At 39.9% G+C, this 71872-nt stretch overlaps 2 protein-coding genes across 8 annotated transcripts; both read left to right on the forward strand.

The window, feature by feature from the left end:
- Positions 1 to 23865: 23865 nt before the first annotated feature.
- LOC107790561 (flotillin-like protein 6) lies at positions 23866 to 27520 on the forward strand. 3 transcript variants are annotated; one of them, XM_016612502.2, is made up of 3 exons: positions 23866 to 23998; positions 25214 to 26172; positions 26585 to 27520. In XM_016612502.2, exons 2-3 carry the CDS (start codon positions 25243 to 25245, stop codon positions 27128 to 27130), a joined length of 1476 nt encoding a protein of 491 aa, XP_016467988.2. In that variant the 5' UTR covers positions 23866 to 23998; positions 25214 to 25242; the 3' UTR covers positions 27131 to 27520. The 3 variants fall into 3 exon arrangements, with proteins under 3 accessions (XP_016467988.2, XP_016467989.2, XP_016467987.2); XM_016612503.2 differs by having other exon boundaries at positions 25218 to 26172; XM_016612501.2 differs by lacking the exon at positions 23866 to 23998 and adding an exon at positions 24021 to 24331.
- Positions 27521 to 37289: 9769 nt separating this feature from the next.
- Positions 37290 to 55600, forward strand: LOC107790560 (dol-P-Man:Man(7)GlcNAc(2)-PP-Dol alpha-1,6-mannosyltransferase). 5 transcript variants are annotated; one of them, XR_012703053.1, is made up of 21 exons: positions 37290 to 37434; positions 37543 to 37628; positions 37930 to 37971; positions 38105 to 38150; positions 38842 to 38928; positions 40055 to 40110; positions 40850 to 40967; positions 47476 to 47534; positions 48648 to 48719; positions 49502 to 49565; positions 49736 to 49839; positions 50222 to 50293; positions 50796 to 50882; positions 50969 to 51036; positions 51603 to 51671; positions 51747 to 51829; positions 53108 to 53207; positions 54020 to 54085; positions 54874 to 54967; positions 55053 to 55238; positions 55324 to 55600. XR_012703053.1 is itself a non-coding variant. In XM_016612498.2 (20 exons), exons 1-20 carry the CDS (start codon positions 37398 to 37400, stop codon positions 55140 to 55142), a joined length of 1500 nt encoding a protein of 499 aa, XP_016467984.1. In that variant the 5' UTR covers positions 37290 to 37397; the 3' UTR covers positions 55143 to 55600. The 5 variants fall into 5 exon arrangements, 4 of the variants coding, with proteins under 4 accessions (XP_016467984.1, XP_016467985.1, XP_016467986.1 ...); XM_016612498.2 differs by having other exon boundaries at positions 55053 to 55600; XM_016612499.2 differs by lacking the exon at positions 48648 to 48719 and having other exon boundaries at positions 55053 to 55600.
- The last annotated feature ends 16272 nt before the right edge of the window (positions 55601 to 71872 follow it).

Raw genomic sequence — 71872 nt, forward strand, 5'->3', positions numbered from 1 at the left:
ATCCGATGAGAAAAGGTCCTTCTGATTCTCTAACGTAGACATATCTACTCAGGAACCTTGGGCTTTTTAATTTTAAGCATATATAGGGGAGGGGAATAGGTGTTGAAGCTCAACCTACCTCTCCCGTATGTGCTGCCACCAAGCCGTACCAAATGAGCTACCTTGAGGGGGAACCTCAAGGGCCTGCTTGGACGACTCAAAGGAGTGTCTTAGGTATCTATACGAGTTTGGAAACTCTATGGACGGCGCGACGTCTTCGGGCTAGCGTTGTGCACCAAACGGGCACTGGAGGCTCGACGTGTGGGAGGGGTGTGCCCCGCGAGCTACCGAAATGTTGGACAGAGATCTCTGTGCCGATTGGACACTTGATGAACCCATCTTAGGGGCCTAATGTGTCGACTTGTAAGCATAGCTCGGGTTCAGCTATGCGAGCAAGGGTCCATTCGCCTAAACGTGCAGTTGTGGGGTGATACTACACTATACAGGATGAAAGTATGTCGTGAGGGCTATGTATGGGCATGCCATGAAAGACGCACATAACAATGGACAAAGACTAAAGGTTGCCTTACTCGGGAGAAGCACAAGCTGGGTGAGGATGCACGGGGCGAGTGTCAAGCTTGAGGATTGGACTGTGCACGCGAAAGCGATGCTCAGTGTCAGGCGAGGGACAAGACATGTACTTAGCCAACCCCAAGGCGGGCATGGATTATGATCCTAAGACGAGAAGAGCTACAACTAGTCGAGGCCAAGATCCTAGACATCATACGGGCGGCACAATTGAAGCAGGCCTTCTAGGCAAGCTTCACCACAGGCACATAATGGTGCTTTGAAAACCTGGGAAAGTGAATGGCTGGCCTGCAATGAGGGGAACTGCAGCTGCCACACGGGCTATTCAGTGCCGCTGACGAGTGTAAGAAAGTCGGCCCATGACACGTGGTATCAAAGCTGATAAAGGCCATACTATGCCATGACATGATGTCAAGGCAAGTAGTTGAGACGGGGAGTGCATTTTGGATGTTAGTGCGAAGATCATGTCAAAGCAGAGATTGTTGTTCATATGCCACCAGAGATCGAGAACCTGATACTACTGGTCGAAGAAAGAAATGGGTGACTCCAGTTTCTTTCGAAAAGTTCGTGCCATAGTCTCATAGGGAGGAGTTGCGCAGACAGTTTGAGCAGTTACGTCAGGATGGCATGTCTGTTAAGAGATGAGGTTTTTCGAGTTGGCTCGTCATGCAGTTTGGTTGGTTCCCACGGATAGTGAGAGGATTAGGAGGTTCATTGATGGCCTCACATATCAGTTACGGTTGCTCATGACTCGGGAGAGGGTATCTAGTGCTACTTTCGACGAGGTAGTCGATATTGCTCGGCATATAGAGATGGTCCGTAGTCAGGAGCGTGAGGAGATGGAGGCCAAGAGGCCTCGAGGTTCGGGTGGTCCCAGTGGTGTTCCTTCTGGGGGACAGTCTTACCATAGCATGGGTCGTCCTTATAGGCCCGCTCAGATGGCTCGTCCAGTTCACCATGGGGCATCATCTAGCCATAGTTCATACAATGCTCGTCCGGGTTAGTCATCTCTCAATGCTCTTCCAGCTCAGAGTTCATCTCGTGCACCATCAGTTTAGGGTTCATCTGTACCAGGTTCTTCTGATAGTTATTTTAGTTCTCGGGATCTGCCTCAGTACTTGCCGCCATTGTCCGAGAGGGTTTGTTTTAAGTGTGGAGATTTGGGTCATATCAAGAGACATTGCCCCCGCCTTTCGGGAGGTCCAGCTTAGCAGAGTAGTCAGACTACGACTTTAGCACCAGTTACTTCACCACCCCCAGCCAACTCGGGGTGGGGCTTAGGCAGCTGGGGGTCGCCCTATAAGGGTAGGCCGATGACAGCGGCCAGGCCCGATTCTATGCTCTTCCTACCAGACCATATGTCGTTGTTTCATACACAATGATCACATATATTGTCTCAGTATGCCATATAGATGTTTCTGCATTATTTGACCCTAGTTCCACTTATTTGTATGTATCATCGTATTTAGCTCGTTATCTAGATATTCCACGTGAGTCCTTAGTTTCATCTGTTCATGTATCTACGTCGTTGGGCGATACTATTACTGTCAACCGTGTATACCGGTCGTGTGTAGAGACTATTGGGGGATTGGAGACCAGAGTTGATCTCTTGCTGCTTATTATGGTTGATTTCGACGTGATCTTGGTATGGATTAGTTGTCTCCATGTCATGCTATTCTGTATTGTCACGCTAAGACCGTGACATTAGCGATGTCGGGGTTGCTGATAAGTGGAGATTTTGACAACTTATTAGTGTCTTTTAGCTTTTGTTTTAGTCTAAAAGCATTGAATTATATACCCGAAACTAATGAAATTGTGCAAAAATTGCAGGAATGCTAGAAGTTGGGCTTATGAGATGAAATCCGACTCAAAAAGGAGCAGTACAAGGCAATAAAGGATACAGAAGCACACAATGTGCGGTCCACAAAAGGAATTCTACGGCTACAGAAGAAATTGCGGACCACAGAATTCCATCTGCGGCCGCAAACAAAGAAAGAAAAATTAGCAGACATTTGTGCAAATTGCGGATTGCAAATGAATTGTGCGGCCGTAAAGCTGGGCTAAGGGTTGAAGATCAGAAAGTGTGCAAAAAGACCAAGTCCAGAGCCTCAGTGAATTGCGGACCGCACAAGATTTGTGCGGCCGTAGAAGATTGCTTAGCGGCCGCAATCCTAATATTGCGGACCATGGAAGAATGCCTTGCGACCGCAGTACTAACTTTGCGGACCGTATAAAAGTTGCCTTGCTATCGCAGTTTAGAAATGTGCGGCTGCAGAACTCCAGCTCCTGCCAGATAAAGAAATCTGCGGACCTCACATAGAAATGTGCGGCTGCAGAACGTCTCGAGGGATATTTTTGTCCGAGATTTTTAGCCTTGTATAAATAGGCGAGTTTCACAAAATTAGGTCAAGTTTGAACCTCTGAAACTACTATAGCCGTTTGTCTTTGCTATTTTAGAAACTTTTACTTTGCTTTGGTGTATTTACAATAGATTTAATAATTTTTAGCTTCCATTATGAGTTTAATTAGTTGTTCTTCCTTATTTTCTTCAAAACCTATTATGAGTAGCTAGACTTTTACTAGGGTTATGACCCAACCCTAGTGTGTAAACCTTATGGGTATCTAATTTAGTGCTTGTTTATGATTGAGTGTTTATTACTTAGCTTAGTTCATGCTTTGGTTATGGAATTAATGATTTTAAATATTAGTTCATGCCTATTGGACTTAGTCTCTACTTGAGAAAGAGAGACTTAGTCTAGGAAAACTTAGCTAACAAGGAAATGGGTCAATTGAGAGATTGATTAACTGAATTAAAGGGTTCAACCTAGAGATAGTAATAACCCTACTTGAGCTCTTATCAATTGTTTTGAGTTATACCTATTTGGTCTTAAGAAAGCCAATTTGGGCAAAACTACTCTTTGATCGAGAGGAATTGAGTGGGCAAATTAAAGTGGATAGCTATAATACACCCCAATCAAGGAAACAAGCATTAAAGTCTTTATCCCATTAGGCAAACACCTAGGTCATGGTCACAGCCCTAGGCCTTTTATCCATTTGGAAAAACCTTAAAAACAATTATCTCTAGTTTTCTTTCTTTACCTTGAAATCATTAGAGTAACATTAGAAATAGAAAACAAATCATTATTGTGGAAGTACAATCTTGATAGTCCAATTTCTCAAAATGAAACATATACCCCTAACCCCCATCTTAGCTCCCCGCAGATTCGACCTCGACTCTTAGTTAGGTTCTATTATTACAAACGACTGTTACATATCTCTATTGAGGTGTGCATTTGGACGTGATCAATTTTTGGCACCGTTGCCGGGGAGTTAAAAATGTTGTTAACAATATATTTGGGTGTGTTTTTGGAATATCTTCTTTTCCTTCCGTGTTACTAACTTGTTTGAAAAATTGTAGGTACAACCATGACAAACAATGAGCTCGAAAATATTGCTTTTTGGGATGTGGACGTCAAGGATGACCACATCATGATAATGTGCCCGTTCCACCCCCACCTCCACCACGAGCGGCTCTACACCGGGTGTTACCCAATGAAGGATATGCTAGTGCAATAGTCCATCCCCGTATTAGGGCGGGCAACTTTCAAATCACCAATGTCATGCTCACTTTGCTAGAGCAACGAGGTTTCTTCACCAGTGCTCCAAGTCAAAATGCATACAAACATTCGAAGGGGTTTGTGGACACTTGTTGGGGGAGAAAACAAATAAATGTCTCCGAGGATGCATTGAGGCTATGTCTTTTTCCCTTCTCTCTATGGGAGAAAGCTTTAGATTGGTTGGAACATTTGCCGAACCATTCCATTCATACTTGAGATGAATTGGCGGAAAAGTTTATTTCTAAGTTCTTCTCTCTGGGGCACATGGCTACACTTCGGGATGAGATTTTGGCATTCAAGCAAGAGCCAAATGAACCACTACACGAGATATGGGAACGCTATAGAACAATGGTTAAGGAATGCCCCAACAACGATATGATGGAGAATATGATTCAACAGACTTTCTATCGTGGGATCAACACAACCATCCAATGTGTAGTGAATCAACCTGCTGGTGGGAACTTTATGACTACGCATGCGGAGGCGTGTGAGATTTTAGATGAAATGGCAGAAACATCATTGGCATGGAAATCCCGGGCTAATGTTCCACAAGGTGATCCCAATATGATTCACCTCCATAAAGAGTTGCATGACCATGGGCAAGCCATTGCCGAATTGACTACTACCATGAATCAACTAGCAAAGGATCAACTCCAACAAGTTCAAAAACATAAGCAAGTTAATGCCATGGAGGGCGTGAACATGATGATGAACAAAAGAAGAACAAAGGGTCCACAAGTGCAACATCGAGTGGATAATTTTGTGCAAGAGGATAGTGGTTTTGATCAAGATGATTCTTTCAATGACCAAGAAGAGGAAGTGCAATATGTGAACAACTTTCAAGGGCAACGAAACAATTTCCAAGGCCCAAACCAAAAACAATGGCGACCTCAAAACAATCAAGGCAATTCAAATTCTAACAACCAAGGAAATTGGCATAATAACAACAATCAAGGAAATTGGAGTGGCAATAATCAAGGAAATTAGGGGGGGGGGAGAGGGGTAACAATCAAGGTGGATGAAACCATAATCAAGGAAATCGGGGGTCGGATTAAAGGCCCCCGATGTATCAACAATCGAACAACCTGCCTCCATATCCTTCCCATGGTCCCGGTTCTTCGACCAATAAGATGGGCATATTGAGAACATGTTCAAGTAAATGATGGAAAAGAATGCCGATTCGGATGCCCAACTTGCCTCACACAATATTGATTCACAACTTAGAAGTTCAAATGGGGCAAATCTCTCAAGCTCTCAATTCTCGTCCAAAGGAGTCACTACCAAGTAATACGGTGGTAAACCCAAAGGGTGGGAACAATACGGGGCAAGCCATGGCCATTACTACAAGAAGTAGAAGAGGTGGGAATGCACCCACCTCAAGTCAAAAGCAACTCGTGGATGATGAGCAAGTGGTACAAGAAGAAGAGGTCCCAAACAATGTGATGCAATTAAATGATGAAGTTCGGATTGATATTGATGACAATGTGGAAGAGACTTAAGAGGAGGTGAACCCGTCTAGGGATCACATTATTGACATACAGGATCCGGTAGTGCAAAAGGCTAAGGCACCATTGCCTAAGCATCCACCTCCATACCCTCAAAGAATTGCCAAACAAAATGGCGAGAATCAATTCAAAAAGTTCATAATGATGAAGAGTCTCTCAATCAATGTGCCATTAGTTGAAGCTTTGGAAAAAATACCCGGTTATGCTAAGTTTATGAAGGATCTCGTGATGAAGAAGCGGTTAATGAATTTTGAAACTATCAAAGTCACTCATCAAGTGAGTGTAATTGTGCATTCAATGACTCCTAAGTTGGAAGATCCCGGTTCTTTCACGACTCCTTGTACAATTGGAAGTGTCGAATTTGCTAAAGCTCTTTGTGATCTTGGAGCAAGTATCAATTTGATGCCCTATTCAGTTTTTAAGACCATGGGAATTGGGCAACCAAGGCCTACCTCTATGAGATTGTAAATGGCCGATCGTACTATGAAGAGACCTTTGGGAGTGATTGAAGATGTCCTGGTTCGTGTTGATAAATTCATTCTTCCGACGGATTTTGTCATTATTGATTGTGAAGTTGATTATGAGGTGCTGATTATTCTTGGAAGACATTTCCTCGCTACGGGGAATGCTCTTTGTGATGTTGAAGCTGGAGAACTCACTTTCCGGGTGGGTGATGAAAAAGTGGTACTCCATGTGCACAAGTCCATGCGACAACCAAATAGCAACGAGGTGTGTTCTTTTGTGGACTTGGTAACCAATGTTATTGTTGATGATACAAGTGCCATGATCAATGTTGGTGATATGTTGGAGGCTGTCTTGCTCAACTTTGATGATGACGAGATGGATGGCTTCATGGAATGTGTGAACTCTTTGCAAGGAATGGGGTCGTACAATTATGCACCCCGAAAACTATCTTTGGATCTTGAAAATAGGAAAACTCCTCCTACAAAGCCTTCCGTTGAAGAGCCTCCTACCTTGGAGTTGAATCTATTGCGTCCATATCTTCGGTATGATTTTTTTGGCCCTTGCTCTATTTTACCGGTTATTTTTTTCTCTTGTTTGACTAACGTGCATGTAGATTCTACATTGGCGGTGTTACATTGAGTCTATGCAAGAAGTTGTCAAAAAGGAGATTATTAAGTGGTTGGATATCGGGGTTGTCTACCCCATTTCTGATAGTTCATGGACTTCTCTGATTCAATGTGTCCTAAATAAGGGGGGCATGATGATGGTCACCAATGACAAAAATGGGTTGATTCCTACAAGAACAATGACCGGTTGACAAAAATGGGTTGATTCCTACAAGAACAATGACCGGTTGGAGAGTGTGTATGGACTATCGCAAGCTCAATAAAGTCACAAGAAAGGATCAGTTTCCACTTCCTTTCCTAGACCAAATGCTTGATAGGTTGGCCGATCGTGCTTTCTATTGCTTTCTTGATGGGTATTCGGGTTACAACCAAATCCTTATTGCTTTATAGGATCAAGAGACAACAATCTTTACATGTCCTTAAGGTACTTTCGCCTTCAAGCGGATGCCATTTGGTTTATGTAATGCACCAGTGACTTTTCAAAGGTGTATGACGGCTATCTTCACGGACATGGTGGAGGACTACCTTGAAGTTTTCATGGATGACTTTTCGGTGGTTGGGGATTCTTTTGATGATTGTTTTGCAAATTTAGATAAAGTGTTGGCAAGATGTGAATAAACGAATTTGGTGCTTAACTGGGAGAAGTGTCATTTCATGGTCGAGGAAGGCATTGTCCTTGGCCACAAAATCTCAAAGAATGGAATTGAAGTTGACAAGGCAAAGATTGAGGTAATTTCTAAACTTCCACCTCCAACTTCGGTGAAGGGTGTGCGGAGTTTCTTATGCCACGCAGGGTTTTACCGGCGTTTCATCAAAGTTTTCTCTAAGGTGGTGAACCCGTTGTACAAGATCCCTGAGAAATATGCTAAGTTTAACTTTAATGATGATTGCATGATAGCCTTTGAATTATTAAAGTTCAAGTTGACAACCACTCCCATCATCAACGCTCTAAATTGGAGTGTCCCTATTACACTCATGTGTGACGCAAGTGACATAGCGGTTAGGGCTGTTTTGGGGCAACACATCAATAAGATTTTTCATACGGTCAACTATGCTAGTAAGACCGTGAATGGTGCCCAAGTTAACTATACCATTACGGAAAAAGAGCTTCTTGCCATTGTGTTTGCAATTGAGAAGTTTCGCCCGTACTTAATTGGTGCCAAGGTCATTGTCCATACGGATCATGCAGCACTTCGTTATCTAATGAGCAAGAAAGATTCCAAAGCTCGATTGATGAGATGAGTGCTTTTGTTGTAAGAGATATATTGACATCCAAGATAAAAAAGGGAGTTAAAATCAAGTGCTGGACCACTTGTCTCATTTGGAGGAGGAGGGGAGGCCGCATGATGGCCTTGAAATCAATGACTCCTTCCCCGATGAGCAACTCTTGGCCATTTTGATGAAGGAGGTTCCATGGTTCGCGGATCTAGTAAATTTCCTTGTGTGTGGTATCATCCCGAATGAGTTCTCTTCAAACCAAAGGAAGAAGCTCAAACGGGATTGTCAAGATTATTATTGGGATGAGCTATACCTTTTTCAGATTTGTACGGATGGGGTGATTAGAAGATGTGTACCGGAAGAAGAGCAATATAAAATTCTTGGGGCTTGTCATTCTTTGCCATATGGTAGTCATCATGGTATAGCAAGAACGACGGCAAAATTACTAAGTTGCGGTTTCTATTGGCCTACTCTTTACAAGAATTCTAGTGAGCTAGTGAAAAGATGTGATGAATGTCAACGGGCCGGTGAAATCTCGAAGAAAAATAAAATCCCTCTCACTACCATTTTGGAGATTGATATTTTTGATGTGTGGGGTATTGACTTCATGGGTCCTTTTGTGAGTTCTTGTGGAAATACCTACATCTTGGTCGCGGTTAATTATGTGTCTAAATGGGTTGAGGCCATTGCTTTACCTAACAATAAGGCGAGAAGTATGGTGGCGTTCTTGAAGAAGAATATTTTCACAAGATTTGGTATTCTGCGGGCTATTATAAGCGATTGGGGGTCACATTTTTGCAACAAGGCTTTCGACACTTTACTTAACAAGTATGGTGTTACTCATAAAGTCACGACTCCCTATCATCCACATGCTAGTGGTCAAGTGGAAGTCTCTAACGGGGAGATAAAGAGTATTTTATCCAAAACAGTGAATGCTAACCGGACAGATTGTTCCAATAAGCTTGACGATACATTATGGGCTTGTCGGAGGGCTTACAAAACACCTATTGGAATGTTTCCATACTGGTTGGTGCTTGAAAAAACTTGTCATCCTTTGGTGGAACTTGAGCACAAATCCATGTGGGCTTTGGAGAAGTTGATTCTTGATTGGGATGTAGCCGCTAACTTGAGGGTTGCACATTTGAATGAAATGGATGAGTTCTGGTACCATGCCTATGCAAGTTCGTCCTTGTACAAAGAAAAGATAAAATATCTTCATGACAAATACGTTTGAAATAAAGAGTTCAAGGTGGGCGATCTTGTGTTGTTGTTTAACTCACGGTTGAAGATGTTCCCCGGGAAGTTAAAGTCTAAATGGATTGGCCCTTTTGAAATTGTGGGTGTGACACCTTTTGGTGCATTGGACTTGAAGAACAAAAACAATGAGGTATTCTGAGTCAATGGTCACCGAATGAAGCACTATTTGGAAAAATTGGAGATGGCCACGTCGTGGTGGTCATTCATTTCAATTGATGGTATTCTGCATCGTGCCGCGACGTTAAATCAGGCTCTTCTTGGGAGGTAATCCATGTTTCTTTTTTTTTCTTTTCTTCTTTTGTAGTTAGGTGTTATTTTGTGCTAACTTGATTTGAAGTGTGTTATAGGGATGAGTGTGCCTTATAGGAATTATAGACAGATATGTAATTAAGTATTGAACAAAAATGCGGATCGCAACTGATTTGTGCAGACCGCACAATTTGGAATGATGTCGCAAAAGTTATGTGCGGTTGTACAATTGTCATGCGTACTGCACAAATGGAAGGTGGAAAATTCCAACTCTCTGAAGTTGGTCTGTCAGAAAAATAGTGGATCTGCAGCTGCAACAAGGGATCTGCGGTCGCACACAATATTTTGCGGACCGTAGACAAAATGATGATTTAAGCTCACCAAGTAACAGAGTGCGAACTGCAACTGAAATTCTGTGGCCGCACTAGCTCCTCTTTCCCTTAAAAAAATCAAAAAGTATAAATTGAGGACTAGGGCAACTGTTATATTTTTCCCTCTCTAAACATTAACATAACATTGTATTGAAATTCTTGGTGAATCAACTGCTCACACGTCCAATAATTGTTGATCACTCATTCATATCTGGTATGCTTAAATTCATTGTTATATTTTTGCATTTTTTTAGTTTAATTTATAGCTTTTTAATTAGTTTTAGGCCTTTTGTCAGTAGAACTAAATTGCTCATTCATGTGGGGGTATATCTGTAGTGGGTCAACTAGTACATGCTCTATGGGGAATGGGTCAATGTATTTTCATGCTTGTATGGTGTTACCATGTCAAAATTTTCACAAGAATTGCAAGTCCTAGATAGAATTAATGAACGGTTCGTAATCTTTTTTTGAATTCTGCTGTAAGGACCCGCAAAACTTTAAACCAAAAACTCGGGGTTTCGTGGTGCTAAGGTAGATTCCTGCATTATTATAGTATAAATTCTTCGGTTCGGACTTTTTGGATTGAACAGTACCCTACGGACTGAGAGAAAAATATTTCACAGAAGAACGCATTTCTGCGGCCCATTATGCGGCCGCATAATCACTCTGCGGACCGCATAATGGCCGCAAAGTGAAGCAGTAAGTTGGCCAATTTGAGGTCAGCTTTGCGGTCGATTATGCGACCGCATAACCACTATGCGGACCGCATATCGGTCGCATAATCCCTCTTGAGTTTTTTGCGGAGGGAGTTCTGTTGTGCATTATGCGACCGCAGAATAAGTATGCGGACCGTATACTGGTCGCATACCTAGGCCGAAAGTTCAGACCCCTGAGGGCCATTTCTGTGGTCACTTTGCGGACTGCATAACCATTATGTGGTCGCATATGCGACCGCAGACCTGTGTCGGGGCACCCATTTTCTTAATTTAAAACACGACCCCTATTCGTTAAAATACCCCTTTAGTCTATTTTGAAGCTCATTTCTGATATTTCTAGTGTGAGAGAGAGGGGGTTCTAGAGGGAGGGCCTAATTCTCATCAATTAATCTTCAACCATCACTCAAAGCTTGGAAATATTCAAGTAGAGCTCCAAATTCTTCATCCAAAAAGGTAAGACTTCATCACCCCAGCTCTTAATTTCAAACATAGCTATAATGGGGTATTAGTGTGATACTTCATGGGTATGAGGGTGGTTCATCTTGCATGCATGTGATAAAGAGTGGGAAAAATAAAAAGTGAACTAGAACCATGAACGTTTTCTTAATTTTGGGTTCAATTTGTATATTGCTAAAATAGATTGAGGTTGCTAAGGGTTCCGGATAATTGTAGAGTCTAAAGAAGCGCAATTGAGGTATGTATGGCTAACTCTCTTCTTCCTAGAATCGAACTCCTAGTGTCCGAATAATTGGTGTAAGTTCCGACTTGATCATACTAGAATTGTTTGCCTTAGTGTGTTGGGTTGAAAGATTCATGTTCCCTAATTGTTTTAGATGTTTACCATGTCATCATGCTATTTGAGAACGTAACTATGATTTTCCAAGCTCCTTCCCTTATGTGTGCAATGCCTTATGTGATGGTACTTATCGACATGAATGATGATGTTATTTGAACGAATAAAAAAAGAAAGACTCGAATTGTAAAATGTGCCCAAGTGCCAAGAACTACTTAATAAATGAGGTTGTCTGTGCCATGTAATGAAAGATGGGAAAGAAATGTGAATTGAGTGAACAATTGAAAGAGGTTATGTCTCAAGTGGGATGGCTTAGCCGATCGGGCCGAGATCGGACGCCATGCAGTACACATGGTGGCATTTGTGTTGAAATTATTGATTTAAATTATGGATATGGATATGTCTCACTTGAGATGGCTTAACCGGTCGGGCCGATACCGAACTCCGTGTAAAAACACGGTGGCATTGTGAGTTGTGGCTTTGGCACTAAAGACTATTAACCTAAAAAGATGGAAGGATTGAATTGGAAACTATGTGATCCTTACTTGGTGTTTCTTTGTATTTCTGTGAAGTACTTATTGATTATTATGACTGCCTTCTCTCTGTTCACTGTTCATTCTACTAAGATTGGTGTTTGTCTTACATACTAGTACTATTCGACAGTACTAACATCCCTTTTGCCGGGGGTACCACATCTTTGAATGGATGTAGGTGGTTCCATCGCAGATAGTACCGATTGCAGATATTGGTGCTCTCTTTCTCTCCTCACATCAGTCTTGGTGAGCCCCATTCCTCCCAGGGGTCATGTAGTCCTTCTTTTGTATAAGTTTTCATATTTTGAGGTATAGCTGGGGCCTTGTTACCGGCATTGTCATGTTGCTCTGTTGTACCCTTAGAGGCTCCATAGACGTTTATGTGGGTCATGTATATATGTTGGGGTGGTCGTTGGATCGAGTTCAATTATGGCATAACGTATATAAGGAAAAATGAACTAGCAGCGTTTATATATTTATATAACTGATCTCTCCCTTGTTTTACAAATAGTGATGCGTTCCCCTTTTGGATTATGAATGAGTCAGGTAGGAAAGATTTAATAGGCTTGCTCGATCGGGTTCACTCGGTTGAGCGCCAGTCGCGCTCCTCGAGGTTGGGGCGTGACATCTGCGGCCGCACTTGAAATTGTGCGATCCGCAGAAGTTGAGTCTAGGGCAACTTTAGTAAAGAATGGGTCTTTGGCCGCAAGAAAATTGTGTGGACCACAGAAATCCTATTGCGGCCGCAAAATTGCCCTTACCGTCATTAGAGAGTTTACAAATTTGTGACTCAAATGTGCAGCCGCAAGGAAAAATGTGCGGACCGCAGAAAACATGTTGCGGCTACACATCCACCAATTCTCTGTCATCAAAGAGTTAGCATGTTTTTGGTTTCTGAGTTGCAGCCGCAAGAAAAAATGTGCGGACCGCAATTCCCATATGCGACCACAAGTGAGAATTGTGTGGTTCGCAAAGGCCTTATCTGCGGCCGCAAAGAAAAATGTGCAGACCGCACATCCTCATTATGCAAGCATGATTTAATTGTGACCTTCAATATATTTTCTGGTGTTTTCTTGTATATCTCCTGTGTCTAATTGAACATTGAATGGCCACTAATAAGTGCTTCTACTTGATACAGATAATGGTTCGATCGAGAGGCAGAGGTGATACTGCTAAATGGAGGGGTGAACCTTCTAGGGGTCGAGGCAAGAGTGCCTTACCCCTCGGCCAACAAAGAACAATCACAAAGAAACCTACAACCGGCAGAGGGAGAGGTGCAGACCTTTACGAGACCAGCTCTTATGTCCCATCTTGGGAAGCATCAGAGGGCAACTCAACCTCTGTAAAAAGCAGCCAGCTGCCAGTTAAGGTCGCTGGGGAGGTATCAACTCAAGGACGAGTCGTCCACATCTCATATCACTTCTGAGGGCTCGAAAAGTGCTAGTCAGGCTTCTGATTCATCTAATACACTTGTCCCTGAGGCACCAGACACATCAGTTCAGGACATCCTTCATGATGGCATAGAGGGAGATGCTACCGTTGCTGGCCTTGAAAGGATGAAGAAGAAAGAGGTTTGGGAGGACCGGTTTGTCAGTTTGGACGCTTTCACCAGCTTCCGTCAATGGTGGACAGTGAGGTCGCTTACTCTTGAGCGGTAGTTTCAATTGAAGGATTTCGAAAAGTATAACTCGGTAGTGCTCAGACAGTTCAAGGAACGCAAGGGGTGGATGTGTTCAGCCAGAGTGTGGCGGATGCCAAAGAATATCTTGTCCGGGAATTCTACGCCAATGTGATGCATATCAAGAAGAGGACAAAGGTAACCAAAGTACGTAACCTTAAAGTGATTTGATCAAAATTCTCTCAACACGTACTTGGGTTTCGAAGATTTCAAGCCGAAGGAATACTTAGAGAAGTATGCATGGGAGATACAGGCGGGCCTTGGTTAACAGAGATTCTAGTAGCTCCCGGGCCACCACCACCATAGATCACAACAGGGGTTCCTATTCACAGGAGCACTCTGAGCTTTGAGGCAAAGGGGTGGCAAACCTTTGTTTGCAGTAGACTGGACCCGAGCCAGAATGAGACCAATCTCCCGATTCCTCGGGCAGTTCTAGTTGCTTCTATCATGGTCGGGTACCCTATTAATGTGTATGTCATGATGTCGGCCAACATCTCAGTTATTGCTCGGCAAGATGACTCGTCCTACCCATATCCCAACACTATTACAGAGTATCTCACAGATGTGAGGGTAGAGCCGAGGGATTATGATACAAAGGTGCGGCCAAAGAAACCTTTCTCATGGTACTCACTGATAGATGCGAACAACCCTAAGAGAAAAGGTCAGTCGTCTACCACCACAGGCCAGTCTGATGAGCCAGCAGTGGTAGTTGCGGAGGCATTTGATGTTCCATACACTTCGGTTGAGCCTTCCTCTAGTGTTGCAGCTATGCCTCCACCATCATCTTCAGTTCCTACTGCAGTTCTTGTCACAGGTTCCACCTCGGCTTTGAAGCCGGTGCCCATGCCTACTACCCCACTTTCAGCATTGCGAGTCTCTCAAATATTGGCAAGCCTCAACAACTGGATGTAGACAGCAACAACAAAGTTGTCTGACTTATCCAGTGTTGTTGCAGGCAGTATACTGTTCATGCACCTCAGTTCCCCCAGACAGTTGAGAAGACTTTGAAGAAGATCCTAGAGAACCAGAACACCATCATGGCTACCTTGGTACTGCACGGGTCAGTGATCGAAGAACTGGGCAAAGAAGTAAAGAAGATGAACAAGTCCCAGGCCTGTAAGAAGTCAGTGGACAAGCTCCGGAGATAGGTTACAAAGCTTGCTGCAGCCGGAGATATCCCTTTCGACATGTTGATTGACCCACACCCTTCAGGCCCAGATCCTGCAGCACCATCAACACCGGTGGCACCAACTGGCCAGTCTGAAGAGCCAGACTTTCTTGCTGACACTGCCAAGGCAGTGTGTCAGATGTTCACCAACCCAGTCACTCCTAGAGTTGAGGATAATGAGATCCGGTTGGCTGAGACTGAAGGCGATGACATTGCTATGGACACAGAGATGTCGAAGGAGCTATAGGGAGTTTTCTTCACTCTTTCTCCTCTTTTACTCTTATTTTGTTAAGCATTAGGGACAATGCTTATTTATATTTGGGGGTGGAGTTTATTTTATCTTATTTGGTACATTCTGAGACAATTGGCCTGTAATAACTTGATATTATTTTATTTCTCTCTAGTATTCTGTATATATTCTCTCTTTTTCTCTTATTATGTATATTCAGTTGCTTTTGTTTATGAGATTCTTTACTGTTGTTCCGTTGTTAGTTCTTAGTTTGAGTAAGTAGCTTCTTTGTTTGTTTTAGTAGCCTCTTTTTATGTTTTACTAGATAATAAGCCTTTGGTTTTCTTAATGCCACGGTTCTTTCCAAAGGTAGTTTTTGTGTGAACCAGGTGGCTCGTCCCAACGATGGATGGCGTGACAACCTTCTTAAGAGAATGAGTCCATTTTTGGTGTTTACGTAATAATGAATAAAAAGACCTAATTGAGTAATGCTTAAAGAGTCAAATGTGCTTCAATTGGTACCAACACACTTAACTACGTGTTTATGGTTAAAACAAGGTTTTTGAAAGAAATAGCTCTAGTTAGTGACTTTGTGACTCTTGTGTTGACTGTGGCAACCATCGAGTGGTTTAATTGAACCATAGTAATTTTCAAACTTGAATGTGGTCGTTGTGGGCCCTCGACTATGTCCTCTTTAACAATTCGGTTGCATGCGGGATGAGTTGCTTTGTTGTTAGTCCAAGTACCCATGCGAAAGGTCTAGAACTGCCCCGAATGTGTTTCAAGGCGAAATCCTAAGTTTTGCTTAACTAGTCAACCCCGTTGATCCTCGAGCCTTTCTCATTTGACAACCATATTACAAGCCTTTACCCGTTTGATCATGACCCTCTCTTGGCACTCAATCTTTCCTTAACACTCTTGTGAAACAATTGGCTAAAAACTGTAAGTTTAGGGGAGAGACGAGGAGCTTGAAAAAGGCATCAAGTCACAAAAAGAGAAAAGAAATGATGAGAAGAAAATGCAAGAAAAGAAAAGAGCAAAAAGGAAAATACAAAATAGTGAATAAGTAGAAGAGTTGAAGGGATTCAAAGAGAGGTAATGATCCCAAGCATGAAGAAATCAAAGAGGGAGAAAATAAATGTAATGATCAAGAAAGAGTGATGTTAAGTCTCTCTAGTTCCCCAAGGAAAAGAAAGTGCCTCAAAGAATTGGCAAAGTGTGAGCCAAGAAATGAAAAATGGAGTGCTTAAGGAAAGGTATAACCACTTACCCATATTGTATCCAACCCTAATCCAAAAGCCTTCATTACATCCCGAAAGAAGCCCTATTTGATTTCAAGCCGAGTAAGCTTACATTATTGGTGATCTACATAAGGGGCAAGCCTATGGTACTTGAAACCATACTTGTGACATTCTCTTAAGAGAGATGAGTGAACCTTTCATAAATCTTTGGATTGAGTGCTAAAATTCTTAAGTGAGCCAGGCAACCAGAAAGTAGAGGAGGAAGAGTTTGGAGTCCACCATGACCTACATGATAGAGCAAGAGTCCTCGATGAGTAAAGTCAACTTTTGATGCTAAAATGTCACTTTAGAACTATATGTGCATAAGTGTTTAACTTGTCGCATTATTGATAATACATAAGTAGTGTGGGTAATTGTTGGTCCCAACTGATGTGTGGATGGCTCACCTTAGTCTTGCTGAGATGACCCTTAACTTTTGGAGGTGGGGACTATTTTATTTGCTTGAGGACAAGCAAGGACTTAAGTTTGAGGGAGTTGATAAGTGGAGATTTTGACTTCTTATTAGCGCCTTTTAGCTTTTGTTTTAGTTTAAAAGTATTGAATTGTATTCCCGAAACTAATAAAATTGTGCAAAAATTACAGGAATGCTGGAAGTTGGGCTCCCAAGATGAAATCCGACTCAAAAAGGAGCAGTCCAAGCACAAGGCAATAAAGAGCACAGAAGCACACAATGTGCGGTCCGCAAAATTCCATCTGCGGCCGCAAACAAAGAAAGAAAAATTAGTAGACATTTGTGCAAATTACGGACCGCACATAAATTGTGTGACCGCAAAGCTGGGCTAAGGGTTAAAGATCAGAGAGTGTGCAAAAAGACCAAGTCCAGAGCCTCGGTGAATTACAGACCGCACAAGATTTGTGCGGCCGCAGAAGATTGCTTTGCGGCTGTAATCCTAATATTACGGACCACGGAAGAATGCCTTGCGACCGCAGTGCTAAATTTGCAGACCGCAGAAAAGTTGCCTTGCGGCTGTAGTTCAGAAATATATGGTCACATAACTCCAGCTCCTGCCATATGAAGAAATCTGCGGTCCGCACATGGAATTGTGCGGCCGCAGAACCTCCCGAGGGGTATTTTTGTCTGAGATTTTTAGTCTTGTATAAATAAGCGAGTTTCACAAAATTAGGTCAAGTTTGAACCTCTGAAACTACTATAGCCGTTTTTCTTTGCTATTTTAGGAACTTTTACTTTGCTTTGGTGTATTTATAATAGATTTAATCATTTTTAGCTTCCATTATGAGTTTAATTAGTTGTTCTTCCTTATTTTCTTCAAAATCTATTATGAGTAGCTAGACTTTTACTAGGGTTATGACCCAACCCTAGTGTGTAAACCTTATGGGTATCTAATTTAGTACTTGTTTATGATTGAGTGTTTATTATTTAGCTTAGTTCATGCTTTAGTTGTGGAATTAATGATTGCAAATATTAGTTCATGCCTATTTGACTTAGTCTCTACTTGAGAAAGAGAGACTTAGTCTAGGAAAACTTAGCTAACAAGGAAATGGGTCAATTAAGAGATTGATTAACCGAATTAAAGAGTTCAACCTAGAGATAGTAATAACCCTACTTGATCTCTTATCAATTGTTTTGAGTTATACCCATTTGGTCTTGAGAAAGTCAATTTGGGCAAAACTACTCTCTGATCGAGAGGTATTGAGTGGGTAAATTAGAGTGGATAGCTATAATACACCCCAATCAAGGAAACAAGCATTAAAGTCTTTATCCCATTAGGCAAACACCTAGGTCATGGTCGCAGCTCGAGGCCTTTTATCCATTTGGAAAAACCTTAAAAACAATTATCTCTAGTTTTCTTGCTTTACCTTGAAATTATTAGAGCAACATTAGAAATAGAAAATAAATCATTGTTGTGGAAGTACAATCTAGATAGTCCAATTTCTCACATTGAAATATATACCCCTAACCCCCATCTTAGCTCCCTGTGGATTCAACCCCAACTCTTAGTTGGGTTCTATTATTGCAAACGACTATTACATATCTCTATTGAGGTGTGCATTTGGACGTGACCAGTAGCCAAGGATCGGGTGGAGAGGTTCTCTAGATGATATTCCCAGCAGAGTAATTTCATATTTGAAGGTCCAACAGATCATTGGGAATGGGTGTCTATCTTATTTGGCCTTTGTGAGGGATGTGGGTGCTGATACTCCTACTATTGATTATATTCTGGTGGTGCGAGATTTTTTGGATATATTTCCTGCAGACTTATCGGGCATGCCGCCCGACAGGGATATTGACTTGGTGCCGGGAACTCAGCCCAATTTTATTCCTCTGTACCGTATGGCGCCAGCTGAGTTGAAAAAATTGAAAGAGCAGTTTCAGGAACTTCTTGATAAGGGATTTATTAGGCCTAGCGTGTCGCCTTGGGGTGCATCGATTCTTTTTGTGAAAAATAATGATGGTACTATACGGATGTGCATCGACTATAGGCAGTTGAACAAAGTTACAATCAAGAACAAGTATCCTTTACCACGTATTGATAATCTATTTGATTAGCTTCAGAGAGGGAGGGTGTTCTCTAAGATTGATTTGAGGTCTGGGTATCGCCAGTTAAAGATTCGGGACTTGGATATTCTAAAGACAGCATTCAGGGCCCGTTATGGTCATTATGAGTTTCTTGTGATGTCTTTTGGGCAGACCAACGCCCCAACAATATTCATGCATCTAATAAATAGTGTATTTCAGCCTTATCTTAACTCGTTTGTCATAGTGTTCATTGATGATGTCCTGGTATACTCACGTAGCCAGGAGGAGCATGCCCAACATTTGAGGATTGTGCTATATCGGCTGAGGGAAGAGAAGTTTTATGCCAAGATCTCCAAGTATGAGTTTTGGCATAGTTCAGTGGCGTTCTTGGGGAACGTGGTGTCCAGTGAGGAGATTAAGGTGGATCCGAAGAAGATAGAAGTGGTTCAGAGTTGGCCCAGATCGTCCTCAACTACGGAGATTCGGAGCTTCCTCGGCTTGACTTGTTATTATAGTCTTTTCGTGGAGGGTTTCTCGTCTATTGCATCGCCTTTGACCAAATTGACCCAGAATGGTGCTCTTTTCAGGTAGTCGGATGAGTGTGAGGAGAGCTTTCAGAAGCTCAAGACTGCCTTGACCGCAGCTCCAGTTCTAGTTCTACCTTTAGCTTCTGGTTCTTATACAGTGTATTGTGATGCTTCTCGGATTGGTATAGGGTATGTATTGATGCAGAGAGGTAGAGTGATTGCTTATGCTTCACGTCAGTTGAAGCCCCATGAGAAGAACTACCATGTTCATGATTTGGAGTTGGCTGCCATCGTTCATGCATTGAAGATTTGGAGGTACTATCTCTATGGTGTGTTTTGTGAGATATTTACTGATCATCGGAGTCTCCAACACTTTTTCAAACAAAAGGATCTAAATTTAAGGCAGCGGATATGGTTGGAGCTGCTAAAGGACTATGATATTACTATTCTGTATCACTCCAGGAAGGCCAATGTGGTGGTCGATGCCTTGAGTAGAAAGGTAGTGAGTATGGGTAGCCTTGCATTCAAACCTGTTGGTGAGAGACCGCTTGCAATTGATATTCAGGCCTTGGCCAACCAATTTGTGAGATTAGATATTTCGGAGCCCAGTCGGGTTCTAGCTTGTGTGGTTTCTCGGTCTTCCTTATATGATCACATCATAGAGCGCCAATATGACGATCCTTATTTGCTTGTCCTTAAAGATGCGGTTCAGCACGATAATGCCAGAGATGTTACTATTGGGGATAATAGGGTGTTGAGGATGCAAGGTCGGATTTATGTGCCTAATGTAGAAGGGCTATGTGAGTTGATTCTTGAAGAGGCCCACGGTTTACGGTATTCCATTCATCCGGGTGCCACGAAGATGTACCAAGATTTGCGGCAATATTATTGGTGGAGGAGAATGAAGAAGGACATAGTGGGGTTTGTAGCTCGGTGCCTAAATTGTCAGCAGGTGAAGTATGAGCATTAGAGACCGGGTGGATTACTTCAGAGGATTGAGATTTCGGAGTGAAAATGGGAGCGTATCACCATAGATTTTGTAGTGGGACTCCCACGAACTTCGATGCTATTTGGGTAATTGTGGATAGGTTGACCAAGTCAGCGCACTTCATTCCAGTTGGGACTATGTATTCTTCAGAGCGGTTTACTGAGATTTACATCCGCGAGATTGTTTGACTTTAGGGTGTGCCAGTGTCCATCATTTCAGATCGGGGCACACAATTTACATCGCAGTTTTAAAGAGCCATGCAGTGAGAGTTGGGCACCGAGGTTGAGTTGAGTACAACATTTTACCCTCAGACGGACGGACAGTCCGAGCGTACTATTCAAATATTGGAGGATATGTTACGCACTTATGTCATAGATTTCGAGGGTTCTTGAGATCAGTTTCTGCCGCTCGTGGAGTTTGCCTACAATAACAGCTACCAGTCGACCATTCAGATGGCTCCGTATAAGGCTTTGTATGGGAGACGGTGTCGATCTCCAGTGGGTTGGTTTGAGCTAGGGGAGGCTAGGCTACTGGGTACTGACTTGGTTCAGAATGCTTTAGAGAAGGTTAAATTAATTCAGGATCGCCTTCGCACGTCACAGTCTAGACATGAGGAAGGTTCGGGATGTTGCTTACATGGTTGGGGAGAAGGTACTGCTCAAGGTTTCACCCGTGAAGGGTGTAATGAGGTTTGGAAAGAAGGGCAAGTTGAGCCCTCGGCATATTGGGCCATTTAAGGTGCTTCAGAGAATTGGAGAGGTGGCTTACAAGTTTGCTTTGCCACCTAGTCTGTCGAGTGTGCATCCAATATTTCATGTTTCTATGCTCCGAAAGTATGTCGACAATCCGTCTCATGTTTTAGATTTCAGCACGGTTCAATTGGATGGTAATTTGACTTATGATGTGGAGTCGGTGGCCATTTTGGGTCGGCAAGTTTGAAAGTTGAGGTCTAAGGATATAGATTCAATGAAAGTGCAATGAAGAGGTCAGCCAGTTGAGGAGGCTACTTGGGAGACCGAGCGGGATATACGGAGCAGATATCCATACCTATTTGAGACTCCAGGTACGTTTCTAGACCCGTTCGAACTTTTGTTTAAGAAAGGAAAGATGTAAGGACCCGATCTGTCATTTTGAGAGTTGTAGCCCCGTTCCCCCATTTACTGCTCATTTTGTGCTTTATAGCTTCTATGTGACTTGTCGTGGTAGTTGGTTCGGGTTCGGAGAGGGTTACAGAATGAATTAAGACACTTAGTCTCAAGGTTGGAAGCTTAAATTGAAAAGGTTGACCGGATATTAACTTATGTGTAAACGACTCCGAAATGGAGTTTTGATAGTTCTGTTAGCTCCGTTGGGTGATTTTGGACTTAGGAGCGTGTTTGAATTGTGACTTGGAAGTCCGTAGTTAAATTAGGCTTGAAATGATGAAAGTTGAAAATTTATAAGTTTGACCGAGAGTAGACTTTGTGGTTACCGGGCTCGGATTAGAGTTCTGAAGTTGAAGTAGGTCTGTGGTGTCATTTTTGACTTGTGTGCAAAATTTGGGGTCAATCGGACGTGATTTAATAGGTTTCGGCATCGAATGTAGAAGTTAGAAGTTTAAAAGTTCATTAGGCTTGAATCGATGTGCGATTCGTGATTTTAACGTTGTTTGATGTGATTTGCAGGCTCGACTAAGTTTGTATCGTATTTTAGGACTTTCTGGTATGTTTGGTTAAGGTCCCGGGGGCCTCGGGGATGATTCGGATCGAAATCAGATTGGATTTTGGAGTTTTTGGAGGAGCTGGTGTTGAGTCTGGTGCAACCGCACCTGCGAAGGATAGGCCGCAAGTGCGGAGACGCAGAAGCGGTCATGGGGTCGCAAATGCGGTTCTATGTGAGTGGAGGTAGTTGCGCAGGTGTGAGGAAAAATACCGCACCTGCGATCACACAGATGCGGGCGCCTTGTCGCAAAAGCGGAAAAAGACTTGGGGAGGTTGGTTCGCAGAAGCGCACCCGCAGGAGCGGGATTTGGGACCGCAGAAGTGGGATTTGGGACCGTAGAAGCGGGATGTTTGGACCTTAAGTGACCTCCACAGATGCGGATTTGTAATCGCAAAAGCGGTGCCACAGATGCAGCTAAATGGACTGCAAAAGCGGAACCACTGGCAGTGCATATTAAAACGAGAGTTCCGTGATTTTCATCATTTTGAACATTTCAAGCTCGGGATGAGGCGAGTTTTGAGAGGATTTTCGAGAGGTTTCTTGAGGTAAGTCACTTGTGGTTAAATTTACTCAATAATTATGTTTCTTCATTGATTTTCCCACCTAGATTGTGTGGTTTTGAGGTGTAATTTTGTAGTTTGAGGCTAGGGATTTGGAGAGTTTAAATTGGGGATTTGGGGGGTCAATTTGGTGTTGGATTTTGGTAAATTTGATATGGTTGGACTCGTGGTTGAATGAGCTTCCGAATTTTGTGACTTTTGTCGGATTTCGAGACGTGGGCCTGGGGGTCGGCTTTAGAGTGACTTTTTGACTTTTGATTAAGAACTTATATAATTAATTTGATTTAATGAAAATACTAAATGAGAGGTAAGTTTTTGCCATAATGCTAGTGCCTCTTTATGAAGTATATTCTTACAAGGAGATTAGTTCGAATTTTTTTTAGAACAGTCCATTTGAGGAGGTTAACTTTTTTGTTCCCTCTCCTGCATGTTTTCGTTTTTTAGACGTTAGTGTTTATCTATTGGTACGGGTTAGTACAATCCCCGGCCTGATTTTTTTTTTTTTTATTTTTTTTATTTTTTGAAATATGTCCATTTGCGAAGCTCATACAAAAACCAGAATAGTACTGATGAAATTGTACACATCAAAGTGTTTCTCTCAAATGTATATATCCATCCTTTTTAATAGTATAAAAGTATTCACATTCTTTATTATAGAAATGAAACGTAAAATCATGAATATTATAGACCAAAAAGAAGATAGAAATGATCACTGTATCAACTGCGATTTGAAAATGATACCAGTATCAATAACACTTAATTGAAATCATTAGGTTAATGCCCATAAAAGTAATTTAAATTTAAAACTATATAATTATCTTGATAAATAAGGCATGTTTTTAATGGAGATCGGAAATTAGTGAAACTTTAACTTCACCGGAGTGTGTTGTTCTAGTGGTGAGCACCCTCCACTTCCAACTAAGAGGTTGTGAGTTCGAGTCACCCCAAGAGCAAGGTGGGGAGTCCTTGGAGGGAGGGAATCGAGAGTCTATCTGAAACAGTTTCTCTGCCGCGAGTTTTTTGTTGAACAACGAGTTCTATGGTTGATCATGTGGTTAAAAAAGGCAAGTAAATTATTATAACCATTGCTTAACAAACTAAATAACAGAGGAAAAAAGAGTATTCATTTTACCATAGTTAAGTACTCCATAAACTGAGGTGAAAAAAGCATGAATTAACCATGGCTGAATGATAAAAGTGTATGTAAAAGCAACGTGTCGTGTTATCATTGGTTCAGTATAAACAGTAACTTTTGCAATAGCAGAGAGGGAAGCTTCATTGCATGTTCCTTTTACCCCTTAAAAGAAATAGGACAGTATTACATTACAGCACTAAAACTGGAATTTGTGACTGCATATAATCTCTTTCCATTCATTACAAAGTTTCTTTAGGGACTTGGAGACGTTTCTTGAGTTCCCAAAAAATTTCAGAGGCAACCTTCACTCACACTGTAAAGCCACTTTTCCTTGACTGGAACATGTTTTCGTTTTCATCTTCCTTTTCTTTGGTGCTATTTTGTACGATTTCTTTCTTAGCTTTATGATTTTGGTGTGTGTGTGTGCGCGTAGAGAGAGAGAGAGAGTTCAAAGAGAGAAACGTGAAATGCAAATTTTTCTTAAAACCCTGCAAAGAGCTGTGGTTTTTCACATTGTCTCTTCGAACTTTTGATTCTCTTCTACATGTTTATTTGTATTTCGGAAAACCAAAAAGGTAGTGCAAAAATCAAAGTTGGAAGAGACAATGCTTTACAAATTGCAGAGTCTGAAATTATTTGGTTACGAGGGTAAATATCTTTAGAAAGGGGGCTTAGTTTACATCTTATTCTCTGTCCATGTTTGGTTGCACCAGCATTTTAATGTATCGAGTGGCTGAATGTTGAAACTATTATAACCAAAAAAAAAAAAAGGAATGTTGAAACTAATATCAGTAACTTGCTCTCACTGAAATGATCCTTTATTTTCTTTATTTCCTATTCAGTAGTGGTGTATTCTTGTCCTGTTCAACTTTTGCTTCGTAATTCGTGTACTCTTCCATTTTGATAAATTAAGATGATAATTTATTTTTTGTTGTTGATAATTTAATGTTGTATGTGCATTTTGGCGTTTAATTTCCTGACTTTACTAGCAAATCGTGATTCGTCGCAATAGCAGACCTGAGTAGTATTTCTGCTATTCTTTAGTTTGATTTGTTGTCATATGAACCAGAAGGAAGATTTCTGGAGGTATTCTGATTTAGATAGAAAAGGGTTCGGAAAAACACTTTGGGATAAGTTAAAACTTGATCTGTACTGAAGATGAAAAAGGTATTTCGAGCTAGACATCTGCGGCAAGTTTGTTTGCTTGTTACCGGTATGACCAGCCTTTTGCTGATCATCTGATGATGCTTTGTATGTGGTGGCTTAAACTTGTTGAGACTGTGTCTCTTTGTCTTGAATCTCTTGATTGGTATTTTGCTGCCAGTTTTTCTACTGTAAAGTTTGAGTATCAAAACGGTTTTTCCTTCATAAACTTGAAATTTTGTGATGCCTTGTTGAGAATGTTGTAGTACTCTCCTTGGCTATTTTTGTTATAACTACTGTTTTGATCTAATGTTAAGAACCTTTTGATGAACTTTTTTGTCTGTGTATGGTGTTGTGGGTCTTGACAACCTCTACTTGCCATGTTAGGAAGATCAAAGAACTGCAATTCTGCAAACATGTGGTACCGCATCGCAAGGGCATCTGAATTCCTGGTGATTACCGGGATTGGTATTAATGAACTGAAGATCACAAAAAAGGCACTAGTATGGCCATTGCAGAAATGTCGGGTTATTGATGTCACTCCTGTGAACTATACTTTTGAAGTCAATGCTATGAGTGCTGAGAAGCTGCCCTTCCTTCTCCCTGCTGTTTTCACTATAGGTCCGTGTGTAAATGACCCTGAGGGACTTGTTAAATATGCTAAACTTCTTTCCCACCATCAACGTGATTCACATGACGTGAAGGACCTTGTTCAAGGTGTCATCGAGGGAGAGACTCGTGTTTTGGCTGCTTCCATGACCATGGAGGAAATCTTTAAAGGCACAAAAGATTTTAAGAAGGAGGTGTTTGACAAAGTTCAGCTTGAGCTCAATCAGTTTGGCTTGCTGATTTATAATGCTAACATTAAGCAACTGGTTGATGTTGAAGGCCACGAATACTTCTCTTACTTGGGGCAGAAAACCCAAATGGAAGCTGCAAACCAAGCAAAAATTGATGTTGCTGAGGCCAAAATGAAGGGTGAGATAGGAGCTAAGGAGCGAGAAGGTCTCACACGTCAAAATGCTGCCAAGATTGATGCTGAGACAAAGGTCATATCCACACAAAGGGATGGTGTCGGAAAGAAAGAGGAGGTTAAAGTCAAGACTGATGTTAAGATCTATGAAAGTCAGAGAGAAGCTGAGGTGGCTGAGGCAAATTCTGTCCTGGCAACCAAGAAGGCTCGGTGGTCTCAGCAGGCAAAAATGGCTGAGATCGAAGCCCAGAAAGCTGTGGCACTTCGGGAAGCTGAATTACAGCAAGAAGTTGAGAGGAAGAATGCATTGACTAAGACAGAGAGCCTCAAAGCACAACACCTCAGTAAGGCTACTGTTGACTATGAGATTAAGGCAAGTTGCTCTTTCCTAATAAATTTCTGCGAGTTCATTTTCTGCCTCTTTTTAGAGCCTGTGAAACAAACTTCTGGAGTTGACTTTTTCTTTGCTGGTCTATCAAGAGTAGGTTAGATTGCTTGTGATCATCAATATTTCCTGTGATTTTATCAAGGTAGAATTCCGGAAATCAGTATAATGTGATGACGTCAAGTTTAACTTATATGTGACTTTGCTAGTATCTCCAATTACATTCTTTCATTGGGGACTTTATCCAATAGGTATATTTTGTCTGGAGTATAAAGAAGTGGCTCTTTTCCTTGTCTATTTTCAGTTGTAAATCTAAGACTTTATGCAGTCATATGAATTCATCCTTTATATTCATCATGCTAGTGCTCATCCAAAGTTTGCCATGTAAACACTTATTCAGGTACAAGAGGCCAACTCGGTGCTGTACAAGAAGCAGAAGGAAGCAGAAGCAGAGCTTTATGAAAATAGAGAAGCTGCAGAGGCTAAGAAACTAGCAGCAGATGCTCAGACGTATGCCGTTCAATTAGCTGCTGATGCTGCACTCTACGCCAAGAAGAAAGAGGCTGAAGGACTGGTCGCTACTGCAGAAGCACAGGGAGTCTATGTCCGCAATCTGCTGTCAGCTTTGGGAGGAAACTACAACGCGTTGCGAGACTACCTGATGATTGAGGGAGGAATGTTTATAGACATTGCCAAAATCAATGCTGAAGGGATCAAGGGACTTCAACCAAAGATCAGCATTTGGAGCAATGGTGCCAGTAGTGGGCAGATGGTAGATGGAACTAGTAGTGGACAAGCTGGATTGAAAGAGTTGGCTTCTGTTTACAAGGCATTGCCTCCTTTACTTGAGACTGTGCATGAGCAAACTGGAATGTTGCCACCAGCATGGATGGGAAGCCTCTCTGTTTCTGCTGCTGATCCAGCCACATCCAACCAATCTGCATAGGAAATCTTATGACTTCACATCCAACCAATCTGCATAGGAATTCTTTTGACTTTTAGAACCATCTAGTAGGGACTCCAACTACCAATAAGCTGACATGAGTAAAATTTGCACTGAACTATTTCAGAAATAGTTTTAGTAGTATATTAGGCTTTTGATCTCTGCACAAGTGATGCTTGCAATGCTTTATTACAGACAGATTTAATATCTTGTTGATATTATAGAAGACTGATTGTTGAAATTCATGGGTGTGACGGAGATGAGTCAGGCTCCTACTTCTTCATTGTTAGGTATGCTCACAGGCATGCAATGATCATAGCATGTGAAATTCCTCTAACAGGCACCTTAACGGAAGGAATATCTCTTATAATTTTAATGAAGCTATCATTATTGTAGGTGTAGTTGTTTGATTATCATTTGACTCTTTTACTAAACTAGTTTTTTAAACAACAAACGGGCATTTATTTAGACTAAATTACAAGATGAAAAAATCTTACATTTACGATTTTTGATATTTAAAAGTATTTTACGCAAAATGAGCTCGTATCCACTTAAACTTGAACCGGTTTGCCATATGAATTTAGGAGTGTCCCATTTTAACACCTTAACTCAATAAAATGAATACTAATAAACTGTCACGATCCAAATTTACCTCCGTAGGATGTCGTGACGGCACCTAGTCTCTAAAACTAGGTAAGCCTAACAATTTGCGGAATAACTGAATATAAACTGAACTCATGCCTCAACATATGAATTATATATATATAATGCGATTCAAATAATTATAACTCCCCAAACCCGGTAGAAATAAGTCTCAAGCTCTAAAGAGAAAATGTTAAGTGTCTTTATACATCAGAGTCTAGTAAAATAGAGAAAAGCAATATCATGGAGATAGAGGGGGACTCCGAGATCTGCGGACGCTGGCATATATACCTTGAAGTCTCCACGTACGGTCTAGCTCACTGGTATCTGGCATGGTAGGAAGAACCTGGATCTGCACAAAAAATGTACAGAAGTGTAGTATGACTACACCACAACGGTACCCAGTAAGTGTCAAGCCTAACCTCGGTAGAGTAGTGACGAGGTCAGGTTAGGGTCCTACTGGAATAGAAAGGAAACAAGGCAGAAGATATAATAATATAATGAAATGACTGAGAATTTAACAATGAGAAATTTCAGAAATATAACAACACGGTAAATAGAGGAAAATAGCAGGGGTACTCCCGAGGTACCGCCTCGTAGTCCCAAATGTAAATATATAACACGGGGAGCTCCCGAGGTACCGCCTCGTAGTCCCAAATGTAAATACACAATACGGGGACCTCCCGAGGTACCGCATCGTAGTCCCAAAAGTAAATATGCAACAGGGGGAGCTCCCGAGGTACCGCCTCGTAGTCCCAAAAGTAAATACACAACTCATAACCTTTGGAATAACGAATTTACAACAAGGAATCCTACAATTAAAGACTGAATGCAAAATCAAAGAAACTGGTAATTAAACTAAGCATGTTGCACAAATTGCAAGTGAAAGTCAAGACACGTAGGCATGCGACACTAGGCTAAACATGATGACTACACAGGCTAGAGTACTTAGTTAAGGAATTAAAAGAAAACTACTCAGTAAGTACCGGATTTTTCAACATATAACTCGAGTACGCACTCGTCACCTCGCGTACGCGGCCTTCACGTATTTCAAATACCATAACAGTACCCAAACCTAAGAAAGTTTCCCTCATACAAGGTTAGACCAGTCACTTACCTCAGACCAAGCTCAATCAGTTGATAAGAATGCATTTCCCTCGACTTTTCGACTCCGAAGTCCCAAATCTAGCCAAAAGCAATTACATACTATAAATACAACTATAAGAAACTAATTTACATAATGAAACTACACTTTAACCAAGAATTGAAAAATCGCCCCAAAAAGTCGACCCGGGCCCACATCTCAAAAATCGGATAAAATTCACAAAATATGAACACCCATTCGATATCGAGTTCACCCATACCAAAATTACTCAAATCCAACCTCAAATCGCTTTTAAATTCCCAAAATTTTAGGCTAAGAACTCCCACCATTTTCCCCCAAATTTCTCACCCCAAATCCTTAATTGAATGAAGGAATAATTGATAGGTTAGTGGATATTAATCAAATAATAAGTGTAGAATCCTTACCCAAATGTTTCCTCTGAAAATCTCTCAAAATTTCGCCTCAATCCGAGCTTTATCTCTAAAAATATGAAGAAAATGACAAACCCTCGATTTTTAAACCATTCTGCCCAGAACTTCCGCTTTTGCGGTTCAATTAGCCGCTTTTGCGGTTGACCAACCGCATCTGCAGAAGGTCACTGATGCTGGACAACCGTTTTTGCGATCCAAATCCCACTTCTGCGCAAACTCGTCCGCTTCTGCAGACCAGCATACCAAGCTCTCGTCCGTTTCTATGATCATCCTTCTGCAGAAGCGACTCTGCTTCTACGGCCCTCACATCGCGAGCACTGGCCACTTTCTTTAGCCTCGCATCTGCGCTCAGTCGCTCACTTCTGCGAGCTCGCACCTGCGGTCAAACTTGCGCAGGTGCGATTGCACCAGAACTGGTGCACTTCACCCATTCTCACAAGTCCAAATTTGTTTCGCATTTAATCTGAATCACACCCGGAGCCTCCGAGATCCCGTTCGAATATACAAACAAGTCATAAAACATCATATGAACTTAGTCTAGCCTTTAAATTACATCAAACAACGCTAAAAACATGAATTACACATCGATTCAAGCCTAATGAACTTTAAAACTTCAAACTTCTACATTCGATGCCAAAACCTATCAAATCAAGTCCGATTTACCTCAAATTTTGCACACAAGTCATAATTGATATTACGGACCTACTTCAACTTCCGGAATCAAAATCCGACCCCGATATCAAAAAGTCCACTCTCGGTCAAACTTTCCAAAAATTATCAAATTTCCAACTTTCACCAATTAACGTCGAAATGACCTACGGACCTCCAAATCAACATTCGGACACACCCCAAAGATAAAATCACCCTACGAAGTTTTTGGAATCATCAAAACTCCATTCTGGAGTCGTCTTCACATAATTCAACCTACGGTCATTTTCCACGACTTAAAGCTTCTGAAATTAGAATTTCCCATCCGAATCAACTTTGAACTTCTCGAAATTCGATTCCGACTACGCATATAAGTCATAAAATATGAAGTGAAGCTACCCAAGGCCTCAAACCGCCAAACAATGCGATAGGGCTTAAAACGACCGATCAGATCGTTACATAAACACCTCTGATCAATGATCAAGCTAATGTGGCAACGACATAGCTAATGTGGCAAAAGTCCGTGCCTAACACCGTAAATAAGCATGTGTATGTGATGGTTTTGACTTAAAAATAATAAATAAAGAAAAAATAATAATAAGTTATTAATGAAAAAGGAAAAAGTTAAAAAGAAAAAACCATCCCCAATTCTCCTCCACTCCACTTTTTCTTCTTCCTAACACCCCCTCCCCCGACACCCCACCCCACCCCTTTTCTATCACAGTATTCCCAACCCAAATTCGTCACCCCCCTCTGATGCGTACAGAGGAATGGTACCTTTTACTGCGGAAGTGTACTTAGCCATTAGAATTAGTTATAAAGAGGGAGAAGTCTAGTTTTGTCATTAACACTTAAGTCCTAATGTTTTTATTTTATAAGTTTTTAGCATTACAATTAAGTCCTTGGACATTTAGCTGTCGAGCAGATTCCATCCTCTGCAAATACAGTTATTGGCAGGACAGCTGGGCAAAGGAACCTGTACTATTCCTTGTACTATTCCTTGCTCAACACTCTTATCCTTTTACACATATATCTATTGTAATAGTTGATAGGGTTTATTAGGAATGAAAACCTTCTAGTTTAATTTAGCTTAGTTTAGCTAGTTTCCTTCTTCTCTTCCAAATATTGCACTGTTCCATTGCAGTTGCATCATTTAGTATCACAACATTGCTCTTGGACTGTGAGTAATGGCTACCGATATAAAAAACTTGGTTGATGTTGTTGAAAGGATGTCAATGGAAATAACAAACATCACGATGCGACAAAACTAGATGGAAGAGAATCGAGATAAGGCCCTTAACGAGCTGAGAGAAGCAGTACAAACTTTACAAAGGCAGCATGATAAGGGCAAGAGCTTATCTGAGCAAGATCTCGGTGTTGAGATTTATTCACCAACAGTTGGACCCTTTGGAGGAAATGGAGCGCAGGGGATTGGAAGTTCTTCTAATCCACCTTCTACTCAACTATTGAACCATCCTGGGGTTACTGGACCTGGAATGGTACAATCTCCATCAGTAGGTGTTGGGGCCAATCTTGGAGGCACACCAGCTCAACAAAATCAGCCTATGCCAGCACTAGGAGGATATAATGGAGCTGTTGTCATAGGAGGTTCTCATGGTGTTACTCATGAAAGCACTCTATCCAGATTAGGAAAATTAGAATTTCCTAATTTTGATGGTAAGGATCTCAGATCTTGGCTTTATAAGATCGAGCAATTTTTCTCCCTAAGAGAAATCCCTCTTGTTTAGAAAATTAAGGTTGTTTCCATTCATTTAGAGGGAGTTGCTATAGAATGACACCAAGCTTATATGAAAAGTAGAATGCACTTACCTTATCCTAGCTGGGATGAGTATTTGTATGCCTTAATCGATAGATTTGGTGCTGAGTATGATGATCCTATGGCTGAGCTCAAGCTGCTATTTCAAACTGGAGCTGTGAAAGACTACCAAGACCAGTTTGATAGGTCCATGAATAGATTATCCTTGCCAATGGAGTATGCCATCAGCTGCTTCATAGCTGGTCTTAGACCTGAATATAGAGACAATGTCAAAGCCCACAGACCAAATTCCTTACCTCAAGCTTACTATCAAGCCAGGTTACAATAGTCATCTTACCAAGCTCAACACAGAACCATTTTCTTCCCCCCCACCCCTTTTGTAGCCTCAAAAAACACCTCCATTGTCCCATACTCAGGTTCCAAAGAACCTTATAAACCCCCAGACCCCAACTCCTAGTGGAACAAGGGTAGAGGAAAAAAGTTGATACCAGCTGAGCTTAATGAGAAAAGACTAAAAGATCTTTGTTACTTTTGTGATGAAAGTTCTTTCCGGGACATAAATGTAAGACCAACAAACAACTATTTTTGTTGGAACTAGAAGAAGGAACGGAACTTGAAAATGATAATCAACAGCTGTATGTAATGAAGGTTGAAGAGGTTCAAGAAGAGGAAATCTGTGAAACCAGTAAGGAAGCTGAAGCAAGAGGAGAAGTAGATCTTGTAATCATCTCATTGAATGCACTCAATGGGGTAACTGGTTTCCACACATTGAGAGTCACAGGCTATACTGAGAAGGGCCCTGTCAGTGTATTGATTGACACAGGAAGTACTCACAACTTCTTTGACAGTGAAGTAGCTAAGAGGTTTGGTTGCCAAGTCCAAAAGGTCAATCCTCAACCTGTTAGTGTTGCAGATGGTGGCACTGTGTATGCTACTTAGCTGTGTAAATGGTTGAAATGGTTGCTTCAAGGAACCACATTCCAAACTGATTTCTTGTTGCTGACCTTGGGAACATGTGACATGGTACTAGGAGTGCAATGGCTTCAAACTCTTGGAGATATCAAGATGAATTTCACTCAACTCACTATGGAATTCTAGCTTCATAGAAAGAAGCATTTGCTTCAAGGTGATGCTGCTAGAATCAAGACAGTGGATGCTAGAACCTTAGGAAAGATGGCTGAAGGTGAAACTCAGTTATTCACGGTGAGGGTCCTACCTACAGAGGATTCTAAAGATGCAAAAATCCCTCAATCTGCAGGGATAGAACCAGGAATCAGGAATCTCATAGAGGAGTACCGGGTTCTGTTTTCAGAACCTTCTGGGCTTCCACCTTCTAGAGGACTATTCGACCATAGAATGCCTTTAGAAGCTGGTAGCAACCCAATTAACATCAGGCCTTACAGGTACTCTTCAGCTCACAAGGATGTGATTGAGAAGCTAGTCCAAGAAATGCTGGATCAAGGCATTATTCAACCTCGTTCCAGCCCATATGCATCCCGTGTGTTTCTAGTTAGCAAGAAGGACGGATCATGGAGACTCTGTGTAGATTACAGAGCTTTAAACAAAGCTACCATCAAATACAAGTTTCCAATTCCAATCATTGAAGAGTTGTTGGATGAACTTGGTGGCTCCAAGGTGTTTACAAAGATTGACCTCAGATCAGGATACCATCAGATAAGAATGGATCCTGCTGATATAGCCAAGACAGCATTTAGAACTCACCCAGGCCACTATGAGTACTTGGTGATGCCATTTGGGCTCACTAATGCCCATTATTGCTTCCAAGGCCTTATGAACCACATCTTCAAAGAGTACTTGAGAGAGTTCATCTTAGTATTCTTTGATGACATTCTAGTATTCAGCAAAAGCATGGAGGACCACCTGGTACACCTTAAGCTAACCTTTGAGTTATTGGTGAAACATAAGCTCTTTGCAAGAGAAACCAAGTGTTCATTTGGAAGCAACATGATTGAATAACTTGGCCACTTTATCTCTGTTGATGGTATTACTACTGATCCCAGAAAAATTATTATTGTTCAAGACTAGCCTGTTCCAACCACTATTAAGCAGCTAAGAGGGTTCTTGGGGCTGGCTAGATATTACAAAAGGTTTATACAAAGGTATGGGGTGATTAGCAAACCCCTTACTGACCTGTTGAAGAAGGACAATTTTCATTGGAGTGATAAGGCTACCACAACCTTTAAATCTCTAAAGACAGCCTTGGTTACTGCTCCTATATTGGCTTTGCCTGATAGCTCTCAACAATTCATAGTGGAGACTGATGCATGTGACATTGGAATAGGAGCAGTCTTGATGCAGAAAGGACATCATATAGCCTACATCAATAAAGGGCTCTCCCCTAGGCATCAGACCTTATCAGTATATGATAAGGAACTCTTGGCATTGGTGTTGGCTATCACTAAATGGTCACAGTATCTGAGAGGAAGGCACTTCATAGTAAGGATTGATCAAAAGGCACTTAAGTTTCTTTTGGAGCAAAAGCTACACACAGGTACTCAAATGAAGTGGATAACCAAGGTCATGCAATTTGACTTTACTAAATACAAGAAAGGAAGGGAGAACAAGGCTGCACACTCACTGTCTAGACTGCCTGAAGACAAGCTAGCTGCATTACATATCAACAATGCTGGAGCAATCTTGTTCCAAAGAATCATTGGAAGCTGGCAGAATGATTCTGAGTTGCAGGAATTGATAAAAAAGATACAGAGCAAGGAAGAAGAAAACCATGGTTATTCTTATGATAACTAACAGTTAAGGAAGAATGAGAAGCTAGTTGTGGGAAATGATGAAGAACTCGGAAAGGATCTGATTCAGCAATGGCACGATCTTCCTATAGGAGGTCACTCAGGTATCAATAACACTTACAGAAAACTAGCATCACTATTTTATTGGAAGGCATTAAAAGAGGATGTTATTACACATGTCAAAGAATGTGTTTTCTGTCAAAAGAGCAAATATGATAGTTCTCCTTACCCTGGTCTACTCCAACCCCTGGCAGTTCCTAGCACTGCTTGGTCAAGTATTAGCATGGATTTTGTGGAGGGACTGCCTAAGTCCAAAGGCAAATCAGTAATTTGGGTAGTGGTGGATAGGTTAACCAAGTATGCCCATTTTGTGGGAGTCTCTCACCCCTATACAGCTGCAGACATAGCTCAACTGTTCCCGGATAATGTCTACAAACTACATGGTATGCCTGAGAATATAGTTAATGATAGGGATCCAGTGTTTGTCAGCAAAGTTTGGCAAGAGCTTTTTTCTACTCATGGAGTTACTTTGAGCACCTTTACTGCTTATCATCCCCAATATGATGGGCAGACTGAGGTTCTCAATAAGTGTTTGGAGACCTACCTAAGATGCTATTGTTCTGATGCTCCACAGGATTGGTACTTGTATCTGCCCCTCGCTGAGTGGTGGTACAATACCACGCACCACTCTGATACCCAAACCACCCCTTATGAAGCTCTTCAACCTCCTCCTATACATTTACCTTATCTCCCTCGAGATGTTGATGAACAAGTAGACAGGAGCCTTATAACCAGAGAATTCAAGACACGACTCCTCAAGCACCACCTTAATCGAGCTCAACAAAGGATGATCTCTCAAGCCAACCATCATCGGTCAGATAGGCAGTTCCAAGTGGGTGATTGAGTCTACTTAATGATCCAACCTTACAGGCAATTCACTTTGTCTAATACTCATTTTTCAAAGCTAGTAGCCAAGTACTATGAGCCTTATCAAATCATTCAGAAAATTGGCGCAGTTGTGCCTACAAATTGAGTCTTCCCTCCAACATCACCATATACCCCACCTTCCATGTTTCCCTCCTAAAACCATGCTACATGGTGCCTGACAATATAACTCATCCTACAGTCATGGACATTACCAACCCTTACTGCCCTACTCCTAAATCCATACTCGATAGGAGAATGATAAAAAATGGGAACAAAGTTATAGCCCAAGTTCTTGTACAATGGGAGCAGATGCCTGAAGATCAAACTACCTGGGAGGATTATCATGTCTTGAAGATGAGGTTTCCAGCTTTTCTTCCTTGAGGACAAGGAAGATTTCAAGAAGGGAGAAATGATGCGTACAAAGGAATGGTACCTTCTGCTGCGGAAGCGTACTTAGCCGTTAGAATTAGTTGCAAAGAAGGAGAAGTCTAGTTTTGTCATTAACACTTAAGTCCTAATATTTTTATTTTAAGTTTTTAGTATTACAATCAAGTCCTTGGACATTTAGCTGTCGAGCAAATTTCATCCTCTGCAAATACAGCTATTGGCAGGACAGTTGGGCAGAGGAACCTGTACTATTCCTTGCTCAACACTCTTTTTCTTTTACAGCTTTCATCACCTATATCTATTGTAATAGTTGATAGTGTTTATTAGGAATGAAAACCTTCTAGTTTAATTTAGCTTAGTTTAGCTAGTTTCCTTCTTCTCTTCCAAATATTGTACTGTTCCATTGCAGTTGCATTACCCTCTTCCCAATCTTCTACTTCAAACCTCGCTGGCCGGGAAAGTGGAGTAGTTAGAGGTTTAAGTTTTTGAGATTGATGGATTTTGTTTTCCTTATTTAATTTGGGATCTTTCAGAGAAGGCATAGGAAAAAAATAATTGATACTTGTAGTCACACCCTTTACCTATTTATGGTATTTTTCTTTCTGGTTGCAATTTCAGATTTTCGATTTATAGCCATGGCGATATCCCTTTTTCTATTTGATTTGTGCAAATCATGCCCACAACTTTTATGAAACTATTAATTTTTTGAAAGAGAATCTTGATATTGTTTAGGCAAAAGAAAAATGGTTGTAGATGTGTTATGGTGAGTCTCTCAATTCTACCTAGTGCAATTTATGGTGGGGAAAGAGAAAGAAATCGGAATATTAGAGAGGACGAAGAAGGGGTGACAGAAGCCGAGGGGGAAGGGGTTGATTCTGGGTTCTTTTAAATACAAAATAAGAATAAATGGCATTTATGTGATGTGGACGCTGATGTGTATGGCACATAAGCGCAATTGAGCAACACACATCAATATAATGTTTATTAGTACTCACTTTATTGAGTTAAAGTGTTAAAATGGGAAACTACTAAGTTCATATACCGGGATGTCAAATCGATACAAGTTTAAGTGGGTACGAGGCTATTTTGCTTTTAATATTTTATGATTTGGATTAGATATTATTTGCAGATAACTTATCCATAACTTATCCAAAGCTTTCTTTCACTGAAACATTTTCACATCGGCGAGAAATATACAAACAGTTTTACTTTATGACCATGTTAGCTTGATAAATTGTTGTTGAAGCAAGGATTATGTTTGCATTTCAACCTTGAAATTCATTTCCTTTTATGGATTATCCAATTTATCCACTATGTTACTGAAATGGGATAATTTTTAAAATTTAACTTTTTTGCTACTAGTACAATTTAATTATATAGCATTAAGAATTTGAGCGTACACAAGTACACACAATTTCATAAATCTTATAAGATTTATCAAATATTCAAATATAACAAGAAGTTTTTCTTTGTACGTCGTCGTTTTACTCCTTTTAAAATCTTCTGTTTTCCGACATTCAGAGGGACTTGCTTTCGGGGGACCGATAAAAACACAAGTTCAGTTATATACATTCAGTTTCTCTCTACAATGGCACGCAAGTCTGATAAATTCTTGGAGCTATATGGTAAAATTCTCAGTTCCAATCCCAATAATTATTTTTTCGTTTTGTGTTGAACTTGTAATATATTCTTGAAATCAAGTGGTAAGCCTATTGAAAGGATCTTCTTTATAGGCTACGATTTGGTATTGGGATCAATTGCTGCATTCTACGTGTTCATGGTACCTTACACTAAGGTTGAAGAAAGTTTCAATGTCCAGGTACTACTTTTTTAGTCCCTATTCATTTACCGGCGATTCATATTATTTAGATGGATTGGATTACTGCTATTTCTCTTTAGAATCACAAGATTGCAGATTTTGGTAAATTCCTTGTGTATTAAGGCTAGAAATAAATAGTATATAGTATAGTTTTAAGGCTATCTTATATCTAGAACTGCAAAAATTTGCAGGCTGTATTTAATTCTTTTCTTCACTGTGCGTTGCTGACTATGCTCCCCTATTTTGTTTTCTTTTTTCTGCCGAAAAATGTGGTGTTAACATTTTGTCCTTCTTTGATTAGGCTATGCATGATATTTTGTACCACAGGCATCAGATAGAGAAGGTAATGGTCTTCTATTTTCCTATTTCCCCCCCTAAATTTTATCGCTCACACTTTTGGTGAATTTCATATAACGGAGTATACTCAGCGGGTTTTACTTCTTTTTTTTTCCCCAATCTTTGTTCTGCAACCTTAGTACGATCATCTGGAGTTCCCTGGAGTTGTGCCTCGCACATTTGTCGGCAAGTTTTCTACTTCAGCTAAGCTTATCAAGATATTGTGGTTCTTATTTTTACCATGTGATGATTTGGCATGAATGTCCAATTTGAATAGTTATCGAAAAAGAAAAAAAGATGGCCAACTTGAATTGTCAAATTACTTCAAAAGAGTTTTAGCTTGTTGCTTGTAGATGATCCTAATGTATTGCTAGATTAGAGATGATAAGTAACACTTTAAGCTTTTAGAGTGTCTCGTTGTTAAACACTTTATCTAGCCTGTTCAAGTCCTCCTATCAGTCACACACTTGTGCAGATATTGTATGTGTTTTCTTTTGATCTAGAAGATCCCACACCAGTCCTCACCTCATGAGCTAGCTTTTGGGCTGAGTTAGACCCAAGGTCCATTTTCTTAACATATAATTGCATGTTGCCCTGTCAAGAAAAATAAGAAGAAAAGAACAGGAGCTGGTCCTTTTATTCCCTTGCTTGGGTAGTAGATGAATTTGGATAAACTCAATGGGCAATAGATGAGGCAAAAGATTTATCTATCCGAAGGAATATGTATAAAAAACATCGGGTGTGTAGTCTTAGATTCATGATTTATATTTCTAATACCATTTTAGTCAGATAAATCACTATCCAGTCTTCAGTTCTATTTGTGCACATTGTCTCCAAAATTTAACTTCTTTTTCTGCAAACTCCATCTACATTGCAGGGGCTTTTCTTGTATCTATTTTGGCATCTCCAGTTGTTCTCTTGATGAATTTGCTACACTTGCCAAAGCTGTATAGTCTCTATGCAGGTATGGTATTGTGAGGGTATATTTGTGTGGTTCGAGATTATAATTGAAGCTTAAATCTAATTTGAAGGTGTCTGGTAGTCTAAAACATGATGAGGTTTGACTCGTCGAAGCGTGAGTTTTACGTATGAACTTTTGACCCACGACTGTTGCCGTGAATGTCTTTTTCATCACTTGAAAGTCAAAAACATCTCTGTTTAAACTTGGCATACGTTAAAAACAGAAGAAATTTCACATTACATCCTACAAATTTTCAATAACATATTAGTCATCTCCAACTCATAGTCACATTGCCTTGGTTTGGATGCCAAACATAAAAATATGTTGCAATCTTATGCTTTACCATCTTCTAAGATTTCACCTTTTACACAACGTAGCTTACTCGTAGCAATTTACAGGTTACGAGTACAAGTTAGCAGGGGTGTTGCTTTGTGGGAGGAGGTTGGTGATATAAGCTGAAACTGTGAATAATGAACCATAGTTATTTGAAAAGCTCGAGTTGATGCTAAAGTAATTAGCTGCTTATTGTTAAATTAAATGGTTCTCGTGTAGTCATACTTTGATACAAGTAGAAAATGTCAAGTTTAATGAATGACTTTGTTAGGGGAAGAAAGCACTCATAACCTAAGAAATGAGATCATTAATGCGTTTAAGCTAAAATGACAACAGTGAGTTGAGTTATTACTGGTACTTAATCTACTAAATTCCAATAAATAGGCACGCGTATATTCATTTTTCCGGCACTTGATACACAATTGTCATATGATTTGAACATGTTACATCGTTAGTGAAAATTCTGGTAGAAGTTTTAAAATGGAACATAGCTTGCACAAGTCTTGGCTACTGTAAAGTGATCTCACGTCTGCTTTGCTTTCTTGGCTTCATATGAACAATGAAACACAGTAAATAATTAGTATGACATGTTTTCAGTTTAAAGCGAATTTTACAACGTTTAAGCTGGAAAGAGACACTTCCTTATGAACATTGAATTGTGGTAATTCTCTATGAGTGCTTTGTTTTATTTGACCATTAAATTTTGTTTATAGCGAGCCTAAAAACATCTGACATGTTATTCCTTAATCTGCTGTGTAATTTTCGTAGTGACTGACTTCCGAGTTTGTTTGTGTAGTACGACTGGTATTGGGTGGTATCGTGCTGTCTACGTTGCGATTTTTCCGCATTCAGGTATCCGATTATATACAAAGAATATAGTGAATGCTTTTCTATTGGAAATCTATCCATCAACTTTGACATGTTCTCAGATGGGTGTTGGACTGAAGTATTTTTGGTCTCTTATGAATCTTGCATTTTTTTTCGATAAGTATGAAATTTCATTAATCTGCACCAGGAAAGTGCGGAAATATCTACCGCAAAAGGGATCTTAGCTCCCCTCTAGAACATTAGGGAATCTATGAAATCCAGAAAAGTGTCAGCATCATTTGCAAAAGACATGTTGCACAATAGATTCAGAGTCTCTACAGTATCTAATATGTATGTCCAGTATCCATCTGATCAAATTTAGAGATATTTCTTGTATTTCTTTTTTCCAGCATTATTTAATTTTGTTTAAGTTTTTATTCTATGTTCCGTTTTATATAGCACTATCACTATCTGGAGAGTTAAACAATTTTTCATACATCTTTAGTATATTTCGAACTCGGTGTCTGCGATGGTGGAAGGTACCCAGTATCAGGTGGAATAGTCAAGGTGTGCACATGTTGGTCCGGACATTACTGTCATAAAACAAATTGTGACATAATACTTGTTATTTAGTTTCAGAATATGTAATTTCTTTTGAAAAGGGAATCATGTTTTAATTGAGAAATTGAGTGGTTTGGCTCCCGTACTCTGGACCTTGCCCCTTTTTTGAGCTGGAGGAGTAAAAGGTGCCAGCTAATGATGTGATGTTAAATTGGTTCTGCAGATCAAGAAGAAGTTTGGATCTCAAGTTGAAGCATTCTTTGTTATCCTGACAGCATTACAGTTTCATTTACTGTTCTATTGCACCCGTCCTCTTCCAAATATACTGGCATTTGCTTTAGGTAAGTATTGGTAAATTCGTACTTTTTCATTACTAAATTAGCTTACTATTTCTCCATTCGAATTGAATGTTAATCTTTCTTTTTGATCAATCCCAAAATTATGCCCATACTTCCTGAGAAGCAAGCTAGTAAGCTAATGCTAGATAATAGAAAAAGTTAGACGGGACCTACTTCTAGGATTTTTTTATAACCTTTCCCCTTCAGTCTGTAAGGCCCATGTGTTCCTCTATTAGTACGAAAGAATCCACAAAATTAACTCTGCGCTTAACAATTGTGCAAAATAAGGCCATGCTTGGCCTCTTTGTAAGGCACGTTAGGAATGGATGCGCTTAGTGCCCTAATCGCAACAGTGCCTTCGCAACAGTGCTTCCTATGGCCGAGCCTCTTCCATCTCTTCTTCTTCCTAATTTTCCACCACACCCATCAAGAGCCAAGCTCCCCGCGTCCAAACTCCAGTAAATTTCTCCGGCAACTGAGCTCTCATGCGCCCTCACGCGCCGCCAACTCGCCTGTCTTTCCGGCGAGATTTCAGCCACGCGCCGGCGCGTGTGGCCTTTTCCGGCGACTTTTCAAATTTTTTTCTTCAGACAGCCTCTTCTCGAGGCATTTCCGAGCCATCCCGTGCCAGTTTCACCAAATTCCGACGACTTTTTTTTTTCCGGCCTTTAAACCCCAGTTTCTGACGATTGTTTCCTTTGTTCAGTACAAGAAAACCTTCCTCCCTTCATATATACTATTTTCACCCACTGTGAATACTGTTATCCCGACTATTGAGGCTTTTTCCGGCCAGTTTTTCCGGGACAGCCGTTAGAATATGATGGATTGTACAGAGATAAGCCCTTTTTTCTAGAATCTAGAAAACTGGAAAACATGTCTTTTATGAAAGCTGTCTCTTGGCCAGCCCTAGAACTTGGGGGAAGATGCCATCGAAAATTCGACGTAGGACAGGAGCCGCACTTCACGCTGTCCGAGGAGCACACCCTCAGGCGCAAGGGTTTCTTGGAATCTAGTCTCATTGGGTCTTTCTCCAAATGGGTTGGTTCTCCGGAGGCTGTTAGGAACTGGGCAGCAGAGGCATGGAACGTCAAGGACGGACTGAAAATATCGCAATTGGGGGACACTCAATATCTCTTTCATTTTGTTGACAAGTCTCAACCTTCGGAAATTCTTGTCAGAGGAAACAGGTGGTTCGATGGGAACTTTTTAAATCTAGACAGATGGGTGGAGCATGATGGGTGTCTTGACCCTCGCTTCACTGGCGAAACATTGGTGGTCAACACTGTGGTGGAAGATGGCTACTTGAGTTATAGGGTTTGGTTGAGCCTTGAATTTCGCCCTATCTTTATGCCTGTGATAGCGACGGAAGAAAAGGGAAGGTCAGATAGAAGGGAGGGGAAGGGAAATCAGTCTCTGAGGGGAAGGGAAGGTTCACCGGATAACTGGATTAAGCCGGAATCAAACGTTATATCGAGAAGAGACGGGAGGTTTGAAATTGGGGGAGGAAGACAAAATTTTAACAGGAGGAGAAGACGTGAATGGGTCAGTGAGGCGGGCTGGAAAGGCAGAATGGGACGGTCCTCTTCTACTTATCATAGGGCCGGGCATGCTTTCAGCAAGTATAAGCATGGGCCTCCTCACATGGGCCCAGCAACTTTCCCCAATTCCATTAGAATTGATCCTAAGGGGCCCAGTTTATTTCAAGTTGCGCATGATAAGGCTCATAAGCATATGGGAACAGTCGTTCCTCCTTCCTCTGGCCAAGGTGCTTTACACAGTGGCACTCCTTCACCGAGCTCTAGTGACATGTGCCCCTCTACGATGGTCGCTGCTGCAGGGGCAGAACCGGCTAAGGATGGTGCTGTTAATCCACGGCCCCCCGTCTCTGATGGACCCGGTTCCATCAACCCCTCACCTGCTCCTGGGCTTAGTTGTGCTGAGGCCACACTTAAAGCTTCTTCTTCTTCTAGGGAGATTGTTGAGCATGCCCCGATTGATGTTAGTGTCGGACCAGTATTTTCAGTTAATATGCCGCCAAGGGTTCCGTGCTCTCTTCCGCCATGCTACCCTATTGAAGGGGGCGAGTGTGTGACAAAGAGAAAGGGACCTCGGCTAGGAGGGGTGGGAAAATGGGGGCTATTGTTGCTTATGGAAGTTAAGATCCTTTCATGGAATGTGAGGGGGATGAATGATCCAAACAAAAGGGTCATCATCAAAGTGGGAGTTAGGGAGTGGGGTGCCAACCTAGTTTGTTTTCAGGAGACCAAAATGGAAGTTTTGTCGGATGCGATCGTGAGAAGTGTCTGGGGAGGTAGCTGGGTGAAATATGACTGGATTCCAGCAGTGGGAAGTGCCAGGGGCATCCTACTTATGTGGGATGATAGAAGCTTGGAGGTAAAGGAGATTAGGAAGGGAGTTTTCTCTTTGGCAGCTCTCGTCAAAGATAGAGTGAGTGGGGTGGAGTGGGGATTTTGGGGAGTGTATGGGCCGGTAGGGGAAGGGTCCAATGTGTCTTTTTGGGAGGAACTGGCCAATATTATGGGGAATGGGACATTCCATGGGTTCTAGGGGGAGACTTTAACACTATTAGATTCCCGGAGGAGAGATTAAGGGGTAATGTGATTTCGAGGGCCATGGAAGAGTTTTCTGACTTCATCAATGATCACTTTCTCATTGACCTTCCTCTGTCAGGGGAAAGGTTTACTTGGGCCAGGGCGGAGGATTCCAACTCAAGGTCTAGAATTGATAGATTCCTGACATCTCCCTCATGGGATGAGCTGGTGCCGAATGTGCTGCAGATTCCTTTACCTAGGTTGACTTCAGATCATTTGCCTATTTTGCTAGATGGATGCAGAGGGAGGGGGTGCGTGCTCCCTTCCGATTCGAAAACATGTGGTTGAAAGTGCCAGGATTCTGTGACAAGGTGAAAGAATGGTGGACAAGCTATGGGGTATCAGGGACACCTTCATACCGTCTTTCGAAGAAACTCAAATTGCTCAAGGGAGATATTATTAGGTGGAATAAGGAGGTTTTTGGGAGGGTAGAGGTTAAAATGAGGGAGCTTATGCATGAATTGGGGGATTTAAAAAGAGGGGAAGGGGCGGGGGAGCTAGACGAATCTGAGAAAGAGAGATTGGGGGAGGTTAAGAGGGAAATAGTCGAGTTAGCAATAGCTCAGGAGACTAGTTGGCGGCAAAAATCGAGGGCGCTCTAGCTAAAGGAGGGGGATTCGAATACCAAGTATTTCCATAGGGTGGCGGTCGCAAATCGAAGGAGAAACTTCATAGAGTCCTTAGTCGTGGATGGGGTGAGGATTGAGGGAGAGAAGGAGGTAAAAGGGGCGATAGCGGGGTTTTATGAGAACTTATATAAAGAGGAAGTTAGTTGGAGGCCGACTTTGGGGGGAATAGAGTTCAACCATATAGGGGAGGGAGACGGCGACTGGCTAGAAAGGGTTTTCGAGGAGGAGGAGGTGCACGAGGCTGTGTCGTGTTGTGCTGGTGATAAGGCCCCCGGGCCTGATGGTTTCTCATTGGCTTTCTTTCAGCTCTTTTGGGACACCATCAAGGAGGAGTTGATGGAAGCCATTGAATACTTCCATGCGAATGGTGTTTTCGAGAGAAGTATCAATGCTTCCTTTATTACTATTGTGCCTAAGAAAGAAGGTGCATCTTGTATCAGAGACTACATGCCTATTAGTCTAGTGGGGAGCATTTACAAGATTATTTCTAAAGTGCTTTCCAACAGACTTAAAAAGGTTCTTGACATGACTGTTTCGTCCTCCTAGAATGCGTTTGTGGAAGGTAGGCAGATCCTGGATGCTGCCTTGGTGGCAAATGAACTTGTAGATTCCAGAAGGAAAAATAGAGAACCCGGCTTACTATGCAAGTTAGATCTTGAGAAGGCTTTCGACCATGTCAATTGGAAGTTCCTGGACTTCATTATGATGCGGATGGGGTTTGGGGAAAGATGGAGGGGATGGATAAAGTTCTGCATTTCCTCAGTCAGATTCTCTGTCTTGGTTAATGGTAGCCCGTGTGGTTTCTTTGGCAGCTCCAGGGGTCTCAGGCAAGGTGACCCCCTATCCCCCATGTTATTCATTCTGGTGATGGATGATCTGAGCAAAATGATGAATCGTGCGGCGGGCGGAGGTTTCTTGAGAGGATTCTCAGCTCCGATTGGGGTGCTCAGTGCCCGAAGAATCTCACATTTGCTTTTTGCGGATGACACACTGGTTTTCTGTGATGCCGATATGGATCAATTGACCTACCTGAAGCAGGTCCTGCAGTGGTTTCAGTTAGTTTCAGGACTCAAAATCAACATCGGCAAGTGTGAGATTTACCCGGTAGGTGAGGTTACTAATATTGATGCCTTGTCTGGTGTTCTCAGATGCAAGGTGGGCTACCTCCCTTTGGGCGCTTCATATAAGGATACTACGGTTTGGAATCCAGTGATCGAGCGGGTTGAAAAAAGATTAGCAGGGTGGCAGAAACGGTATTTGTCAAAAGGAGGTAAGGAAGTGCTTATCAAAAGCACTTTATCGAGTATGCCCACCTATTACTTATCCCTGTTGCAGGCACCGGTGAGCATCATAGAAAAACTGGAGCGACTTCAAAGGAACTTTCTGTGGGATGCAGCGGATGGAACTAGAAAGTTTCATCTAGTGAATTGGCAGACAGTCACTTCCCCAAAGAAGTGGGGTGGACTTGGAGTGAAAGATCTTAGGGTATTTAACAGAGCTTTAATGAGAAAGTGGATGTGGAGATTCGGGGTAGAAGAGCATGCTCTATGGAGGGAGGTCATAGTAGAAAAGTATGATTCAACGGGAGGGGGTTGGAGGACCAAGGCGATCACAACACCTTTCGGGTGTGGCATGTGGAGGAGTATCATGAAGAATTGGGAAGCATTCAGTGGCAACATCACTTACAGGGTGGGGGATGGAAGGAGAATCAGCTTTTGGAATCATAGGTGGTGTGGAGAGGATCCTTTGAGGGTCTCCTTCCCCACGTCTTCAGAGTTTCAAACCAGAAGGAACTGATGGTCCAACAGATTCGCAAGGAGCATGAAGGGGGGTAGTATGAGACCTCTCATTCAGGAGGAACATGCAAGATTGGGAGATTGCGGAGCTTCAAGTCTTGTTGGCACTGCTATACGGGCAAGACATGCTCCAGCCATCCTGCGATTATTGGAGATGGGGCTTGCGTGGCGATGGTTGGTTCACCGTAAAGTCCTTTTACCAGAGTATGTTGGTGAGAGAGGAGATCACTTTTCCATACTCCTCGATCTGGATTCCTAGGGCGCCCACGAAGGTGTGTTTTTTTGCATAGCTAGCGGCAAGGGGAGTGATCTTGACTGCTGAAAATCTCCGAAAGAGGGGAATTACACTTGTTAGTTGGTGCTACATGTGTAAAAGCTCTGGGGAAGAAGTTGATCACCTTATGTTGCATTGCCCTGTGTCCTCTGCATTGTGAAGGTCAATCCTGAATCTTTTTGGTGTTCAATGGGTGATGCCAAGCACTGTAAAGGAAATGTTATATAGTTGGGGCGGTTTTCGTAGAAGAAGAAAGCAAAAGGCGTGGAAATTCGCCCCGTTAGCTCTCATGTGGGTAGTATGGGGGGAGAGAAATAGGAGAGCTTTTGAGGAGATTGAGTCTCCTTTTTCACATCTTAAGAATAGTCTTTTATCTTTGATCGCTTTTTAGTGCACTCATTTAGCCCCTACTTGTATAGAAGATTGGGCGTCTTTTGTAGAGAATCATGTTCTGATGTAAATTCTCTACGTCTTTGGTATACTTCGTGTACACGGGAGTTCTCTCCCTTTTGATTAATACAATTTACCTTATCAAAAAAAAAATGAAACTAGGTTTTAATTAAAAGGTCTTGATCTCTCCCTTGAAAAGTGTCCTACCGTTCTCTGCCCTTCATCACTTGTAGGCTGATGATGATCTCAAGCTGGATCTGAAAATCCACTTGAAATGCAGTAGTCTTGCTGGAAGTAGAGAACACCCATGTTCGTCAAATTATGAATGTGACAACTCTATAATCTCACAAAAACTTAAAAAAAATGAAGAAAAAAGTTTCTGGGTAGTATTAGATTTCCCTCTAAAGCCACAAACCAGAAAGGATAATTGGGGCACCAGGAGATTTCTAATGGTAAGGTAGCGGCAACTTAACTATACAGTGGCTTGCAGAGTTTATACTCCCAAGCATTGTATTACACTTTATGAAACAAGGTTCTATTTGTTCCATAATATTTCTTGTTGATATCTTGCCTAATGTTTGTGGTGTCTCGCGCAAAATGGATCATACCACATGCTATTACTGTATCATCTTTTCTTCTGATTAAAGCTAGCAGTTTAGTTGTGCAAGTTTGTTAATAAATGAATTCAAAAACCTTAATCTCTTGTACATAGTCACTTCACACTCTATGCAATTTGCCAGTCTCAGTTATTTCATCTCTTAACAGGGAAAATTTAAGCATTGATTGCACAATTTGTTTTTGTTTTTCTAGTGAATTTGGCATATGGTTATTGGTTTAAGGGGAGTCTATATGCAGCATTAAATTGCATGGTAAGTTTGCCTCACCATTTAACCATGAAATCATTTTTATATGACATATTTAACAACGATTAAGTATGATTTCGCTAGAAGCCATGTGTTTGCAGATCTTCAAGTACATGTTTGTAGCAAATAATGTTTCTGTATATTTTCTTTTCTTACGTAATATATGAGCTTCAAGTTTTTCGATGACTAGATATAATTTAGCACAAAAAGCACCATGTAAATAAGCTAGACTACCAGTACAGTTTCTCTGCTTGTTTTCTGCTTTCTACTAGCTTCTTATGCATCACATTTTACATTTGCATTCTAACCTTAGAGCTGCAAGTGATGTAAATGTGCCACCTTCAGTACTTTGTACTGTCATTCTAGGTTTAAGTAACTTATCCATTGTCAGCTATATATTTTGGGAACAGAGAAGTAGAAAAAGGGAACTAGGAAAAGCAGTGAAGTAAAGCCTCCGTCCACATTTTCTAAGTGGTGAGCTTTGTGGCGTTTGGTGTGAAAACAAGCTTGTTGTAACCAATGAAAAAAACTATCTATTTGCTAATGCAAATTGTGAATGATCCAAAAATTGAAAAAGTAAAAATAATAAAGGAATTGAAAGATGTATTAGGCACATCTATCGGGGATTAAAATACTTGTGGATTATTATATAAACAATAAGTGTATTCTATTTTCAATTTCTAGGTTTTTGTATCCCCTTTCTAGGCTCTTGTAAATATAGCAATGCTCCCGAATGCTCTTTCCGGTGCAATTTTCTGTGATACCTATTAAAAATATCTTAGAAACCTGCTAGCCGAACCTGAGGAATTGGCCAAGAATGAGTAAGGCCAGGATAATTAGACAATTGATCACGCCCACTACACCCTAAAAAGAATAAGCAGTCGCTACAAATGTAATTTGACTGGTGATTCCGGTGTCAATTCCACAGAGAGCAAGGAATTCTGAGTTAAATAATCAGTTTAACCCTAGTTTCACTAGTCCAAACGGCTGTAATGATTTAAAGATGAGTAATTACTGCGTTATCAAACAATAATTAAAATTACTATGGCAAATAACAAAATCAGCCATAGAGAATGACTATTTGTAGTTATCACATTAACTGTCTGTTTTCTGGTTCAGGTGTTTGCAACATTAGTCTTCAGATGCGACATGCTTCTGCTCATTGCTCCTTTAGGTTTGGAGCTCTTGCTGGTGAGCTGGACGATTGTCTACTTAAGACTCGTTACTTGCTCTTTTGAGTTTTATTTTTCATTTCCCTTTGGAGCACCACCCGAAATGGTAGGTTGGGTGGAGGAATTGGATCATCACCTGAACTTAGTCTTGATAGGAAGGAATCTTACCATTTGAGCTCACGTGAGTGATGCATAATGTCATGTGTTAATTTAGATATGTATTGTTATTGTCTGCTCAAATTAGTTTCCACAGGATCTGGGTTCTTCCTATGAAGTTTTGTATCACTTTAAAGGAATTTTGACTGCTTTTCTTGTCAATTTAATCTCAAATGTTTTTGTAATAACTTGTAAATATTTCGGTCTCAATTGCTGGCAAAGCTTTCCTCCTCTTTGTTACTGGTCCCTGCTTTTATTAGTCTTTTTCATCTCCCGCATTGAGAATTTTGTATAAGACTGATTTGTCCACTTACACCAAGAACATGATGTTTATTTCTTTTCATAGAGTTGCATGCACTTTATGCATTCATGTCAGACCTGACTGCTTTGACAAATTGTTCGTACGGATGAAAGTAACGAACTCAAATGAACTTTGGATGACCAAAAAAAAAATGAAAGAAAAGGTATCCAACTGAGTACTGCATAACGAAGTGTACTGCATAACGAAGTGGATAGATTCTTTCAGAGTAAATTTTTGTATGGAATTAGTTTCGTGTCATTGCTTTGTAATTTTTGATAACCTTATACGGAGTATGCTTACTCAGCTTATTCTGCCTAATATGGATATTTATTTCTCACGTGTAGACTAAATCGGTTTCTTTCTGGAAAGCACTGACGTCCTGCTTAGCTGCTGCTTCCCTCTCTATAGGTTCGTGAACTACAATATTTAAGGAATCTCAGTTATTTGGTGAAGTAACTTGTGTAATGGCCAAGTTTATCTGCTATATAGTTTATCAGAAAAAAAAGAAGAAATAAATCTTTGAAATAAGGATGTCATGTTATCTGTAAGTTTGAAACAATAATTTGACTATATTACAGGCCTTACTGTTCTTGTTGATTCAGTCATTTGGAGAAGGTTGTTGTGGCCTGAACTAGAAGTTTTCTGGTTCAACTCTGTTTTGAACCGGAGTTCTGAATGGGGCGTATCCTGCATTGGTAAATGTAATTAAGCATTTAGTTTCTATGTACTTCCAAGGTGTTCTACCTGGATAACTCATGGACATAGTATCTGCCGGCACAAGTATGTGTTTTTTCTCTTCTCAGTAAAGGAAATCTTGATATACATACAGCTTTGCATGTTCTGGCTAAAGGTAGCTGTGAGCATCTCCGGTGAATTCCGTGATTTGCCTTTTTATTTTATATTATTCTGATAGATTTGATTTATTCCTGAAGCTTTTATTTGTAGGCAGCCTTTTTTATTTGATTATGCCATTGATGTTAACTTTCGAGTAGAACTCCTTTAACTAGACTTTTTGTTAACAAAGGTTTCCATATCTTTTGGTGTTCCTTAATAAATGTGAACAGACACATCCTTTCCACTGGTATTTCACATCAGCTCTTCCCCGCTCACTGCTTGCAGCATACCCACTTTTTTTGGTATGTATGTTTTTCATGCAACAATTTCAGCTTATGCATGCCAGTTATAAAAATGGTGGGATTTGTCAGGACCATCATTCTATAAATCGTTAAAAAGATAGTCAGAGGTATCTGAGAAGCAGCAGTTGAGGCCTAAATCCTCTTAAGAATGCAATGATAAAGTTAGCCCCATTAAATGAAGTTCGAAGTAGTCATAGCTCAATAGTTCCTGAAACTTTTGAGTAAAAAGCAGTCTGAAGAGAACCTTTTTCATTTGTCCTCAGAAATTTTTAGCATGTAAGGATTGCCACTAATATAGGGAAATGACCTCTTGCTTCACGTAAAAGCAACAGGCAGGTAACCGACGTGCTGTTGCATTTCTAGACAGTGCTAACTGCAAACTGTGCATACCATTAATATTTTGCAAGTAGTAATGCTACTTCGCTATTCAAAGACTGAGGTATCAATTATTTCACTTGGTCCAGTTGATTCTTTTCTCGAATTTGATATTACTTTTTTCCAGTTTGGGGTTTTACTGGACAGAAGGGTTTTCTTCTACATCCTTCCAGTTCTCTCGTTTGTTGTACTGTACTCGAAGCTTCCGCACAAGGTATAGCTTAGTAGCTCTGTGCTTGAGTTGTATAGTTGATGTTAATGTTGTGGTAATTTGCTCATTTGATATCGTCAATGCTGCAGGAGCTCCGCTTCGTAATTAGTTCCATTCCCATCTTCAACTTCGCAGCAGCTGTTGCAGCTAGCAGAGTGTATGTTACTTCTTATGCTTAGCATGATCTAATTTTTACTGGGTTCCAAAAGACATTTTTATACGAGTAAATACATGTGTAGTCGCTCTTTTTAGAGTAGCATATGGCTGGTCCTCTGTGAATCTATTTCAACCATAAATGATTGGCATTGTAAAGTACTGAAGAGTGGTTACGCATTCAGAACTTTGAACTTCCTCCTAATAGCATTTCCTAGTTGCACTCTGAAGTGGAGATCTGGGATTCGTTTAAGCAATCAATCAACCTGTATATGCCACCATTATGTGTCATTGATGTTAGATATCATGTATTGTTGACATTATCTAGGGAATTCTTTCTCATGGTGCTTCAGTCTTTGCCTGAGCTTTTAGTATGCTGTTGTAGCATTGGACTGTTTGAAAAAAGCCCTATCGCGTCCTCCAACCCCCCCCCCCCCCCACAAGAACCCAAAACCCTAGTTGACTAATACCAAAGAAAAGAAGTTTTGTCTTTTTGAATCTCTCCAATATTGCATAAGGTTTTTTATTATTTGTGTTCTTATTCTGTTGCATTATTTCAACTTTATACAGGTATAATAACAGGAAAAAGAGTTTCTGGAAGTTTCTGTACATTGCTATGTTGGGATTAATGCTTGGCAGGTATGGTGGGACTGACTTGCTCGTACTGCAGATTGAATTATTTGGGTGTATTCTGACACATTTTTTACTTTTTAGTCTAGCCTGCACAGCAGTTTTTTTCATGGCATCATACGAAAACTATCCTAGTGGTTATGCTCTAAAACCTCTGCATAGGATAGGTGAGCACTCTCTCTATGTTTTATTCTCATTTTTTTGAGATTGACATGAGCCATGGACTGCTTGATCCTCTTGTACTTGTGAGATTCAAATCACTAAAAATCACAAACTAATGTCTTGGTTTTTTCCCTCTTCCTTTTCATTTGTTTAACTACATTCATTTATTAGAAAAAAGAAAAGAAAAGAGTGGAGGTGGGCTAGTCCCTGAAAATGCCCGGTACCTTAGTGTTGGGGACAAGTAAGATAGCAATGTACAACATAAAGGTACTCATTTAAATATCTTCACATGATTATATATGCTCACGGTGTTCTTGAGGATTGAAGAAATGTGGTTCTTTCTTGATGCAAATAACTGTTTCTTTACTGGTTTCTTTCCCTAACAGCCTTTAAATCTGAACAAGAGGTCTTGGTGTTGCATAATTAATCTGTAGGCGCTAATTTTTACTAATTTATTAGTTCTCAAGCAGTTATTTGGGATTCTATTAATAGTTAGGTAATTTTTGTAACTTGCCAGTGTTCCTGCAATGTGCTGAATATTTGGAAATTCACAGGTTTATTTAACTTTAGTTCTGTAACTACAATTCCTTAGGTGTAGTATCTGGGTAAGCTAGTTAAAAGTTGCGCTTTTGGCTCACTCCTGGATTAGGAGAAGGCCTTAATTCTGTTCTTAATGAGCAAAATTCTTAGGTATAAAGCAGTAAGGTATAAGGTAAATCTAACAAAACAAAAAACTGATTGGAGCAATGACATTAACAACTTCCATGCAGAGTAAGCAGTCGGGCACTTACAATTATGTGGATATTCTGTTGTATCGAAGTAGTTATGCTATAATGTGGTTTTCTACATTGTTTAAAGGTTTCCTCTTTTTATCTTTTCTATTTATGTACCCCATCAGAAGGTTAAATTTTTTATGTACCTCTATTAGTTACTACTCCCTCCGTTTCAAATGATATGACACACTTTCCTTTTAGTACGTTTCAAAAAGAATGACACATTTCTATATTTTAGAAACAATTTAACTTTAAACTTTTTATTTTATCCATGTTATCCTTAATGAGAAGCTATTATAGACACATAAATGTTGTGGCCGCACAAAGCTTTTACCCTTTAAGCTTTTAGGACCACAAGTTTCAAAATTCTTTTTTTCTCCTTAAACTCCGCACCGAATCAAACTACGTCACATAAATTGAAACAGAGGGATTATTACTTAACTCGTTTTACTTTATGATTTTCTCCTAACTTTTATGTTTTGTTTGCTTAAAATGTGAATCTTCGTCTAGGTGGTATAACAAAGAATTCGGATGAACTCTGGGTTCATATTGACACTTTTTCAGCGATGAATGGAATATCCCGATTTTGTGAAGATAATTATCCTTGGAGGTATGCTTGATCATCTTGATGCAATTCACTTAGTGGTCTTTTCTGGGATGAGATCTCATTTGAAGAAATCCTTTGTAGGAACTCCTTTCCCTAAACTCTTTACTAATGCATACTTATATCTGTTGAAACCTCGAGAAAAGACACTTAACAATTCAATATCTTACTAGAAAAGCTACTCTAGATAGCTGTCTGAAAGTCCTTTTGAGTACCTGGGCTTTCTGAAAAGTTCAATCTTTTAAAATTGCTTCCCTAGCCTAAACCATAAGTCTTATCCCTTTTGATTAGAACCGGAAAAAAGAAAAAATTGGAACATTTTTACCAAAGAAGAATTATAGAATTTTGGAATTGGATGGTTTCCTCCTTCACTGATACTCTTTCAGTCCCAATTTATGTAACACTCTTTCCTTTTTAGTCGGTCCCAAAAAAAATGGTACCTTTTTATATTTAGTAAATAACTTAACTTTAAACTTTTCATTTTACCCTTAATGTAATGATTTATAGTCACAAAATATTATGGCTTGTTTTAGACCACAAGTTTCAAAAGTCTTTCTTTCATTCTTAAACTCCGTTCCAAGTCAAACACCATCACATAAATTGCGGCGGGGAGGGAGTACGAGGTTTGATATAGTAATTGAGAGTATAGATTTTTGGCTTGCTCAAGGGAAGTAATAGCATTTGCAAGGATTATGGCTGATTGTTTCTATACTTTTAACCTTCAACAATTGTGCATCTTTCAAAGTTTATGTTATTGTTTCTCTTTTTTCTTTCCAACTGCATTTTAACTTCAAGATTTGCTATGTTTTTGTGTTCAGGTACTCTAAAGAAGAAAATATTTTTCTGGAAGACTTTCAGATGAGAAATTTCACATATCTTCTGAAGTGAGTTCTTTGCAGACATTTCCAGTTTTCTCTATATTTTAGAGGCTAAGCCATAACGATCAGTTGTAAGTGGTTTGTTGACATCAGCATGTAGCTTCTAAGTTAATGATTTGAAGTGGTTTTCTAAGTCTAAATAAATACAAACGTAGAGAGCGTGAAAGAGTAAGGTGGTGGTTGGGAAATTAAAGCGTGTTTGATCATCGGGTAGCTTAAGCGCTTTGGTCTTCAGACTCCCCAAACGCTTCCGCTGCAAGTTCTATATGTCCGTCAACTTTCTTTGATTGCAGAGCTGAAGTTATTTCCAATAATGCTTGGTATATTCCAGAGTCATGTCACGGAAGACACTTTTGCTTTCAGTGCCACCACTGCCCCTGCTCCCCATTATAGGATACTCATTAACCCATGCATGATTTGCAGAACCTAGGTATTAGGGATTAGTTCTAAATGAACAATGATGACCTTAGCATGACCCAAATGGATGGACCTATCTTTGACCAGTCAACGGGTTTGAAAATGACGTGACAATAGGGATTCAAAGGCTCGTTTTGTGCCTTCTAATATTCTCGCGATTGATTTTTGGCTGTATAAACATAAGAATTTTACTCTATGCCAGTTGCTGAATCATAGTTGTACCTTGTGTCTTGACGTTTCTTTCTATTCTCTTCAGCTTTAAAGGCTTAGGTTTTAAGCACAATCAACCCCCGTTCTTCGCTGGTAGTGTTTTAATTAAATGGATCTTACTTATAGTAAGTACATCAGCCTTATCTCTGCCAATTCTGCTGTTACAGTGAGAATTTTTACATCAAAGGATTCAAATGTCTGATGAGTGTGGATGGCTTTTCTCGGGTTCGTGTACGAATTGGTTTTCCTCCTATATCACTGGTAAGGGTATCTTAGACAATTTCAAATGATTGTTGTAATGTTCTGGGCAGCATCCTTGTTACTTTAACCTGTTTGCATCATGCAGGTAAAGGGACCAAAGGTGTTTATTCACGGTAACATAAGAAACACGGACATCATAAATAGAAGCTGGCCAGGATGTCCGGTTATTCCCTGAAAGCATCCAGTAGTGGGTCAGAAAGTTTTGACGAGGCATAATATCTAGTCTTATCACGATTCCCTTTTGCTGCAAAAACTGAAGGGAGAACGAAGGGTCAGACGTCAGCCGTGCTCGTTACATGTTATGTAATGAAGCTGGAAATTTCAGCTGGTTACTGACATTGGATCATCTTTTGCAGAAAGGTGTGTATTTCTAGGTGGTCACAACAAAATAGTTGACATGTTCGAAGCTTCAGTATTTCTATTTGACAAAACTTGGGACGTGGATGTAAAATGTGTTATGTCTCTCTGGGAGAAAGTTCAAATTTTCTTATTGCACTCTTTCATTGAAATCCAACATAGAGTTAAAACACTCAGAATATTTGTCACATTTTGCCACTATATGTGTCACAACTCTTGTATCTCCCAACCTACTAAACGGGAGAGAAAATCAAATTTTGTTCTTTGTTTCTACAAGAACTTTGAACCCCCCCCCCCCCGACAAATCCTCCCCACCCCCAAAGAAAAGGAGTAAGCTTGTGACACGTTCACTAAAAAAGATCCCTTTTCGTAGAATAATTTAGTTAATTATTCTTTTTTTGTATTTACATCCATAGCTTCTCTAATTTGGTGCTTTTCTGATCATATTTATAGGGTTGAATTTTGCTATATTGCCGGAAAATGGTCATATAAGATATACTTAAATAGTTGAGCAACATTATCATCTGTTTAACTTTTGGTCTATTAGCCAAAAGCCTTATTTTTCCTTGACATCTAACGGAGCTCAAATCAAAGGTAAAGTCATGTGACGTGAATTCCCCATTTTACGCCGGGAGAGGGAGACAGAGTCTATGTGTGTATACCTAATAAGTGATGATTTTATTGAATGGCCTTACAAGGTATCAAAACAGGTTCAGTCATATTGGTGACAAATAGTATTGCCATCCGAAGTGTGTAGTACGTAGCAATGGGATAAAAGTCATGATATGTGACCAAGTCCAAGACTAATTATTCTCGTATTTGATTTTCCAAAGTCTATGCTTAAGTCAGAGAAGAAAATTCATAGTATTGACTTGGACAATGGCTCGTTTCTACTTTATATAATCAACACTCTTAATCTCCATACTCTCACTCACACATTCAATTAACCAATGGAAAGTTATGGTCCAGTGCAAAGGCCATCAGCCACTTCTGCAAATCCTCCTTCCGAAGCCCAACCTGATGAATCAAAAGAAAGCTCAAATCCTGAAAAACACCAACCATTTTCCTTCCAAATTACATGTCCATTTAGTATCCCTTCTACCCCTGAATCAGCTGCAGCGCGAATTATAAGAAACTTAGGCAAATACGGGCTATACTATGCTGAATTTGTGTGGATAGTTCTTTTCATCGCGCTTATTCCTGAACGTAAGGTTTCATTAGTCTATTTAGTTGCCATGAAGGAAGTGACAATCTTGTATTTGTTATTGCTTCGAGCTGTGGCTAATACAGTTCTGTTTCGTTGGCTTTTCGTGTTCGATACTAAGCCTATTGTTCTGCCACTGCTAGCCATTGGCACATGCTTTGCTCTCATTTTTACTCATGCTGGAATCCATCTTTTGATCACTTTGGCTGCAACTCTGCCTATCGTTTTGGCTCATTCAGTTCTGTGGATAGCTGACGATTATGGTCTAAATGAGGAGATTACTCAAGAATCTGTACCCCTTATCTATACTGTGTAAAATAAGGCTAGTTTGCTGATGATTTTCTGAAATAAAGCCAAGGGTGTTGAGTTTGTCAAACTTTTATATATTGTATTTCTGTTGTTATATATGTTCCAGAATTTTATGTTACAAACTACAATCCAGGGCTTCAATCAAATGATGAATGTTCAAAAAGAAGCATTTGGAAAAAAAGATATTTTGAAACATAAACACGGTTTTGTTGTGTAATTAATCATCTTTGCTTGAGAAATGGTTGCGTTTCTAGGTCTAGCTTGGACTTAGTCGCCTTCTTGTTGTTTGTCTCATTATACCACTTTTAGTTTCTTTTATTCTGAATGAAAAAATTAAAAGAAGTAGAAGAAGAATGCTGATGCTAATATCCTTACAAATAAAATTGAAAAATTCAGATACATGCGAATTTTTCTATGATTTTCCTAAATAAAGGTGAAAATCATTTTTAACTCTTAACTACTACATCTTAAAACAAAAAGATTTACTATCTAATCTATAAAGGTAGTCACCAACCAGTGTTTACCCGAAAAATGGATAGAGTTGAATTTATACGCAATTCCGAGGATATGTGGCGCAACTTAATACAAAATTCAAAGATAAATAAAATGTGAATGTAGATTGGAGAGAATGCAATCTAGACAAGGCAATCAAGAACAATGAACCTTAGGATTTGACGAATAAAATCAATCTAAGAAACTGGGAGAACCATTCTTTACTGTAGAGGAATATAATACTTTCATTACAATGTAAGTCTCAGAAAAATCTGTGCTACAGAAATGATAACCAAGCCCTTTTATAGTAGAGGGATTCAGCACTGAGCATAATAAAATAAAACATTCAGTGGGAGACCCATGATAAGTCAGCTTTTTCATAGTTTCTGCCAAGCTCGAACTTGTGATCTTGGTTCGAGTCCGATCATGGTTCGAGCCCTCGAATTGATTCCAGATCAATGTTGGTCGGTCTTTGGATTATCAGCACGATAGGTCTACCCTGCGTCATAGTTTGATTTTTGTTCGAGTTTGATTAGGATATCGATCTCGACACGGACCGGCCTCCCCGGGTTTAGTTCGTCCTCTCTTCGGGATCTTACTTCGATACACTACCCTTCGAACCGTACCGGACATGCCAAGGCTAAAATCTATTTCGACCGTATACAGATAGTCCCCTCATTTCTCAGAAAGAATGCGGCGAGAAACGATATGATTTTCAACAGCTCGATCGGATTATATTTTGTCGTTTCCATCGGGTTCGACTATGACGCATCTGGAAGCTGTCCCGTCGGTTTAGTCTTTCAAGGCATTTAATGCATGTCAGGTGGTGGTCGACCACTGCTGATACTGAACTGCCATCGTTTGAACCTATAAATAAACCTTATCTTTATCCTTTACCATTTTTATATCTTCTATCTTCCAAAATTTTCCAAGTTCTTCTTCGTACTCTCCAACTTACCAGTAAAGCTGTGATTTCTTTCCGAAAAAACCCTTCTTCAATTATACCAAATCTATATTACTTCCTTCTATTCCTTACTTTCGTATTCAAAAATGGCGAAAACATCGCAAACCATTCCTCAGAAAGAGAAAGCTTCATCTTCACATTGTGTCGCCGATGAGGCACCGGCAGAACCATGGCCTGAGGAGTGTGTTCCCGGGGCGTGCGTCCTTACTTCAGATTTTAAGGTTGATAAAGGTTCATCGGTCCCTGGCCGGTGTGAGCCGGTATCGAGGTACATGTGTTCGATAACCGAGAAGCACCTCGATCTGTTAAAGAAAAATTGCAATTGGGGTGAAAAAGAAGTAATAATACCTACCCCTGACGAAGATATCACTTCTTATGCGAAAGAGTTTTTGAACGTATATACTTACCCTTTCGCTTTGGGTCCCCTTGATTCCGTCATTATTGACTTCTGTCGAAAATATCAAGTAACCCTAGGCCAGGTCCATCCTTCCTTGTGGCGGATCGTAATCCTGATCCGATATTTTGTGAGCAAAATTGAGGGGATGTCATTCATGTCACACCCCATTTTCTACCCGCAAAGTAATATTGTGTGGATTAAAGGGTTTTTCCAATTAAAGTGACAAAATTGAGTAGGGATTATTTTATTTACAGAGTCGCCACTTGGAATTGATTTTGTTGGTGTTCCAAGTCACCTTTTATTTGAATCCCTAATCAAAGGAAGATTTGACTCTATTATTATTGGTATGCGAAAACAAAGTTCGGGTAAGAAATTCTGTTAACCGGGGAGAAGGTGTAAGGCATTCCCCGAATCCCGTGGTTCTAGCACGGTCGCTTTTATTGACTAAAATTTGGCTTGAATTATTTTTGGATAAAGTGTGTATTATTTGCCTTAAGTTACTATTATCTAGTGATGCTTAATAATTAATAATTTTGGCCTAGGAGCGTGCAAGCACACAAAGTCCTTATTTGATTATATGTATTAAAACAAAGAACGTGTCGGTACACATGGTTTAAATACAATTAATATTGAAAAGTCAAGGAGCGGGAATGCACACATGACTACTTTATTAGAAACAAAATCGACCAAGGACCGTGTATGAACACATGGTCTACATCTCAAACGTGTCTAAAATTGCCTATCGCTTAAATTAATTAAAAAGCGCTTCTTTTTTATTTATTACTTGTTCGACTGAAAAAAATATTATTATTAAAAAATAATTTTCACTAATGCAAGACATTAAACCCGGGTAAGCTTATGTTAAGCTTCCATGGTATTGGGCCACTTATTTTATTTAACAAAAGACAATTTATTGGTTTTAAAGAAAATGTCCATCTTGCTTTCTATTGTCATTGGGCCTACAAATTTTAGCTTATTTGGACCATGTTGCTTAAGAGCCTCGATGACCAAGACAACACAAAATAACAAGTATTCTTCTAAGCCCAAATTGTTTCTTACATTGATGTCCAAACTAAAATTTATTTTTTTTTCATAAAAGAAACTTACATGCTAATTATTATATTTTATCTTCTTAACCAACTATTTCTTAAGGACTAACATAATATTTCTACTCATCTACACCAATCATGGCACTAATCAAACTACACTCATTAACAACATAAAAACCACGACTAAATATAAAAACTACAAAAAACGGTAATACTTCAATGCTAAAGAGAAGAACTACATTAAGTATAACATTATGTTGACTATAATTCAAAGCATCAAAATATTTAAAGCTAGAAGTATTAGATAATTATACATGAAACATGAAAGTAACTCACGGAAAAGAGCCCAAACTAAACAAACACGGTTAAAAGTGGGGTCTTTATCTTTTCCTTAAACTAAGTAATCTTAACAGAATGCAATTTCAATCACATATATAAAGAAGAAAACGATAATTTAACTAAGTTTTAACAGATTTACATGATGATAACACTAATATAACATTCATCTTGAAATAAAATCAGATCTAATATGTTCCATCAACCATACCGGGATCAAATTCTTCTTATTATCATCAAGAATCTGCAATATAAGAATTTGAAAGTTACCTGGTTTGTGGAATAATAAAATACAGCAGTGCAGCAACAAAAAACTCAGCAGCAAATATAGTAGAAACAGCAGCAACTCAAGTGTTAAGACAACCCAGAAAACTCAACAAAGATGCTTGAAACTGGTAGCTATCAACTTCACAAATTTCCTAAGGGATCTTTTTATTTTTCTCGAGGTTTTTGCACTCAAATAATCCTCACAAAACACTGAAATTTCAGCTTGTTATATGTATTAAGCTGCTGATTTTTCTCAAAGATATATGTCTTTTTGCAACTCTCCAAGATGTGTTTCAGTATAAGATAGAGTGTCCCCCTTTTCAGTGAGTAAGGAACTCTGCATTCTAAGTGTAAGACAGTCCCTTTTATAGGAGAAAAGCAGTACTTTCAATAGGCAAATAAAGTAGACTGACTTTGTGTGCTAGACACTGTTCAAGGTCTGTCTCAAAGGTGAAAGGACAACCTGAAAATCTGTTGTGTCAGAAACAAGGAGAAAAAATATCCTTTCAGCCACCCTACTAGTAAAAGTAAGCTACTATTATCCTATTTTGTGATAAAATAAACTAAACTTCAGATTTTAACCATCAACAACAAACTACTTACTCAACACAAATCAAACTTGGACAACTATGAACTGACAAAGCATAGACGAGACTAAAAACGTAATTGAACTAAGTATTAAAACCAACTTGATGGGAATGAATTGGATTTGTGCAAACTAATTACTAAACAAACAACTAAATTCACAAACTAATGCTCAAAACAGAACGAGCATCGTTAATAATCGAACAACGACTAACAACAACTAAATAATCGACTAACTAAGTGAACGATTTAACTAATACACTAAAGATCATGTTTAAATCAGTAACGAATCTAACAAACCACTAAACTAAATAGAGATAGCTAATTAAATAAACATAACTTGAAACTCTAATTAACAAGAAATAACCAAAACAGAAAAAATAAATAAATAAAAAAAAATCAGAAACTAATCTACTAAATAAAAAAAATCAGAAATTAATTAAAGAGATGACGATTATACCTAACAAGTATGCTTGAAGCCGAAAAATAGCTAAAATGGGGGTTCAGGGCATTTTGGCGGTGGTGAGGCGGTGGAGCCGTGGCGGTGGCGACGGGGATTTTGGGGGTGAAATGGGTAGGAAAAGATAGGTCTCGTGGAGCTCTATCCTTTCATGTATGTGTTGTAGGGTGGTGTTGGCCGGAGCTTCAAGAATTTGGACCAAAAAATGGCGGCTAAAGTTTCTTAGATCTAAAATTCAAGGAGTTTAAGGGTTTTTTGAAGGAATTGGTTTGGAGATATGGGAATAGGAGGTGGTGGAGATTATATGGTGTTAATTTGGAGGTGTTTGGAGGTGGTCCGCCACCGGTAGGTGATTTCCGGCGGCGGCGGCGGCGGTGGAGAGAAGAGAGAGAAGAGAGCGAGAGAAGAGAGAAAGAGTTATGGGTGAAATGAGGGAATTTTTCAGATTTTTGAGGCTTTAAATACCTCTTGAGAGATCAAATATGGACCATTAGATCAATGGGTGATCAATGGGTGAGATTTGATCTTGGGTCACTTAATGAAACGATGTAGTTTTGAGGCAAAACTACGTCGTTCCGGACCCTTTCAAAGGCAGCCCCTTATCTTGCACTTTTGGCCACTTTCTCTTTTAAATTTGGCCCAATTTCTTTCTTAATCCTAATTATTAAACTAAATTTACACAAACAAATAAATTAATTAAGTAACTTATTCAAATGATCAATTAACTAGATTAATTCACCAATTGAATAGTTAGTTAATTCCTAAAATGCACAAATAAAGAAAGAACTATTTTGTGGTATTTTTATGATAGGAAATATGCAATCAAAGACACAAAAATTGGGAAATATAATTAAAGCAACAAAACACTAATGACTTTAGGAGGTGTTAAAATAGTACAAAAATTAGGTATTCACAGCTGCCCCTCTTTGCTCGAGAACATGAAGAGTTTTCGTGCAAAGAAAAGTGAATGCCATGGCTAATTTTTGCTCACATATTACTCCAATGAAAGCATTTTTTTTAAATGGTGACCGAACCCTGCTTCCGAGGTAGCCTACATATCCTTATTTAGAGGAATTAGGTCAGTGTAGTTCTGGGAAAGGGTAGCTGGGACTACCAGACACTAGATTTAAGACTCTTGTTGCTGTTGTTACTGTTACTTGTTGCTTGCATCAAAAGGAAAAGAGAAAGAACTACATATGTCTGGAAACTAAGAGTTACAAAATTCCTAATCTATGTGTCTTGTGGAGTCAAATCTTGATTCTTGACCTGCTCGCTTGTGTTGACCTTAGATTGGATCTTGATGCTCTTTGAGGAAAGGATCATGGCTCATTCTCGATTACTTGCTTTCCGGATCAGAGTTCGGGAAAATGAAACTCGAGAAGCTGGGCTGCTGACACATTATCCAAGCTAACTCCAACTATCTTGTGACCGAAAAACTTCTTTATTATGATGAGAAAGCTGAAACTGCAAGCTTTAATCGTCACAACATGTGCTCTACGGCAGGGCCTGCAAAGCCATCAAAGACAAACAAAACGAACAAAATTTTCTGCCCCAGTTTGGCACTGAGAAAATTTTGCGAGTTATTGGGTAAAACTGCAGGTCAGCTTATTTTATTTGAAAGATCCAAAAATGAAACTAAAGGCTCCGAAAAGGATGTTCTTATCTTAGGTATAAAATTGATATAACTTGGACTTAGGAGGTGCGTGTCCCATGGGTATCATTGGAATGGCTGTGAGATTGAAGGACTCGAACTAGGAATTGCATCTCCTTGGAATAATGACTCATATTAGGGAGTGCATCTCCTATTAAAATGAATACGGTTGACTCAAGCTAGGAAGTGTGTCTCCTACGAGTGAGGTTGAAAGACTCGGACTAGAAAGTGCGTCTTCTAGGATTAATGGTTCATATTAGGAAGTGTGTCTCCTATTGGAATGACTCAAGCTAGGAAGTGCGTCTCCTACGAGTGAGGTTGAAAGACTTGGAGGGAATGTAACCAGGGATTGGCACCCTGTATCACTGAGAACGAATGTAACCAGGGGTTGGCGCCCTGTATCACTAACAAAGAATGTAACCAGGGGTTGGCGCCCTGTATCACTAAGGGGGAATATAATCAAGGGTTGGCGCCCAAACTAGAAAGTGCGTCTCCTACGAGTGAGGTTGAAAGACTTGGAGGGAATGTAACCAGGGGTTGGCGCCCTGTGTCACTGAGAATGAATGTAACCAGGGGTTGGCGCCCTGTATCACTAACAAAGAATGTAACCAGGGGTTGGCGCCCTGTATCACTAAGGAGGAATATAGTCAAGGGTTGGCACCATAACTAGGAAGTGCGTCTCCTACGAGTGAGGTTGAAAGACTTGGAGGGAATGTAACCAGGGGTTGGCGCCCTGTATCACTGAGAACGAATGTAACCAGGGGTTGGCGCCATGTATCACTAACAAAGAATGTAACCAGGGGTTGGCGCCCTGTATCACTAAAGGGGAATATAATCAAGGTTTGGCGCCCAAACTAGGAAGTGCATCTCCTACGAGTGAGGTTAAAAGACTTGGAGGGAATGTAACCAGGGGTTGGTGCCCTGTATCACTGAGAACGAATGTAACCAGGGGTTGGCGCCCTGTATCACTAACAAAGAATGTAACCAGGAGTTGGCGCCCTGTATCACTAAGGAGGAATATAATCAAGGGTTGGCACACTGTATCAGTGAGAAAGAATGTAACCAGGGGTTGGCACCCTGTATTACTAAGAGAGAATATAGCCAGGGATTGGGCACCCTTTATCGCTGAGAGAATATAACCAAGGGATGGCGCATTGTATCACTTAGAGAGAAAGTAACCAGGGATAGGATACCTTGTATTAAAGTGGAACCTCACTAAGGATTAGTGTACCTTAGGTTGGAAAATACATCTAGGAATTGGTGTACCCTATACTGAACATGCGACTAGGGTGTGGTGTGCCATATATCAAAATGGGACCTCAACTAAGGACTGATGTACCTTATGCTGGAAAATGCAGTGGTTGATGAAGTAATTATGGGCATGCCTAGAAAGCAGAAGTAGAGTCTTTGAAGAACTTACATTTGGTACATTCGTACTTTGAGAACTTCATTTCTACGCTACTTTGTTTCCTGCTTCAAACAAAGAAAGATTTGTGAGTTTAACAGTGGTGGTCGGTTTGTGGCCTTGATGCCCTGAGTAGTTTGAATTTGCGGCCACCTTGCTGAAAAAGAACTGATTCTTTCAGCGCGATACCGAGTTGCTCGGATACTCTGTATTGCTTTCTGGAAATCTTGGTTTTCCATCGTTGCCCTCGACTATTTTCGTACTCGAATGTCTAAGGTGATGTTGAACCTTGTCTATAAAGCAAGTCTTCACTTTGGAGGTTTTTTCGTTTAAAAATCAAACTTGATTATCTTGCACCCGATATCACTTTGTGTCTGTGGTGCTATCAGCTTTGCCCATGAAGCAAGTCTTACTTAGTGACCTTTTCGATTTTTTCGAAACACTTTGTTCGGCTTATCAGAGGAAATCAGAGTTGGATTTGTGCCTTTGTCAATACCATGTATGCCTTACATCATTTGTTTTGCACTTACGGGGAACGGTGACCAATTTTGTGTCCCTTTCTTTGTTGGCTTCTAAACAAATAGACCAACAAAGTTTTCTCTTTGGAACTTTCGTCTGCATGAAACCTCAGATATCGTTTAATCTCAACAACTTATTGTGCATGTTGCCTTCTGGATATGTCCTCTTTGATGTACTAGGATAGAACTTGTTTTGTATAGTTAGAAAGCTGGTAATAGATTTTGAAATCATTTCTCTTTTGTTTTTATAAATACTGACTCAAAATAATAATGCAAATGAATAAAATGACGCGATGTGAAAATGAGAAAGAATAGTATTTAACTGAAAAATGACACTTTACGAGGAGAGAAACATAGAATGGGCTCTTTTGAATATGGTAGTCAAGCTTTAACGATCATGACATGCATTTTGGATTGAGCGGCCAAATCTATCCAGCCAATCTACCCTTTCTACTTGTTGTTCCCTTTCGTCTTTGAAGTTGGCCTCTTTGTGCCAATCATTTGCATAAAATCATATCTCACCTTCGACTGGTAGTGCCCCGGAAGGTTTTCACCAACCAATCTCTCTCATTTATTTATCTCTACTTACCATCACCTTACAGTGCCCATGAGGGTTTTACAGTGCCCATGAGGGTTTTCACTAGTAAGGCCCTCTCATTTTATTTTTTATTTTTTTTTGCTTTCTTGTGTGAGCAACTTGACATTGTTCTATGTCGTGTGACAACTGTTGCTTATTACGTGCTTCGCTTGGCATTCTTAGAGATTAATTGGGAGGTCTTTATTTGTATGAATTTTGGATAGGGTTAAAAATAAAGGGTTGTATGAAGGCTCAAAATAGACTCAAGATGATGGGGTTGTATACTTACAACTCTTGGAATCGACTCTTCATAAAAACATAAATAAAAAATAAAAATAAAAAAAATAAAAAAATAAAAAAACTCCCGCCCCAGTTTCAGATACTGGAGAATTTTTATTTTTGATTTGGTTGGACTAAACCCTAGTATAGAGCTGCCTACTTATACTTTAAAGGAATCAAGTCAAACGTAGTTCAAACTAACACGAAAGATTTCTTTGTTATCTTTTTTTTTTTTTTCATTTTTTCATTTTTCTTTTCTCCTTTCCTTTTCTTTTCTTCTCTTTTTTTTTAAACAACAAATTGACCTAGCTCCTATTTTCTATAGTTGATTCCAAAAGAGGGGGGTCAAAGAAAAATAAAACAGGCTCAAAAGGGGTGACGAAGGGTATAAGTATTTAGGTAGCAGAAAAATGGCCTCCCGCCTCAAGAATGCCAAACATACTATCTCTTCTCAGGTTCGGCATTGATAGACATGAATGTCTTCTTGGTTTTGTCAGTTGTACAGCTTCGTAGTCAATATCTTGTTCGCAACAAATGATCTTTCACAAATTGGAGCCACATTTTATTGGTCTTTGCCTTGATGTGAAATGATACATTTCAGTACCAACTAATCTATTTTAAATTCCCTGGAATGCACTTTCTTTAGAGATTTGGGTCATCTTCCCTAATATGATTAGATTATGGCAGGTCGTGGCCAAAGAGCCTTTCATCGATTACTTCGACTAGGCTTTAAAACTTTCAATTATCCTTAAGCCGGTATTCATGATAGGTTTGAGATAAACATCTTTAATCTCTACGGATATGACTATATTGGTTCCATGTGACACAGGCTTATCATCAAAGTTCTTCAACTTCTTATTTATCCTTCGAGTATTTTTTTTCTCGATTCAATTCAAGATTAGACATGCTTTCTAAAATCTAGCCGAAAACTCCGCATGCATGTCATGTCACTAAAATTGGCGTGAAAAGAACTATATATGCAAAAGAACCATACATAGTGGATTAAAATGAGACAAAGCAAAAAAGTTGTATTTTATTGATTAAAGGATAGAGAGGTTTGATGACAGGACAATCAAACAACATCTGGATCACAACCTCGAAATAATACGGATGATAGAAATTATGACAAAATAAGTTACCAAGACTCCTTCCTGGCAAGGTGGGGAGTGTCTTTCCAATTATCAAGCTCAAACATCTTAGCTACGAATTTGCGCATCAGCATCAAACAGGACCTTCAACAATTTTGATTGCCTTGCATTCAGCGGACAGGTTCTTGACATTTTTCACCAAACCGTACCCATATTCTTTATCATTGTAAATCATATGAACAGTGCGTGTTTGGTCATGACGTTTAGGATGCCATTATCTTGAACCACGATCATTCCTTCTTGAATCATCATTTCTATTTCCTTTTTTAAAGCCCGACAATCCTCAATGCTATGCCCCTGGACATTAGAATGGTACATGCACCGTACATCAGGGTTAAAACCTTTTGCATATGGATCAGGAACATACCCTTGAAGCGGCTCAATCATGCCACAACGTTTTAGCCTTTCAAACAAACTTATGTAGGATTCTACGATTGGCGTGAAATTGTCCCTCTGCTTATGTTCCCTTTCACACTCTTGTTTTGGATGAGGACGAAAGTATGTTAATGCCGGGGCTCACATATGTTGGCGATTGGATGGCTTGGCATAAGACTGAGCATTGAATGTTGCATACTGTGGAACAACTGAGTATCGTGGATCCGGGGGTTGAGATGTTCCCCTTTGGCCTATTTTTGCCCGTGATGCCATTATGGCCTCCTCATCTTTCTTCTTTTGATTAACAAGGTTGTCCTGCCTATTCTGGATTTCTTGGGTGGCTGCTTTGAGAGCTACTTGACTTATAATTCGCCCAGTATTGAGGCCATTCTCGATCATTTCTCCTATCTTGATTGCGTCAGCAAAAGGTCTGCCCATTGCGGACATCATATTTTGAAAATAATCAAGATCCTGAGCCTGAAGGAAGACAGTGATTAACTCATTGTCATATATGGGTGGCTTAACTCTAGATGCTTGCTCTCTCCACCTTACAACATACTCCCTAAAGCTTTCAGTCGGCCTTTTCTTCATATTGGACAAGGAATTGCGATCTGACGCAATGTCAATGTTGTACTGAAATTGTTTGATGAAGGCTTGGACCATGTCGTCCCAAATGTGCCAGTGAGAGACATCTTGGTCAATGAACCATTCAGAGGCTACCCCCACAAGGCTCTCCCCGAAATAAGCCATCAACAACTCTTCTTTTCCTCTCGCGCCCCTCAGCTGGTTGCAGTACTTTTTCAAGTGGGCGATAGGGTCACCGTGTCCATCATATTTCTCAAATTTTGGGGTCTTGAACCCTGGTGGAAAATGGATGTGAGGAAACAAGCATAAATTACTAAATGAGACACTTTTGTGACCACCTAGTCCTTGTATGTTCTTTATGTTCTGCTCAAGACTTTTCATTTTCCTGACCATCTCATCTGGCTCTCCTGTCTTGAGAGCCTTTTCATTTTCTGTAGGTGACTCATACTGTAGGGTCTGATTGTGTGGAGTCGAAACCTTAAAAGCCATATCTGGAGAGTAGCACTGGCCATCATAAGCATGATATAATGGCTCGATGTTTGGTCTCGTCATAGGATTTGGTGGCGGGATTGTATACACTGGCGCGCCAGACATAACGAGAGGGGTGTTCCTAACCGGTGCGGCAGGAGGTCGTACATTGGAAGTACCAGGGACGGCAGGGAAATTGTAATTTGGCACATACCCCGGAGGCAGAATGTGATCACTCATTGTGGGGAGCGGTGGTTGAGTATCCTGGGGTACGGTGTAAGTTCCCTCTGAGGGACCCTGAGGCGGAGGCTGATCAGAGACCCAAGCCTGATACACGTCAGACAGTTGTCGTTTCAATCTTCTTACTTCCTCTGACTCTTGCTCAACTGATTGACCCTGAGGGTCGTCACTAACCACCTCGATTTCATCATTGTTAGCCATTGCGACCTTCTTCTTAGCTCAGGTAAAGTAATGATGTGTTTCCAGTTTCACCACAAACCAACCACCTTAAACTTACTAGATAAGAGACAACAAACGTGTTAGGGTTAAGCATTTTACAGATATTCAGACGTAATATGCCATGATCCTAACAATATCACCACTTATAACATGCTTTTGGAAGGCTTCATGTTTTATTCCGACTTATAAGGTTGCTGCATATTATTTTCTCTCTTTCTTCTCTCTTCTTCTTCTTCTTCTTCTTCTTCTTCTTCTCTCTCTTTTTTTTTAATTACTCCTTTTTATCTTCTTCCCTTTATTTTGGAATTATTGAAAAATATTTCGATCGAATGGGTTGCCTACGTATCATGTCGCCGCATGAATCAGATCGTTACGTAGTTCAGGGCAAATCGGGAATAAAGTAAAATAAACTAACTCTTTTTTTACTCATATACAATTAATCCCATAAAAGCTGCTAACAAGGAAAAATATTTCGGATTTTGTTTTTTTGGATTTTTGTTTTTTTTTTGGTTAAAAGAAAACTTCTAAAGACAGATTTTTTTTTTGGAATCTTTGAAAGAAATACTTTTTTTTTATTTTTTTATTTTTTATTTTTAAATTTAAAAAGACACAAAATAGTTTTTTGGATTTTGATTTTTTTTTTTTGAATTTTGGGAGAAAGACCCTTTTTTAAAAAGAAGAAAATATTTTTTTTGGAATTTTGGATTTGACGTATCAAAGAAAGACTTTTAAAGAAGGAATTAAAGAATTTGTTTTTTTTTTGAATTTTTGAAAATTGGGGGCCGGAACCGATGAGGTTTGCCTACGTATCTCACATCCGATGAGAATCAGACCCGCGTAGTTCGGTGATAAAATTTCCAATGAAACTAACTATATTTTCTCTCTTTATGAAAAATTAATCATGGACACCAAACACACCAAATCACTTCGGGCTTTTTTTAATTTTATTTTTTTATTTTAAAAAGAACGAACATTTGTATAGAAATCGGGAGCATGTTTTTATTTTTTTTATTTTTCTCTGCTTATTCAACTAATCCACCCTAAAGCCGGTCGACATGCAAGCCTCCCAAATAAAGTAACATGTATCACATAAGTGAACGTTATGGTCTCAAAGAGGATACCTGTCTTATACGGACCCGACCCCTGTGCCGAATTTCGCTAATTCAAATGCACGTGATGCAAATAAAGCGAACATACTAGGGATATCCGGCATGAGGTATGTTCTTCTAGGTTTAAATCCTGATGGAGAAGGTGCCTAGACTGTCTTACTCGAGCGGATAACCCGAGCCGAGGAGCGTCAAGCGTCACCAGTAGTAGAACAGCACTGGCTAGCTAACGACTCTCTCGCCTAAGCATGTGTGATTAAATCCTTCACCAGAAGCTGGTAGGCTAACTGGCTTTATCTCAAGATAGAAATTTTGTGATGCTGGTAGGCAAACACAACATAACTAACTATAAGAAGACTCAAGGGGTGCGAGAGAGGATACAATTTATATGTACAGTTCAACAATATCAAAACAGTATAAAGTGGACAAGTAACAGATTAGGCTCAAATAAATCACAATATATACAAAAATTAATAAAGCGAAATAAAGTCAATATACAAGCTCGAATTCTTAATCTCCCCAGCAGAGTCGCCAGAGCTGTCACACCCCTTTTTCTACCCGCAAAGTAATATTGTGTGGATTAAAGGGTTTTTCCAATTAAAGTGACAAAATTGAGTAAGGATTATTTTATTTACAGAGTCGCCACTTGGAATTGATTTTGTTGGTGTTCCAAGTCACCTTTTATTTGAATCCCTAATCAAAGGAAGATTTGACTCTATTATTATTGGTATGCGAAAACAAAGTTCGGGTAAGGAATTCTGTTAACCGGGGAGAAGGTGTAAGGCATTCCCCGAATCCCGTGGTTCTAGCACGGTCGCTTTTATTGACTAAAATTTGGCTTGAATTATTTTTGGATAAAGTGTGTATTATTTGCCTTAAGTTACTATTATCTAGTGATGCTTAATAATTAATAATTTTGGCCTAGGAGCGTGCAAGCACACAAAGTCCTTATTTGATTATATGTATTAAAACAAAGAACGTGTCGGTACACATGGTTTAAATACAATTAATATTGAAAAGTCAAGGAGCGGGAATGCACACATGACTACTTTATTAAAAACAAAATCGACCAAGGACCGTGTATGAACACATGGTCTACATCTCAAACGTGCCTAAAATTGCCTATCGCTTAAATTAATTAAAAAGCGCTTCTTTTTATTTATTACTTGTTCGACTGAAAAAAAAAATATTATTAAAAAATAATTTTCACTAATGCAAGACATTAAACCCGGGTAAGCTTATGTTAAGCTTCCATGGTATTGGGCCACTTATTTTATTTAACAAAAGACAATTTATTAGTTTTAAAGAAAATGTCCATCTTGCTTTCTATTGTCATTGGGCCTACAAATTTTAGCTTATTTGGAACATGTTGCTTAAGAGCCTCAATGACCAAGACAACACAAAATAACAAGTATTCTTCTAAGCCCAAATTGCTTCTTACATTGATGTCCAAACTATTTTTTTTTTTCATAAAAGAAACTTACATGCTAATTATTATATTTTATCTTCTTAACCAACTATTTCTTAAGGACTAACATAATATTTCTACTCATCTACACCAATCATGGCACTAATCAAACTACACTCATTAACAATATAAAAACCACGACTAAATATAAAAACTACAAAAAACGGTAATACTTCAATGCTAAAGAGAAGAACTACATTAAGTATAACATTATGTTGACTATAATTCAAAGCATCAAAATATTTGAAGCTAGAAGTCTTAGATAATTATACATGAAACATGAAAGTAACTCACGAAAAAGAGCCCAAACTAAACAAACACGGTTAAAAGTGGGGTCTTTATCTTTTCCTTAAACTAAGTAATCTTAACAGAATGCAATTTCAATCACATATATAAAGAATAAAACGATAATTTAACTAAGTTTTAACAGATTTACATGATGATAA

The sequence above is a fragment of the Nicotiana tabacum genome, chromosome 19 (genome assembly GCF_000715075.1).
Source record: "Nicotiana tabacum cultivar K326 chromosome 19, ASM71507v2, whole genome shotgun sequence".
NCBI lineage: Eukaryota > Viridiplantae > Streptophyta > Magnoliopsida > Solanales > Solanaceae > Nicotiana > Nicotiana tabacum.

What these genes read in the sequence shown, in the direction of transcription:
- LOC107790561 (XM_016612501.2), top strand. Translation starts at nt 24,289, where the DNA reads ATGCTTTACAAATTGCAGAGTCTGAAATTATTTGGTTACGAGG. An exon ending in GAAATTATTTGGTTACGAGG is followed by an intron (nt 24,332 to 25,213) that starts GTAAATATCTTT and finishes TTGCCATGTTAG; the next exon opens with GAAGATCAAAGAACTGCAAT. An exon ending in CTGTTGACTATGAGATTAAG is followed by an intron (nt 26,173 to 26,584) that starts GCAAGTTGCTCT and finishes ACACTTATTCAG; the next exon opens with GTACAAGAGGCCAACTCGGT.
- LOC107790560 (XM_016612498.2), top strand. Translation starts at nt 37,398, where the DNA reads ATGGCACGCAAGTCTGATAAATTCTTGGAGCTATATG. An exon ending in TAGGTTTGGAGCTCTTGCTG is followed by an intron (nt 48,720 to 49,501) that starts GTGAGCTGGACG and finishes TCTCACGTGTAG; the next exon opens with ACTAAATCGGTTTCTTTCTG. An exon ending in TGCTGCTTCCCTCTCTATAG is followed by an intron (nt 49,566 to 49,735) that starts GTTCGTGAACTA and finishes ACTATATTACAG; the next exon opens with GCCTTACTGTTCTTGTTGAT.